The sequence below is a fragment of the Anomalospiza imberbis genome, chromosome Z (assembly GCF_031753505.1).
Source record: "Anomalospiza imberbis isolate Cuckoo-Finch-1a 21T00152 chromosome Z, ASM3175350v1, whole genome shotgun sequence".
Classification (NCBI taxonomy): domain Eukaryota; kingdom Metazoa; phylum Chordata; class Aves; order Passeriformes; family Viduidae; genus Anomalospiza; species Anomalospiza imberbis.
The window spans coordinates 20,489,466-20,541,369 of record NC_089721.1 but is presented as its reverse complement, the minus strand read 5'-3'; the positions used below and the strand labels follow the sequence as shown (position 1 = coordinate 20,541,369).

The window sequence follows — 51,904 nt, the reverse complement described above, 5'->3', positions numbered from 1 at the left end:
ATTTGCAGACGTCATTTTGGCATTACGGCATCATAAGGAATCATCAGTAGCTTTGCTTGAAATGTTTCCCTTTTTTTGTCAAAGACATCCCTTAGGATCTTTATGTTTCATATTTTCTAAATCACAACTCATATTGGTTAAACAGCAGGGCCATGCCTACACCTTCTTTTAGGATTCTGCATCTGCACCACAGAGATACATCATTCTGCTGCATGCTGCAGAATTCCCCACGCCAGCCCTCCTTCCTCTCCGAGGCTCTGTGGCACACTTAAAACTTAGACTTCTCAGTGCCATTCTACTCCTCAGCATCCAGTTCAGCCTCTATGACAGGATGTCCTAAAACTGTTAAAATTAAAAACACCTGCCAGTTTGGACTCAGGCTGTCACACTCCATGGCTAACCACACTTCAACAATTCAGCATGAGTTGAGCATGACTATTTGTGGGCAGTAGGAGGGCTTCACCTTGACAGCACCCTTGGCCAAAGAGACATAAAATAGGGGCAACAGAAGCAACAGCCTAAGCAGGCGTTTCTCTTCCCATTAGCAGCAAAATCTCAGATAATCAAACTGTACAGAGAAAGACTAATGACATAAGAGGGGAAATTGAACCTTTTTTATGTAATAATAATAGACTGGAAAATAATAATTTGTTTAAATCTAGCAAAACACAGGCTGATAATCACTACGGGAGATGAAAGAAAATATTTTAGAGTAAAGAAGGAACTCTCAACAGGTATTGCTAAATTCGGGAGCAGTTTCTTGTATAAGATACGATGTTAAAAAAAAATCTACCCTTAAGATGAAACAAGTTCAGTTCACAAAGAAATTGTGAGAAGAATGGTAGAAGAGAAGAAATTCAGGCAACCATGACATTCCTAGTATTTCTTTCCTAGCAGCAAACCTCAGCTGAAGGCTAAGAGTGAATGGGAACATTCACACTGTATTACAAATAAGCTAGGAAATCTACAGGCTGACAGAGTTTATGGACAGACAGGCCATATTTAAAAGAAGCCATAATCACAGTTGTGCAAGAAATCCATAGGCAGGCAAATAAAAATTAGAAGATGCAAATATGTTTAGCTCAGCTGTTATGCAGGCAAACTATAAATCAAAATTTCTCAGCTGTTAAAAGTATACCTTAACTACTAGGATAGTTGCATGTTTTGCATAGGAGCACTCTTTGGAGGCTCTTGCTGTAATGTGATGCGTCAGATTAATAGTTACAAAGCTTAAATGAGATGTGGCTCACTAGATATAAATCCTCATTCAAGAGATTTTTGTATATCAATTGTTATTGTTATAAAGTAAGAATAATCTTAGTGGGAGGTTCAAAACAGGCCATGCCAGTATGTCCTAATTAACAGTGGTTAGTCTCATGAGCAAGGCCCTCCTACAGTCAAACTAAATTTAAGGCATCCCCCTTCCTGGGCAATCTTTGGAATCACTGAACTCTGGAAGATACAGGGGTGAATGAGAATCACTACACTATTATTTCAGTTTGACAAATCTAGCTCCTCCCTGGCTTTCTATTCTACACATGAACAGCAAAAAGCTATTTGTGAATTATTTTAAGATGACTGAAACAATTTTTGATAGATAATTGAATGGTGCCTCGAAAAATTTTCCCCACGTTATCTATTGTGTAATAATAGCTAAAGGAAAAATAAAATGGCCAAGAGTTGTAAAGCCATAAGTGGGCATACATGCAGACTCTCAGAACTCAGTCAGCCATAATTACTACCTTTAAATCACTTTGTTCTAAGCCAGGAAATATGCTTGAAAACATTTAAATTAAGAAAAGTTAATGATTTGGCAGACCAGTTATGCTGGATAAAATTCTGAGACAAAAATTGTAATGAGAAAATCTGAAACTAGCAGTGCAAATACATTCATTGTTACTAGGGTGGAAATAGTAGGATAAAATACCTTGAACACTGAACACTACCCTTAAAAAATTCACCTTTTACCTTGTGCTAGATGAGCTTCTTCATACTGCTTTCCTGGACTTTCTTCAAACATGCTTTCTACAATAGTTGTATTTCATTGGCAAGCATTTCTTTATCCAGGAGTAATCCCCAGGAGAAAATCAAAAAGAAAGGTAGCTAAGATATTTATATCTCCTTGCCTCAGAGATTAAAACACAGGCATTAAAGAAAAAAAAAAAAAAAAGAGGCCAAACAAAAACACATAAAAACAAATAATCCAGCCTTCCTGTAGATTTAAAAATATAACGATTGCTTCCAAAACTGTGTATAGGAAGAGTACGGACAAGCTTTGGTCAAATTCTCTTTGGTTCCACATCACATATCCCAGTATAACTCCCTGTAGCAGTTGCAAGCCTGCTAGGTAAACCAAACAGGATAGTAGGGAAGAAGGCTTATATTCTTTGTCATCCACTTGTGCATTTAAAGTACTTATAATCATTTAATAAAGACTTAAATGTGATGGAGAAAGTTAAGGATGATCCTTGTTTCTCCTCTTGGCTGCACAGGAAGAGACAATGTATATCAATTGAAACAGATTCTTACACTGTATTTTCAGAGCAGTCAGAGACCACTAAAACTTATGAATAAGATGTGCTTCAAGGTGATCTAGCAGAAGTAAAGGTCTTCTTTGCAAGTCAAATCCCAATACCTAAGACTGGTTCTGCACACAGCTCACCCACTGTGTAAGTGACCTCTGTTTTCAAACCACTAGCCTGAGCTACCACAGTGATAATTTTGTCCCATTATCCCACAAACAAGCCTGTAGCACTAACTGTGATGCTGTAGCAAAGAGAAGTTACCAGTTTCATCTGATCATACCACCTTGACTCTCATAAATATTCTAGCTGATGCACTAGGCAAAACCCTGTACCACATCACTGTCAATGATGTGGTACTAGTGAGACCCCAGACATAGTCTAATATAAGCAGAATTTAGTCTACATTTATCTTAATTATTTTTTTGTTTCTTCTATGGAATCTTCACCCCAATATATAAATTTCTGTGATTTTTTTTTTTTTTTTTTTGCATTCTGTGTTATGTATCTAGTCTATTCAGGCATGTTTATGCTTCATCTGTAATTGGAAGTTTTTAAATCTCCAGGGCAGGTCTCTTATTGGCACTTTTTTATGGCCCCTGCCTAGCGGATGTGTTAGGGTAAAAAAATATGATTTTCATTAAGATAATATAGAATTGTTTGAAAGGTAAGCTGTTCATAATGTAACTTGAACTCAGAAAGGATGAAAGTGTTCATGGTGGAGACTCTCCCTGACACAACAAATTTCCCCTTGGGGCTATAGCTGAGGGCTGAGTGGGAATTTTTATTTCCACAAAGACCATATGAGATTTGCTCAGTGAATTCAGATATTTATGTATTTCTCCAGAAAACAAAGCCAATCTGTAAAAATCTGTCAGATATTTACAGACCTGGAGGTCTGCTTATTGGAAGCAGTTATATGAGAAATAACTTGTAAAAATTGTATGACTCTACTTTAGATCCATAAAGGGAAGATACATGATCCCAGAATGTACTACTAAGCAGCAAAAACTGAATTTGAAATTGCTACATTATTGAATTTGCTACAAAATGCCTGGAAGAGATCACCTCTGGTCAATTGGAGATGTTTATCAAAGAAACAGCAAGCTACCAAAACCACATGCTGATTCAGCCAGGAGACAATGAAGACCTCACCAGTTTGTACTTCAGACAAGGTAAGACTTCAAGTAGAAATGCAATATGCCTCTCCTGATGTGGTATCTCTGCAGTCTGCATTCTGCTTCAGCTGCCCACCAGGACCTGAATGCACTGTGACAAGGTTGCTGGTTACACATAGCACAAACTGTCTTGGGACATGCTTAAAACTCCCAACAAACAAGGTTTCAGACCCTTTCTGGTTCATTAGCATTCATGGGCACATAGCTGACCTGCAAAAAATGCACTCAGAAGTTCATGGCTTGACCAGTCCTCCCATGATGTGCTGCAGGAGCTGTAGCTCCACAGGAGCAGAGCAGGACGAAGGGGCCAGTGGCATTTTCCTGGCTGAGCCTGCCTGTCTTCAGAGATTGTTTTCCCTTTGAAGAACGAGAGTTAACAGGTCATCTTGGAGAAGGGAACAGAGAAGGATGTGAGGTTTATATTAATTTACATTATCTAATCAAGTCTAAATAGAAAGATTCATTGATTTCAAGTCTACATTCTGGAGACACCAGGAGCCTGCTGTGTCTTCTACTGCAGAACTTATATAAGGAAATGACAGGGGAAAGTGCTCATGGAGGACCTCATAGAGAATGATGCATAAACCTAAGTCTGCAAAAATATCTAGGTCAAAGTGATGTAAAGCTGGAAGTATCCTACAGTCATTCTACACTTTAAAATATATCACAGAAGATGGCACAATTTATCCTCATCTGGATTAACAGGAAAACTTTAGACATTTACAATTCTAACAGAAGTTCATAGTGGTGAAAAATCTGAAATATTAAACATTTGAAAAAGTGATTCTATGCAAACTTTACCTCAAATATAATTTATCTTGTGCTATACATTAAACATAGAGTAACTTGATAGCTAAGCCATAGTAAAAAACTTGGCCTCAGTTGTCGCTATTGGACAAGAAATGAGTACACAGAAGCTTGGTAAGTTCAAAAGAGAAAAAAGAGAATGTTTTATTCGAACATCTGGTATTTATAGAATTCCAGAGATGACCGTGGATTGGAGGATGGAATTACCACCTCTCCAACCACACTGGTCAAACCAACAGTCTATCAATTCTCTCCTCCCACACAGAAGAATGTAAAACAATCATTATTTTCATGAACAGTGTGTGAGAACTCCAGTAGAAATATGTAAACATTATCAGAAGGCTATAGAAGCTTTATGAGAATTTTAAAACTTTCAAAAGTACTATAAAGGAAAACTTAACACTTTTAAAAATCAGGGCAACACTCAGTCAAATGTGAAATTCCAGATTTCAAGATTATATCTCTTCTGCTATTTGGACTAGCAATGTATTTCTATGCTTGTTAGAATTAACTTTTTTTCTTCAAATGACAGTGGCATATATACTGAGACCTACACCTCCAGCAAAGATGATATGGACTTGCTTAATTTAGTTTATTTCTCTCCAGTATGCTCTGTCCTAATTCTGTTCACACTAAATCCAGTCCTGCTCTTGCACTAAGTTACTTACATGGTTTTCATTTAGGATAGGTTGTTTTGAATGTGATTATGCTGAGCACATCAAACCAATACGTATAGCTGTCAAAGTTTTCTCCATCTCTTGGCTTCTACACTATTCTGAGTCTCTGGATCTTCAAGCCCACGGTCAAAATCTGTCACATATGACTTGCATTTTTACTTTATCAGTTTCTCCTTATGATCATCAATTGACGCTATCCTCTTGGCTATTCCTTGTTGAAAGTATTGCCAAGGCAAATTTTAGTAAATTTTCCTTTGCCAAGGCAAAGGATCTCTCAGATAACAGGGACTGTGATCCTGCAGGGATACATTGTATCTGCTACCCTTCAGCATTTTGGAGCTTACTCCCAAGGCCAATGAATTAGTGGCTAGGAGACCCCCTGTAGCACTCAGAATTCCTTGATCACTTGCCTTTCAAGACTGTGCCCTTCATAAAATCTGATAAGACATGGTTGTTGCATTAGTCAACCACTCCTACTGCAGACCATGCTGAGAAGCATGCCTCTCTCTTTAGGAAAGTGATTAATTTTAAACAGACATTTTTTTTCTATTCAACACTCAACCTGAAATTTACCATGGTTGCCAAGATAAGTTAATAATTTGCCTATCTCCAGGTAAGTCTGGATCCAGTCTCTGATAGCAGCTGTCTAAGCCCAGAAGGGAAATTTTCCAGAGTAGCAAAATTTTCTGAAAATTTCCCTTTACTGCTGTAAGAGTAACAGCTGTTATGTGTCTTCTGGCTTCTGTGTTCAGAATGTTCTCTGAATTAATGATGTGGAGCAAACATCTGATTTACAGCTATGGTGATTTTTGTCCGTATTAAGGCTCCGGTGTAGATACCAGCAATGTAGATACAGCATCTTTGAGGTAGGGAAATTACACTGAAAGATAAAAGAAGTCAGAAAGTGAAGACAAATTAAAGTCTTCTGCTGCTATTATTTCTACAGTATACAAGAATTCATATTAGACTCAGTCAATCACCTTGACTTCCTTTTTACTGATATGAATATCTCTAGTTTGCAGTGACAGTTAGGGTTTTCAAAGAAGTTAGAAGTACCTATAAAAGGAGTTAGAAGTACCTATAAGCTTAATTCAGGTTGCACTGCTGATACTGCAGACACCGTCAAGAATCTCACTGTGAGTGCTTACAAAAACCAGGGTGGATAGTTCCTGTTTTCCAGAAGGATTTTTAGGATCTTGTAAGTGTAATTAATAACACAGACCTCAAGTGTCCTTCCCATTGCCATTGATAAACTTATTACTTTTGTTCAGCCAGTAGCAGAATAGGTGTTAGAATGAATAGGAAGTTTGAAAAGGAAGTGTGAAAATAGACTGAGAACAGTGTAATGTTGATGGTAATCATTATGCTTCTTTACAGAGAAGATGAAGAACTCTCTGCTGGCAGCTATCTTTTTACTTGTCAGAGGTGAGTTTTCATATACAGCTTACTGCCACTTACGAACATTAAAAATCCTTAATGTTACTCAAGGATGAGGCTGTATGAAGAAAATTATGACCGAATTAAATTCTGTGAGTAGGAGAAGCAACCACCAGCAATATTTTTCCTATTTCTTTAGCGGTTGTCTTGACCAACAATTCCTGGTTTTTTTCCCTTTTTTTTTTTTTTTTTTTTTGATTTTTTCTTTTTTCTACTTTTCCCCTTCCTCTTTGTGCTCCCCAGATTCCTGCCGCTGCACAGACTGGAACTCTCCGTTCTGCCGGCAGCTGCCAGGTGGGTGGAACGTTCGGGTCCCAGCGCGGTGCCCGGGCTCCGGCGGGCGATGAGCGCTGCTGCTGCCGGCTTCAGCCGGCGCTCGGAAGCATCGCCCCTGAAAGCACGCCCGCCTTTCCCAAAAGGAAAACCCGGCCAGAGCAGCACGGGCAGGTGTGTCTGCGTGACAGCAGGGCGCCCGGGCTAACCCGCACGCTGTGAGTGAAAGCCCAGCCAGCCCGTCACAAATAGCTGCCGTTCCAAAAGACCACGGATCCTCTAATGTTTATTTGTGATAAATATCTCTGCTTTCCATTTAACTGGGAAACTGCTGATGATGGCGAGAAGGAACAGTACAACACATTTGATAGAGAGTATTACAGAGCAGTGGGTGGTCATCTGATGTACTTTGTGCTGGATTTATTGTGGGCAGGAACATCCTACTTGCAGACAGCAAGTAGACACAGCAGAGATGACAGGTTCTTGAGTACACAGGGCGAGACATCTGCAGGAGGACTGCATTATTCTGAAATTAGCCATATATCATTTTCTAGTCCTTGCAATTAACTTGCCAAACTAAGCTCCACTAAATCGTTAGTGAGAAAGCCAGATGCTCAGGAATAAAAAAAGAAAGTTCTAGAGTGAAAAAAATTAAAGGTAGGTGGTTTGGGGTTTGTTTGTTGGTTTGAGTTTTTTTTTAAGTGGAGAAACTGAACTATGTTTTCTTTAGAGCAAAAATTTTTTTTCTTTCTTTACATAGCTCTTAGAGCACAGTCGTGATACAGCTCTAGTACTATGCTAGGTCCAGGAAGAATTAGTAATATGCATATTAAGGTGGAGCAGTAAAGTAGAACAAAGAAAGCATTAGAATAAAAAATAATGTGCATGTGCATACTATCCACAAACAGGACAAGTGAAAACAAAAGTGTCCAAGATTCATGATATTGATCTGGACAAAGTAATGTAGAATTTCAATATATTGGGAGTGGGAGGATGCATTGGGGTGTTAGGTGAGCTAGTACACTATTTCCACACACAAAATCTACTATTTTTTTCTTTGTCTGCTTTAATACCATAATCTTGTAGAGAAAGACCAGGGGGATTTTGCAAAACTTAGAGCATGAGGAACAATACGACCTGTAAGCAGAGACAGGTCTGGAACATGGTAGACACCATGTGGGTCTGAGTTAATAGAACTCTTATTTCAAATAGTGTCAGGAGCAGTATATTACCAATATATTGACATGAAATATAACGGCAGTTCCAAAAAGATTTTGTTTTCAGGTGTTTCTTCAAAACAACAATAAAGAAACACTAAGTAAGTGTAAAGTTTATTTCAAAGTAAAACAGGAGAAGAATGTGAGAGCTGTTACTGTTTTCCCTGCTGTTGACAGACACCATGTTCATGGGTGAGGAGGCCAAGATGTGGTTTGGTGGCCAGACTAGAAAAGCAAATACTTCTGTAATATTTCACAATGCTATGGAAATAAGGAAGACCTTATTAATTATTAATAATATTAAAATTATTAATAATCTCCACCTTCCAGAAAGGAAACTGTACACACCTGAATTGGTGCAGTATAGTTTATTAGAAAAGCATTATTCATTTAGTATGAGAAAAGAAGTGTCGTAAGGTGAGGGTATTAAAGTCAGTACTATACTCATTTGACACAATTCTTTTTCCAAAACACCTTTTAAATTCAATATGCATTTTCCATCTCAATGATTAAAAGAATGCCAAGGATACTTTATAACTCAGGCTGTAAGAAGAAATGAAGAAAAGAGAACTGATCTTTTAACTCAAAACCTAGGTTATGAGATACCATAACTATGCTACAACAATAGCTCCAGACATACTCATATTTACTTATCACATAGCAAAACATTTCCTATTCAGGATTGATAGGCCTATTGGCAACTTGTTAGACATAACCAGTATGAAGGATGTGTGACTCTACTCATCAGGAAAAATTTACCTTAAGCATCCCATTCCTGTTGAGATCCTTGTCTACTTTCCTGAACAACAACAACAAAAAATCTGAGTCCTTCTCAAAGGACTTTGAGATACCATGACTGATTCTTCTGAACTAATAGTTCAGACAGTAAGACATAAAGCAAAAGAAGAAGAACAGTCATATTTTGTCATTAGCATTTTTGTTAAGAGATTTTTGAAATACTGACATAATCACTAAAGATAAAAACCAAGTTTCTTTAATAATGTCATCAGTGCTTACTTTCACATCAACTGAAAAAGGGTATGTTCAGTTCCAAAAAATTCCCATATTTCTCTTTAAAAATTAATAACAGGTAATTTTATACATAAACTTATACTCCTCCTGTTTTATAATGCATTCTTTATGAAGCTGGCAGTTTAAAAGTAATATTGTTTTTATCCAGCAATAGTGTGTAGTTCTGAACTTCAGATAGAGATTGAAGGTTTTGAAGCAATTCTGGGGTCTAGTCAACCAGTTCTAGCCTGATTTGTATTTGATTTCATTACTCATAACTGACTCAACCTTTGAGTCAGTTAATGGTTGCCTGTGATAGGTCTTTTCCAGTGCCCATGTTTTCATCTTTCAGACTGGGACAATGAATTGGTGTGTTACAAAGAATTAAGTGAGGATCTAACCTGTACCTGGCTGCCAGTACCTAGTGCTGCAAATACAGTTAATTATACTGTATACTTAAAATGGTAAGTCTGAAAAGTTATTTCAGAAAACAAAAAGCTCTTATTGCTGTTAGATGTGGTTCTCATCTGCCGGAGTTTTGTTCCAGTGTATTTCATCATTTTATAGGTTATTACACAAGGCTAGTCAATACCTTTCATCACTTCTCACTAATACCTATTGATTTGTAAGAGCTTGATAAGACAGTGGTCGGTTGATTTTGGCTAGACATCACAAAAGCCGTTCTAGTCCTCCCCTCGTCAGCCCAAGAGGGCAGAGAAAATATGACAAAGGATCATGGGTCGAGATAAGAACAGGAAGAGGTCTCTCAGCAGTTACTGTCATGGGCAAAACAGATGTGACCTGGGAAAATTAATTTGATTTATTAACATTCAAATCATAGTAGAGTAATGAGAAATATAGTTGAAACTTGAAACACCTCCCCTTCTCTGCCCCCGCCCCCATGGTTTTCTTCTTACTGGGCTTAACTGAATTCTCTGCCTCCTCCACCCCAGCATTGTGGGGGGATGGGAAATGGGATTGTGGTCAGTCCATCACATGTTGTGCCTGTCACTTCTTTTCTCCTCTGATTCTTCCTCTGGTCCAGTGTGAGAATCCTCCTACAGGAGACATGAACTCCCACAGTCCATCATTAACTCCTCCAACATGACTGCTTCCCATGGGGCTGCATTTCTTCATTAACTGCTCCAGTGTAGGTCCCTTCCATAGGGTGCCAGCTCTTCAAGAGCAGCCTGCTCCAAAGCAGGTCCCTCATGTGTTCAAAAGCCCTGCAAACCTGCTGCAGTGTGAGCTGCTCTCTGCTGCTCCCACATGTTCTTATTCCTCTCTGCCAGCAGCTGATGTGCAGTAGTTTTTTCCCCCTTTTAAATGCCTTATCCCAGAGGCACTACCATCATGGGCTCAGCCTTGGCCAGCAGCGGGTCTGTCCTGAAGCCCAGCTAGAACTGGCTTTGTTGTACATGAGAAAGCTTATTGCAGCTTCTCAGAAGCCACCTCTGTAGCAATTTGCTCCCTTGCTCCCAAAACCTTGCCGTGCAAACCCAATACAAAGTCATTATCCATCTTACCATGCCTCCAACACACTGTTTAAAGCATTATTGCCAAAGATCAGCTTACTCAATTACCTTTATTTGCAGCTATTGACTTTTATTGACTATTCAACACAAATGTATTTAAGGTAAAAAAAAAAAATTAAACCAAAACAATCAAACATAAACAGACACTAATCTTTTGTTTTATGTATTATGTATTTTGCTATAGCATGTACCCAAGGAGATGTCAGATGTAGCATACTTTCTGATAATTCTGAATTATCAAGTAGTGGTTTAACAGATGGAATGAACTTGTAGGGTTAATATTGTACTGATTACCTAAAATACAGTATCTTCAGTTGCAGCTGCATTACAAAATTGAATTTCCTCATTTTATATCTAGATATTTGAACTCTCCCATGAGATTAGGGGCATGTTCAGAAATAGAAATGTAAGATCAGAAGACATGATCTTCGCTGTGAGACCGTATCATAGGGTTTGTGGAGTACAACACTGTATACCATAGGTAAATTCTGATATTCATTGCTAATTTTTTGGCCACATAACCACCCCTTGTCATTAAAAATGAGCTGTGGTTAGAAATATCTCCTAAAGCTAAGAAAATGTCACCACACTCGGAAATTCCCCTGGGTGATCTTCTTCATGTTGCACAGGAGCAAAGCAACAGCCTCAAGGCTAAGATTACTCCCCCCATTACCTTCAATATTTTTTCACTGGAGGTAGCAGCAGGCACCAGTTTGCAATAAGCACCAAATTCCACTGCATTTGCTGTCTTAACTCTTGGAACGTCAAGGAACACCAATTTTTTGGAAGGGCAGAAACATCTATGAAACAGCTCTGTTTCTGAAGAGATGTTATCAGTTGAAATATTTTTAAGCTACTTGCTCTTAAAGTCATAAGCCAAAACCAGACTGTGCTGTTCCCTGGCTTCAGGGTTGATGTCATGAACAGACAAGGCAGACAAAAGAATGAAAGAGGATGTCAGTGGGGGAAGAGGGAGACAGTTCCCTGGCAGAGATGTTGATGTTTCCAAGTCAGTCAGGACTCTAACCTCAGTCTCCTAAGCTTCCACCTGGTGGTCTTGAAAACAAGCTTACTATTTCCTCCTCTACTGGGTTAAAAGAAAAGAAAAAAACCTACATGTGAAAGGCTTTTACCTTGCCTAGAAGAGGTAGGGCTTTTACCTTGCCCCTTCCTGCATGTAACATCAGTTTAATATTGTAGTAGTTCCTTGTCCTTGCTCCTTGCGATTAAGTTGTCAGGAAGAAAAAGATTAAAGATAAACACTCCCACAGATAAGTTCCAACCAAGAATTCAAAATTATGCTTTGAAATTTTAATGGCTGATTCATATCTAGCCTGTAGCAGAAGACAGGAAAACCTTCAAGCAGTTTTTCTTAGGTATTAAATATTGAATCATGATGTGTGTAATTCAATACTTGAAATGCATAGGTAGGCAATTAGTATGCTAGCCCCTCTCTTTAAAAGCACTGAACTTGCACAGTCTCAACCTTGGAAAATTCTGTCCTGTGTGTGGCAGAGACTAAATGAGAGAGACAAGAAAAAAAAATAGGCAGCAAAGTTGGATGTAAGGTATTAAAACTCTCAGATTTCCTGTGCTGTATGTATTAGGTATACCAGGAGAAATCTACAGGGCTGAGGACTCAGGTGACATTTAAATATCTCCATCAAACTCTGACGATTTGCAGGAACAAAAGTCAGAAGAAAGGCATATAACCCATAAGAAGCTTCATAACTTTATGGTAATTTAGATGCACATAACTGGAAAATTTTGCTGTTCAAAAGGAATTTGCCCCTGTTATAAGAGGTGAGGCTTTATGAAGTAATTTCTAACCTAATTTTCTACCTATTTTTCTAATTTCAAAATGCTCTATATCTATATCAAAATGCTCTATATCTATATCTATAATGTACTCCACTGTGAGTACAAAAGAAGGTCATACAGATCTTGTTGTATCATGCTATGCCTTAAAAGTTTAAGGAATTCAACAGTTCTCCACCACCACACAAGACGAGGATTTGCATATTTAAATTTGCTAAGGTTGCTGAGGTGCTGGAATTAATCTTGCTATTTCAAGCTGCTCAAGGTGAACCTTCAAGATTTCCAGATGTGGAATTATGTGTAGAAGTATCTGGAAAGCTATCAATTGCTATAATTTTGCTTTCTTGGGCAGGGGAGGAAAGAATAGCTATACTCCAATAAAATGTTTTTCATTCTGTTTCCTTTTCTCTGAAGGAACCAAATACGTAAACCTTTTCAGCGAAACACATCGTCACCTTCCATCACAATAGAACGAAAGAATCTCTACATTGATAGATTTGCAACCATTTGGATATCAGTGAATTATGCCCACCACACCTGTGCAAAAGGAAAGAACATCTCAGTTTTACCAAGCAAAGCAGGTACAGTGTCTTCACAAGTTGTGTTAAAGCAGTACCCAGCCAAAGCTGTATTCTGTAAAGAATATTTCCAAAATTTCAGCTCCCAAAACACTCCTGTTATTTTAACTGATTCAGAGAGCTAAGATGCAGTCTGACTTCTTTGAATGAAGTAAATAACAGAAGCCTATAACGTTTTATGGGAGGAGGGTTTTACTTTAAATATTTTGCTGGAATGTTTAATATTCATATCCAGAAAAATATATAGTAATATTTGTGCACCAGCTTTCAATGCTCTCCTTGATGGTTTTCCAAATTTCTTTGTATTGGTTTACAAAGAGCAGATTGACCCAGCACTGTGTACCTTGGGAATCCTTGATATAGGGCATTAAAATTGTAACTGATGTTAAGATCTTCTCAAAACTTCACCTGCTCAGACTACTCAGGTCCAAGAAAAACCAATGCTTCTCACTGCTGGGAGTTACTACCAGTACAACCTAAATTATCAATAGTATAAACTTTACTGAAGACTTTTGACCAAATTATGTTTATTGGAGAGGAAGATGAAAGTATATTTGCCCTTACTGAAATTTAAAGATATTCTGGATATTTTTTATACAATTCATGATTACAGGTACTCTTGACATTTTGATTTTGCCTTTTAGCCTCACTCAGAATAGTAACTGCTTAGAAAAAGAATGTTCCTGAAATCAGTAGAAGCATTCACAAAAGAAAGGCAAGAGGAACAACTGTAGCACCTTAACTTAGGGGATGCCCCCCAGGGTCCTCACAAACAACTGTATTTTGTTGATGTCATAAAGATTTAGTAATTATTCATTTCCATGGTGTTTTGAAGTCTCACAGCATTCAGTATTGTGTGCCAAGTCTTTGAATTTTTATAGGCCACATTCAATAGATGCAATTACCAAAACTTTCCTGCTTGTCTTGCATTTTTAATGACTGTATCTCCCCCATTTTAGGAAAGTGCTTGTCACCATCTAACATAAATGCTTATCAGATCACAAACCAATTGATAATAAAATGGGACCTGCCCACAGCTCATACACCATATGAGCTGAGATACAGAGAGGCACTCACAGAATCTGCTCCATGGACACTGGTAAGTACTTCCAGATGACAATCTCATGCAAATATAAGGTGCCTCAATATCTGTTCAGCTGCACTTGCTGTTATGCAGCACAAGGATTGCAAGGCAGCATAGCAAGGAGTCACTTTGTAGGCAGATCCCACTAAGGCACCTTTGTTTGGTTCTAAAAAATCATGAAATGCTTGGGAAAGAAGGAATAGTAGCTTTAAACAAAGTAAAATAGAAAAGTATGTTATCTGGTTCATTAACCTACCAGTGAGACATTACAACTACCAATGATGCAAAAGCTGAATATCAGAAATGCCCTGTAAAAGATCCAAATTTACAATATTTACAGTATTGCTATTTTAGCTGGTATCATTACATTTTCAAACAGATTAGAGATCAGGTTGTTTTGTTTTTTGAGGTAATAATTCATACTTTACACACTTCTGGTTTGCGTGAGTATTCCAGATTTTCTTCTTTGAAAAGAAGAGAAATAATTTTCCCGTAATACAGTCACAGAATCATAGAATGGTTTGGGTTAGAAGGTCCCAACCAGCCTAGTTTCAACCAGCCCTGCCACGTACAGGGCCACACTACAGTAGACCAGGGTGCCCTATCCAAATCGGCCTTAACACTTCCAGAGATGGAACATGCACAGCTTCCCTGTTCCAGTGCCTCACCACCCTCACAGAGAAGAACTTCTTCCTCATACCTAATCTAAACCTACTCTCAGTGTACAGCCATTGCCCCTTGTCTTGTCACTACATGCTCTTGGCAATACTCTTGCCCCATCTTTCCTGTAAGTTCTCTTGAGGTACTGGAAGACAACAATAACACCTCCCCAAAGCCTTCTCTTTTCCAGACTGAACAATCCCAGATCTCTCAGCCTTTCTTCACAGGAGAGGTACTCCATCCCATTGATTTAGTGGCCCTCCTTTGGATTCATTCTAATAGGTCCATGTCCTGCCTGTGCTGGGGACCCTGTCCCTGAAAACTGGGAAACAAACTCTCCATCATATGTATTATGATGGAGACTAGGAAGCCTACATTATTTCATTAGCAGTGCTGAATGCATGGATAATTCTCTTCAAAGCATACATGCCCAGTAACTTCAGAGGCCAGGTTATATTCCTGAATATTGTATTTTCATGTTTCCTGAAAACCTGCATATATGCTGATTATTTCCACTTGTTTGGATATGGTTCCAGATCTTCTGAAGAATCTTTTCTCCTTGGGAGTATCTCAAATATGTTATCAGGTCATAATGTACTTCACTTACGATTCTTTGCTCTGACACACAATCCTTGTTGTCAAAACTGAGATATTAGTTAGTAGGTATCAAATCACAGATAGAAGTAAACAAGAAAGCATTAACTGGAACAAGTTTATTAGTCACAGATGTAGGGAATTAGGACAAGGCCACGTTATTCTCTGGTATTTGTACTAAGCACCGTATGTACAAAATTAAGTACTAACAACGAATATGGGGGTCATACTCTATTGTGCTAAATTTAAAAGAATTTCCAGCACCTTCCTTCACTGCTGCATAGATGTTTTCTTATAGGACTGTTCAGTAACAACCCCAGAGCTGATGCAGCACTGCAGGTGGGGTCTCAGCAGAGCAGAGCAGAGGGGCAGAATCCCCTCCCTGGCCCTGCTGCCCACACTGCTCTGGATGCAGCCCAGGACACGTGTGGCTCTCAGGGCTGTGAGTGCCCATGGCTGGGTCAGGTCCAGCCTCTCAGCCACCAGCACACCCAAGTCCTTCTGGGCAGGGCTGCTGTGATCTGCCCATCCCCAGCCTGTGCTGGAACCAGGGTTGCTCTGACAACCAGGTTCAGCAGCAGCTGGTCTTGTTAAACCCCATGAGGTTCCCATGGTCCACCTCTGGAGCCAGTACAGGTCTCTCTAGGTGGCATCCCATCCTGCAGGAGTGCAAACAGCACTGCTCAGCCTGAGATTGTTAGCGTTCAGGAACACACATAATCACGGGACATGATGATATGCAGGTGCTTTTATTGAAGAGCTCTGGGAATCAGGGGTATAGACCCAAATCTGACTCCAACATGGCTTTTGAGCTGAACGTATTTTATAGTCTATCGTTATATAACTTACATATTAATTATTAAACTTATATTGTTCTATTGTATACATTGACTTTATCTGCAAATTCACAAAGGGTGCACTTGACCCCTCTAAGTCATTACTGAAGATATTAAATATCATTGGTAACACCTACTATGGATCCCTGATGGACACATCTTGCCACTGATGTCCACTGGGATTCTGAACCACTGTCCACTACCCTCTGGATGCGACCATCCAACCACTTCCCAATCCACATCACAGTTTACCCATCATATCCATCACTATCCAATTTGGAGAGAAGGATGTTATGAGATACAAGATCAGTTCCAGTTGCATTTTAGGACATGCAATATTCCACAGCAATAGGGCAGTACAAAATTAAAAGGAATATACAGGAGATCGAAAATGAGTCATAATTTCAATAATGTCTGCATGTAGTAACAATGGCTGCTTATCCTGCCCCTTCCCATCCAGCATATCAAGCAAAGGCTTCTCCAGCAGGCAAGCACATATGCATGTTTTTTATCACTAAGTCCCTGAAAATGTCTGGTTTTCAAGCTCTGTTACTTTTATATTTGTTAATCAGGTTTTAAATATGCATTTATCAAGGAAAAGAAGAAAACTGTTTAAATAGCAACAGTCCCCACTTTTTGGAAAATTCTGCTTACTCAGGAGCCTCTTTGCTTCCTTTTTACTACAAAAATCTCCCTTGTTCTTCCTTTTGTCTCAGAAGACTGTTCCCATTTCTTTTGTAGATGACTGCTGGTTTATTTAGCCTCTTCAGAAGAGTTACTTTGAGAGGCCCATGTAAGAAATCTTTCATCTCTGTACAAAGAACATTCAGGTCTTGGAAAAGTCCCCTTGTTCACTTGCACACAAGTCCTAGACCATCCTACGGCAGCCAGTTACCCATGCATAGCCCACCCAGTAGTGCAAATAGATAGACAACCACATGCAGACAGTCTGGCACGTGACATGTGGAAGAATACAGGGCTAAGAGCAGTACAAATGCATGCCCTGCAGGTTTTAGAGTCAGGGGAGATGGAAGATTCACATGAGTACTGTGAGGGACTAGTAGAGACATCCACTGGGTGACGCAAATGAGTGAAGAATACAGGTTATGAATATTCATTATCTCCCAGGTCCCAGCTGATGCCATGAATTTAGGCTGTAATCTCTTCTTAATAATATAAACATAGGATAAGCTTGCATATGAGTGAGTATGGCCATACATGTACAGAGGATGTATAAAGCTAGTGTTAATCAAAAATAGGATAAATGTATGTGTAATGCAATTTCATATTTGGGTTTTAAATCCATTCCACTTCCCTCTTGTTTGGAGTCTTTCTGTAATATTGTGGGTAGTGGGATTTTTTTGCGACCAAGCAAAAAATTATATGAAGTTGTCATGGACAGAGTAATACCCTTCACTCATAAGAAAGAAGTTATGTTTATTGATATAAAACAGAAATCTAGCAAAGTTTGAAGGCAAATGTAGCAGGGGTTTAACAGGAGTAGATGGCAAGGAGCTCATGATTACTTCACAGAGAATAGAGTCAGACAGAACTGTGAGGGAGACTTTTTAATTGGGTCATGATAGTTAAAAAAGGCTCCCCTTGCATTCTAAAATGCTTCTCAGAGCCCCTGCAAGTCTAGTTGCTTCTGGATCCAGACTTAGTCCCACACCTGGTCAACAGTTGTCTAAATGATTATATGTGCACAATTAATCTTTTGTATCACTTAACTGAGATTTAAAATTTTCAGTGTATTAATTTCTAATTCACTTATCAAGTATCTGATGAGATGAATACTCTCTTATCCTTGAGTAATAACCTTCAGAAGTTAAGGGTCCTTACTCAAGAGATCCCGTTGTACAGCCCACTGCTGTGCAGGAGAGCTCAAGAGGCTGTGGGCTATCCACTATTTAAAGGGTAAGATGAGACACTTAAAGATACATGCAAGCTCTGTTCAAATATCAGTTGCTTCCACAGCTGACTTGAGTTGAATCTTAACCAACACTATGAGTAGGTGGATGAACTGTTAAAATCAGCCCTTGTCTTTCATGCTGTTATCTGTCTGCCTTGAATTGACTTTGAGCCAGATGCTGGTCCAGACACATCTAATATGACTGCTCATAGTGGTTATCACTTAATCAGGATTACAGGAAATAAAGGTCAGGATGGAGGGGAAGTGGAGGAGAAGGAGGTGAGCACACTCCCACAGAAGTTAATTAATTAACTTATCAAAAAATAAAGTACTGCAGAAATTCAAAGAGAAGAGCTGCTCACCTTAGAGTGGGGCTTTGTTGTTTTTGTGGGGTTTTAGGGAAGAGTTTAAGTGACAACAACAGTTTCCTAATGTATTTTCTCTGTATTCTTCGGCTCAGGGTTTTCCTTAGACACGGGTGGTGTCTTTGTTTCAATAAAAACTCCATTCCCTTTACAGTTACTGGAGCTCCAGTGCCATCATCAGCTGCAGATGCAAATCTCTTCTGCAGTGCCAAGGCATATAGGCAGCCACACATTCAATCCAGTCATGCTGTTTAAGACAACAGCCATGTAGATCTATTCAGACATAATGACACTTTTAAAAATAAGGACTTTTTAAATGATTTTCCCTTGACATCTTGTTCTTGAGAATGCTAACAAGGCTTGGAGTTAAGTAAATTTTTATTTTTCAGTATATGTAATGTCTAATTGATTTTAAAAGTAATATTTAGATCAGGTTACTTACTGTCCTGAGTGACCAGAACAAGTTCATGAAAAAGAGGGTGTTGCCTTGAAAGAATGAAAATACCTTGATTAAAATGTGCAATAATTCCTATTTGATGACAGGAACCTCTACTTTCAGCTGAGTCAGAAGACTGGTCTTAGGCTGAGAAAACAGTATAAGATAATGTTTTATTGCTGTTACATAAATGATTTTTTTTAGGTGGCTGTAAGAAGCGACGTTGTCAATGTCACCATTTCAAATTTAAATGCTATGTCTTCATACATTGTTCAGCTCAGATGCATAACCAAGGATGGTCTCAACTGTGTTTGCATTTGGAGCAAAGAGATTCTGGTCCCTCACAGTAAGTGAAATGTAGTTTCATCCTACTGGTAATAAGTAAGATTGTAAAGGCTTTTCCAAATTCTGTGTCATATGGAATAGGATTTTCAGATAATCTTGAAAATATGAACATCAGAATTATTCATTTGAGTGCATGTCTCCATCTTTTTCCATGTTTACCAGAACTCATGAACAAGCCAAGAATATCATATAATGTAACTACACAAGTCTCTCCAGGAAGAAGAAATGTTCTTCTGAAGTGGGAAGTAAGGTTCACTTTGAGTCTGGGTACCTTCTGTTATGTATTCTATTTATTTCTTGCATTTCAGGGAAAAACAGACTTTCTTATTGTATTGAGTCTACACTTGATATACGAAAGACACTGGATATTGTATATTTGCTGCAGAATTCATTGCATCTGTATGCTGATGATTTAGGTGCTAGAAAATAACAGTGAAAAATTATATCAATTTATAATCTTGAAAAATTACTAAAACTTCCCTTATTTTCCAGGGAAAAACATGTTTTTATTTTAAGAGCTTCCAGCTTCATCTGAAATTCCTCACAAGATATGTGTCTCTGCCTTTTAAATTAGTAAATGTCTTCTTGTCTATGTTATTTTAAAAGTGTCCAATTATTTCATTAAGATAACCTACCCTCACAGCTTCACGGTATCTACATGCTATTAATTTTGTGCCAGAAATAACAGACAATCTTGATATCAGAAATAATCCTTGAAGAATTCACAGGCCTTCATGTATTAAGTTTCTGTCTACATTGCAGTAATTGCCATTTCTGGGCACTCATTTTCCAATCTCTTATTAACATTAGTACAGTAAAATAATGAGTGAACCACCACCAGGAATTTCTACCAATGGATATTTAACACATTCCAAATTTGTAGCATAATTGCTAGCATTTGTCTTTAAAGATACTATATACCTAATCAAGCCCTAGATGATGAGGATATCCAGAGGCATAAATTTCAATTAAACATCTCTCATTAACTGTCAAGTTCCTAAAAATGAGGGAAATGTTCCACTGAAATGTAGAGAATGCTACAGCTGCTTCACTGTTGTTTCTTCTAATTGCATACACATAACTAAGGTCTCCGTTAAGGAAAATTTGTAATGGTATACTTAAATCCTCTCAATTTAAGCATGCTCTTAATTTTAAGGAAATATTTTTCTTTATTGATTCCTAATGACCTAATTAAAGTAGTATGATTTTATCCCCATCATTAGAGGTTACATTTTGTTTATAAAATTAAATTCTTCTTGATTTTCAGCATGGAAAATAACAGCATTTATAGAATAATAATGTTTTTCCTCTTGGTAGGTAGCACAAAGTGAGAATGTCCTTGGATATTTTGTTAATGTGGAAAGAATACCCAACAGTTGCAGCCACCCACCAAATCCTATCTCTCTCAAAGACAGAAAAATTATTGTTAATCTCTCCATGGCTGACTATAGAGTTAATATTTCTGCCTATAATGAAGCAGGAGAATCTCCACAAGCTATCTACATTGTCCCAGAATTCTCTGTAACAGGTATTTACCTTATAATCTATTCACCATAATGATGGGGAAGTTTCATGACCAAACTCTAAGGCTACTTTTTCATGGACTTTGGGATAGGTCAAAGCATTCTCTTGAATATATATTAAGCTAATATTTTTACATACTAGGAGTCAGAATTGTTTCTTAAGAAGATACTTCAGCAGAAGTTAACAGACTAGCAATTTAATATTCGTGTTAGCACTCACTCCTTTCTTTGTCAACTAGATCCAACTGTGTTGGATCTACTTAGGAAAGTGGTGGATTTTACAAAGGAAAATAGTTTATGGACTGTCCTCAATATCAAGTAGGTGCTAGTGGTTTAAAAAAAGTTCACAGAACTATGTGCAAGTCTAAGTTCTTGAGCTAAATAACTATTAAGAGACTTCTTACTGTCCTTTATTTCAGTATTACTCTAACTGGCACATAGGAAAAGGAATAGATAGGATATACATGTCCCATTAGGATGTACATGCCACATTCTAATGAAGATGTAAGCTTTTCAAAGACCTAAATAGACAGTCTTTTCAGTTAAGATTAAAAATTATTGTATAATGTCTTCCTTACAACATAAGCTAGTTTCATGTGTTACAGTCTTGAGGTGTATTTTTTGCAATATAAGAAGAACCTCTCTTACAAAGTAAGATTTTCTAAATTCAGCTATAGCATTCACAATAAAGATATGTGCAAGTACTCTTGTTGATCTTCTGACAGCTGCAAATGATTGCTTATCCAGAATTTTCTAACACTCCCTTCATGCTGTTCTCCTTTTCCTTGCAAAGAAGTAGCAACTGATTTTGCCCTTACAATTCAGTCCCTTAGCTTTCTTCTGATAAAATATATCTACCAGTTCAAGCCACCTTTTGACTGAGTTGTCTACTGAACCTCTGAACCTCATGGCTCTTTCCAGATGCCTGTTTCTGTTTGATTGTACTTCAGTGCAGCTTCTCTGTATCTATAATGAATTACTGAGAGGATACTTGCATTAAGTGCATTCTTAAGATAAATTCCTTATTTGCATACACAACTTTTTGTCAGCTAGTACAGTAATTTTCTTTACAGAATGACAGAATCAACTATTTTGGATGATCTCTAAAATCATTGAGTCAAACTTATGGCCTAACACTACCCTGTCAACTCGACTATGGCACTAAAGTGACACATCCACTCTCTACTTAAACATCTCCAAGGACAGTAATTCCACCACCACCCTGCACGGCCCATTTAAATCCTCAAACTCTCTTTCTATGAAGAAATTCCTTCTAATGTCGAGCCTAAACCTCCCCTGGCACAGCTTAACACTATGTCTCTTGTCCTATGGCTCATTGCCTAGGAGAAGAGACTGACCCCCGCCTGGCTACGTCCTCCTTTCAGGTAATTGTAGAGAGTGATAAGATCTCTCCTCAGCCTCCTTTTCTCCAGGCTAAACAACCTCAGACAGCCCCAGGTCCCTCGGACAACTGCAACTCCCTCAGAATTAATTTGCCTTTCTTGTATTTGTTTCCCGACAGGAGATAAAATGGAGAACTTTATGTCTCTCACAAGGTCCACTTCTTACCTCAAAATAGCAGGTTGCCCTTTTCCTTCCTTAGTGTCAGTCAGAAGGCCTTTCCTAGTTTGATAGCCTATCTTCTAAAATGTCAAAATTTTAAAGATCCTTTCAGAAAATTCAAAATATATGAAATATGAAATCATCTAGGTATGATCTATCATTAGCCCTTTCTGCTCCACCCCTGCTCAGGCAAGCACTATCTCAGAGCTTCTCTATGTATAGCAACTACTAGTGGCTCACAGGAGGTTATTTAGCAGCACCTGACATCTTTTTCCTGAGGCTTGGAACAGCCACTTAATTTCAAACAATCAGAAATCTGGAAAAGTCTTGAACAGCAATCCACACTGTAATCCCCAGACACCTCTGCAAAGTTGTAAATGCCAAGTTTCTTCTATTGAAATACTATTGTAAACCTTATTATAAGTCAAGTCACTTGCTATGATAACTGCTTAATGAATAATCTTTTAAAAACAGAGCAAAAGGGAGAAAGAGAGAACAACAGGGGAGAAAACTGCTTTCCTGTTTGTTGACCTTTAATTGTGTATTTGTTCACAGACTTGCCTGGTCAAATCCATGTCAAAAGCCAGGGAACAAATGCAGTTGTCACATGGACTCCAGAATACAATCCAAAATGTTTTGTGGTTGACTGGGGCACCAGTAAAGAGAATATGAACATGAAAATAATAACCATGGCTACCGGAAATTTCACATTAGGTAACAGCAACCACCACATCTCCTAGAGAAGCACCCTTTCATTTCTTGGTTATTTTTGGTTGGGTGGAGTAGGATTTTTGTTTTGTTTTTAAGGGCAAATTGAAGCTCCATCCAGATAAGTACAGCTCTTAATATTTGTCCATTACTGAGTCATCATCTAATGCTTAGCAACATTAAGGCAGATAAAAATAAGAGTTTTCATTAGGGTTTTTCTGGATACTGTTGGGCAAGAAATACAGCTAACTACTCCTACAATGTCTCTCCTTGCCCACATTCCAGGAATTCCTATACATTACTGGCTTTAAAAAACCTTTCATCTTGTCCCTAGGTAAGCTTATCTTTCAATATAAATTACTCTGTTAAAGACTTCCTAAGATTAATTTCTATTTTTACACCAATGTCTATACTTGTCAAAGCCTAAGTTCTCAGCTCCAGTATTCTGATTACCATGCTAGACATGATGGGTTTCAATCAGGGATTTCTTTATGGAACAGACATTGAAAATTTTTATTAAAATCATAACTTATTAAGAGTTATTAAAAGATAACTCTTGCAAAGGCCATTCAGCACTGGTTTTTATGTATAATAGAGAACATTTAGCTTCAGAATTCTATAAAGTCTTCTAGAGAGTGCACTGTTTACCTTCATCCTTCTGCAACATCTGTAGTGCCACATTACATCTAGGTTTTTTGCTTGGGTTTATATATTCTAGCTGAGTGGGAAATACCTACCCCTCAAATGTGATAACTACAGCCATTTTAGTTCCTAATTTCTCCATCAGCAGCTAAAGCCTCCCATAGGGAGACTATAAATACACCTGTCATCTTCTAAAAGAAAACCCATGTTTTGTCCCGTTCTGGCTTTGAAATAGTTTACATAAAGCATCTAGAGACACTGAAGAAGGATGTACATATTTTGTACTCAGTGGAAAGCACTATACGCTTTTGCTATGCTATGAGTCTCAGAAAGCAAGAACTTGACAGAAAATCTATGAAGCTGTTGCCTTTCCTCTTCTTTGTAATTTATAACTTTTCAGTAGATCTTGACATACGTTTATTTGTTTTCCAGACAATTTTCAGCCATATAAGTTGTACAAAATAATGGTACATGCATCTGATGTGTGTCAGTGTGAAAGTTTCATAAGACACGAAAAGACTTTTGGAGTGACCCACTTTTACTCCGTTGAAGGAGGTATTCCTCCCCTTTGTATGACCCAACCCTCTATATTTCTTCTTGTTTCCTGTTTGTAGCAATAAAAGGAAGACTACCCAAAATTTCTTTTCCAGGTGACTGAACAGCTTTCACCAGTTAGCATTGCCTTTATTCTTAGCAGTTATGTCCTGGCAGTGAACAACCTGAATGCTGTTCCTTACTGACATGTCCACATAAATATTTTTATTATGTGTGACATTACCCAAAATAACAGAAAGATGGTCTCTGACCCATGAGGCTCAAACTTAAATTAAATCAGACTTTCCAATTCCCAATTTCATCGTGCCTCATGTTGCAAGTTGAAATGAGTATGGCTGTTGCTATTGGAGTAAAATATTCATAATGAGATAGTCACAATTTCTACCTACTTTGGTATTGTTTAAGGTGAGGAGTTTTTACTCTATGGGACTTTGCCTTTCTCTTTTTACATTGCATTTATAGCATCTAGAAGTTGACAAGAACTCTCTTGGAAACAAATGTCCATTGCACAGGTATTGATGCAGAACTCAAATATCTGGTTTTTTCAAGTTCCTAGGACCGGTCCCACTAATGTGACAATTCTGAATATCACAAAGCATTCTGCAATTGTGAAGTGGACTGAAATAGCTGCAGAAGACTGTTTGGGCTTTCTCCAGGGATACAGGATCAGTTATACAGATTCATCAAGGAAAAAGTCTCGAGGTAAGTCACTGCTGTCAGAACAAAGCAGCAACTCAGGGTCATGAAAGAAATGCTTCATTCAGACCATTAAGTCTACTGAGTTACTTATGATTTCTGTACAAATTGAGTGCTCTACTCTCAAAGGTCAGCTCCTGGTTAGATTTTTAATGCTCTAGATGCTCCCATGAACACTTAGAATTTTCTAGTTTTTATCTCAAATTAAACATTGCTATTTCTTTAAAAATTACATTTCTACAGCAGAATTCTCTAGGAAAACTTAAAGGAAGACACACATTTCCACCATGACGATTTCAGTCACAACTCTTTTATGTTTCATTGCACCTCATCCAAGCTTGAATCTGAGCATTTCTATAAGATGTAAGACATTCTATATTTCATTTTTCAACTCAATTAGCAGTTTTTATTTCTTACCTGTTTCCAAAGACACCATTATAAATTTAATTTTGGAAACATTTTATTAAATTGGTAGTTTGTATGTCTAAGTTTGGATAACATTAAAGGTCTTTTCCAACCTTAACAAACTACAAATTATGAAACTTCTACACATAAAAATAAATTAATAGCTGTGAATTCAAACCACTTGAGTTTTCAATTTTAAAAATCCCTGTATTCTTTTGATATAAATTTTCTTTCTGGTCTAGGGTGGAATTCTCTTTGCTATAATTAGTAATACATTAACTTTGTACACACTGGCTTTCAAATATAATTGAAGACATTCTAGGGAAGACAAATATCAAGTAAGAGCTGACAAAGGGAGATAGTAAGAATTCTATAATCCACGTCTTTAGAGAATCATAAAAAGTCTTCTGGAGATTCTATTCCACTTTAAATACCTATCTGAAATCATAAGAGGAGGCAGAATGGGAACATCCAGGACATATTTTTTCTTTCCCTCTGCCTTAACCAGTCAATACAGCAGTGACAATACCCAGTCAATACCCAATTGACATTTTTTTCCAGGCAGGAAGTATAATTTTACTGGAGAATTTGAGGGAAGGAAGTCCATAGAGCATCACATCCCCTTCTGTGAAGATCTTAAATTCACAATGACAAACTTGAGGAGTAATTTCTGCCCCAAAGGCATCCTTACAACATGGCAGTTTGTACATTAGTCTGGCCAAGGGAAAAGTCGCTGAACCATCAGAAAAGACAGGCTGAGCTGAAAGCTCCACAAAGCAGGTAAAGCAGAAAGCACAGCCCTATTTCTGTACTGAATCATGAGTAATAGCACTGGCATAAATCAAGGTAAACAACTACTGACAACTGAAGTGAGAGTAAAGTGTATGATAAGGGCTAGTCCTAATGTTAACTCTTACAGTCAACATAAGAACAACTGTTCAGCATGCTAGATGAATTTTCCTCTCATGAAGTATAAACAGCCTTCTGCATTCATCACCTGTGATGGTTTGACCCTGGCTGGATACCAAAGTCATTGGATGCCAGAGCCACTCTATCCAGAGCCACTCTATGTAACAAAACATTCATGAGTTGAGATAAGGACTAGAAGAGATCACACATTACCACATGGGCAAAACAGACTTCACTTGGGGAAATTAGTGGAATTTATTGCTGATGAAATTCAGAGTAGGATAATGACAAGTAAAACAAACCTTTAAAACACCTTTCTCCACCACTCCGTCCTTCCCAGGCTCTAGCTCTTCCCTACAATCAGCACAGAGAGACACAGTTTGGGAGTTACAGGCAGTTCATCACAGATTGTTTCTGGCATTGCTCAGGGAGAAGAGTCCTTCTCCTGCTCCAGCGTGGGTTGCCTCCCATGGGGAGAGTTCTCCATGAACTTCTCCAGCATGAGTCCATGCCACAGGCTACAGTTCTTCACTAACTGCTCCAGCATCCACAATGTTTACTTCCTACAGGATGAAGTCCTTCAGGTACAGCCTGCTCCAGCACAGATTTCCCACAAGGTCAAAAGTCCTACCAGGAAACCTGCTCCACTGTGGGCTCCTCTCTCCATGGATCTGGAGGTCCCTGCCAGGACCCTGCTCCAGCACAGGCCTCCCACGAGTTCACAGCCTTGTCTCAGGCATCCGCCTGCTCTGTCCTGGGTCTCCTCCAGGGGCTGCAGGTGGATCTCTGCATCCCCTGGGACCTCCATGGGCTGCAGGGGCACAGCTGCCTCACCATGGTCACACCACGGGCTGCAGGGGAACCTCAGCCCTGGTGCCTGGAGCACCTTCTCTCTCTCCTTCACCAACCTGGGTGTCTGCAAGGCTGTTCCTCTCACATATTGTCACCCTGCTCTTCTCTGGCTGCAATTACATTTGCAGAGTAACTTCTTTTTCCTTCTTAAATCTGTTGTCACAGAGCCACTTCGAATTGGCTCAGCATTGGCCAGCAGCACATCCATCCTGGGGCCAGCGGGATTGGCTCTGTTGGACATGGGAAGCTTCTGGCAGCTTCTCACAGAAGCCACCCCTGAAGCACCCCTGCTACCAAAACTTGGCCATACAAACCCAATACAGCCTTGGTGTGTTAAAAGTTCATGCTTTTAACCTCTGGATTTAAAATGTACATAAATATTTTTGAGAAATCTTGTACCTACCCAAAGAATATCTGCACAGTCTGGTTTCCTCCAGATGAGGATGAGGGAACTGAAATTTTGCTGTTTGCCCAGTCAGCTACGCTGATACATGCTCAGCTATGAGAGTTCATCTAATCATCTCCTAAAACCTCTTGTGTTTCAGCTGTTACTCTCAACGCTTCTGTCACAAGTTACCATCTTACTGGACTGAAGGAAAAGACCACCTATCGTGTGCAGATTTCAGGATTCACTAATGCTGGAGAAGGACCTCTGACTCTTTCACAACCTTTCAGCACTCCAAAATATGGTACTGTGGAACCTCTATGCATCTGCATTACCCAGCAAGAATCTTTGCTTTATGTTCTCTCAATGTTCACTCACTATTTTCATTATTCAATCCTCAGTTACTGAGAGCAGATACAAAAAACTGTTCCTCTGCAAGAGGTAAACTTTGTGTCACAGAACAAAGTATTTCATTATATACTGTATATTACCTGTATTTCATTACCTAGCATACAGGGAACTTAGCCAGGGTTCTTCATCTCTGAAACCTTTTCTGACCTTTTTGTGCTAGCTATGTGCACGTATCTTTATTTATTGGCAATTACTGTCTAGATTTCAGCAGATTAAATTTTTGCCTGTGACTAGTAATGCTCAATCATCTGCTTTTGGCAAAATCTTGAGTAATCATGTAAAGTTGGCTTCCTGAGCCAATAACTGCAAAAATAAAAGATTAAGTACCTTTCAATTGCTCCTAGGGTGGGTGAACACTAATCAAAGTATCCTTTGCTTTCTGATAATTTAAGAACATTTTAAGTAACAGGTCCTTTAGGTCAGTGGGAAAAGTTTGCTTTTCTCAGAAGAGCCTGGATAGGTTAAGACCAATATAATTGCATTTAAAAAGTCAAAAAAACTTAAAATCATATAAGGTTGGCTAAACTTAGTCTTTCAAACATTTTAACACCTCATCAGTTAAACTAAAACTAACACTGCAACAGACTTTTTTTCGTTTGACCACAGCTTCCCTTAATGATGATTTCTAAATAGAAAAATTAAAGAACATGCTAAGATGGTATCAGTAACCTGTGATACTCAGAAACAGAAGTATGCAAATGGTTTCTCCCCACAGCAGCTTTTTTGTATTAAGTGAAGGAGGTATAAAACTTTACAACTGAATAGTAAAAAAATGTACAGCAGAGATAAAAAAAAAGAAATTTAAAATATTCCTTGAAATCAATAGGATTTGCACCCCTCCTCCCCCCACTGAAAACTTTCTCCTGTCAACAGAAAATATTAAAATCTCTCCCTGGAGCTTTTCTTCAGGACTCTATTTCGCTCATCCTACAAAATATATATTTGGAAAGTATTCTATTTTTCAGTAAAGTAAGAAAAATACAGAGTGAATAACACAACATTTTAAAAAATCTAGTAATTACACTGAATTTAAACATTACATTTACTATTTTTGCTATTCCCAAACATTTCATAGGTTATTTAATCCATTAGAAGTATTTCAGGTTTCTTTGCTATAAAAACAAATTTCAGCAACAAGGCAATTTGCAGCTTTCCAAATTAGTTTTGAACTTTAGGTAGCTGTTTGGTAAAAAAAAAAAAAAAAAGAAAAAAAAAGAAAAAAAAAAAGAGACATTATTGTTGGGGCTTGGGTAGGAAAAGAAAAAGTAATATCAGTAACATAATCATGAACTGACCACACTCTACAGGGACTATTTTTAAACTTTTGGTGTCACCATCTATATTGAAGACCTCTACACTGACTCACTCTTAACATCACAGTCAGTTTTGGTTCCTGTGTTAGCCTGAGCATTTTATCAACTTTCATTAACCTCTCAAACACTTTCTTCTCTTTAGGTAGGTGGGATCTTAATAGAAAACATCTCAAGCAAGTATTAAGAGGCAGTAAGAGACATAGGTTTGCTTCAAGGATTGACAAATGACTGATTACAGATAAAGTGGTCTTAATGATCTTAAAAGTAAAAGCATGGACACCATCTAAATACACAAGCTATGTTATTGCTATCAGGACCAGGCATGACCTCCTAAAACAACTCTAAAACAAAATAAAACCCAACCAAATAAAAAACCCACAAACAAACAAACAAAATCCCCAGAAAACAAAAACCAAAACCAACCAACCAAAAAATAAAACCCCAAATACTACTAGTAAATCCTGAAATAGATTAAAAGCCACTTCCACTCAAATAGTTTCTTATTTAGTCAGACATGCATGAGGGTCCTGACCTGTTAAAGAAGCTAGAGCTCACATAACAGCATGAGGTGAAAAAAACACTTGACAGGTTGGAGAAATGGACAGAGAAGAACCATCTGAAATTCAGCAAGGGCAAGTGCAGGGTCCTGAACCTGGGGAGGAACAACCCCAGGCACCAGCACAGCCTGGGGCTGAGCTGCTGGGAGGCAGCCCTGTGGAGAAGGACCTGGGGGTCCTGGTGGCCAACAAGCTGTCCATGGGCCAGCAGCGTGTCCTGGTGGCCAAGAAGGCCAGTGCTGTCCTGGGGGGCATTAGGAAGAGCATTGCCAGCAGGTGGAGGGAGGTGATCCTGCCCCTCTACTCAGCCCTGGTAAGGCCTCACTGGGGGTGCTGTATCCAGTTCTGGGCTCCTAAGGACAACAGAGACATGGAACTGCTGGGGTGGGTCCAGTGGAGGGTTGCAAATGTGTTTAGGGAACTGGAGCACCTTACTTATGAGGAAAGGCTGAGAGAGCTGGGCCTTTTTATCATGGAGAAGAGGCAACAGAGAGGGGATCTTATCAATGTATACAAATACCCTAAGGGCAAGCGTCAGGAAAATAGGGCCAGACTCTTTTCTGTGGTGCCCAATGACACAAGAATGAGCCTAAACCGAAACACAGGAATTTCCACCTGAACATGAAGAACTTCCTTACCGTGGTGGTGATAAAGTACAGGAATAGATTGCCCAGAGAGGCTGGGGAGTCTTCTTCCCTAGAGATACTCAAAACCTGCATGGATGCCATCCTGTCTCACCCGCTTTAGGTGAACCTTCTTTAGCAGGGGATTAGAACAGATGATCTTCAGAGATGTCTTCTAATCCCAACCATTCTGTGATTCTATGATACCTAGATATCTTAAAAATACAAACCTGAAAAGCTCACACTCCTCAGAGAATACCAGCTTTAGTTTAAACTAGATTTTACGTAAATTCCAGAACACATGTAAAGTTGGCTTTGACTTCTGTTTGAAATATTTCTCTCATGATGTTAATAAGGTCTTTCTGTACTTAACACCATAAATCTGATTCAAGCTTTCTGTTTCCCATCAGATAAAGGAAAACTTGAAGGTTTTGTGATTGGTCTTTGTTTCAGCATGATACTCATTCTGGTTTTTGCACCTCTCACTTGTTCTCTGGTGATTAAAAGGTAAGAAAAGATATAGGAACTCACCCCTGGTTGGGGTGAGCCGGAAAGGTGGAAAAGTCTCTCCTCCAACCTGTGTCTCCAAAGAAAGACTCAGTAGTCTTCAGTCGTCCGGTCTCAAGGTAGTTTATTGTGTGTTATCTAAAAGATTGCTCCCTGAGCTGCTGCAGTCCGTTCAGCAGCCAGGCAAGGGCACACTCCGACGCCCAGGGGGCTGGTGCCCTCTTTTATATCATACATTACGTATTAGATGTTTACAGTTTTTCCCCAATGCCCATCACCTATACTGAACAGTGACTTTCTACTCTAAACCAATCTGTGAATGCCAACATCACCAAGAACATGGAGGTTAGGAAGAAGAAGGAAAAAGGACAGGGCACACCCACGTCCCTCCATCTTAGAACTTCTGACCCCCGTGGATAAAACTCAGACCCCTCTGTACAAGGCCTAAAACCCCCCTGTACAGCACTCAAAAACTCTTCCTCTCACTTTGTGACTACTTCTACTACAATATCTAAACTTTTGTCATTTCTTGTTCTTCCTGCAAGGTTGGTAAATTGTTCCATGGATCAGGTTCAAAACCACAGGGGTCTGTGGCTGCATTCCAGGGTCTCAAATGCTTCTGACCTGGGCCCGGAACATCCAGGAGTGTCCAAGGGACATTCTGGGTTCTGACAAACAGAATATTGACTGGAGTTTTTAGCAGCACTCTTGTTTTGCTTAGCTCTGAGTTTCACAACAGTGGGCCTTTTTTGTCATTAAAGGCAACACAACTCAAAAAACACACAACACAAAAGCCACCACAGTAATCTCACAGTGAGAGCAATTACAAGCCACTATAAACTGATTAAAATGGTAAAATAAGTTGGTAAAAAGCTATACACTTTAGCTTTTGATTCCTTTATCTGACAACCTCGTGTCACAAACACGCTTAGTAGGAGCCAGGACCATTTCTCACATTGGGACATATGCTATAGATATATAGATAAAGCATGCATTTGATTATTTTTCTCTAAGATATTTCTTGCAAACACATTTGGATATTAAATTTATAAAGTATGCATATAAGCACATAATGACAAGAAGCAATATTTGAATGAGTAGGAACAAGACAGAATAACAAGGGTGCCTATAAGATCTGGCAGTGGTCCTCTTATTTGATGAAAAATTATTTTCTGCAATAATATTCATCCCCATGTAACAATCTGAAAGTACAGTATCAGGGGCATACACTATGACTAAAAGGTTTGCATAGTAATGGGTTCTAATAATAATTTTCTGACAAACCAAATTGCATACAACCACTCATTTTACTATTAGGTGTCCTAGAACACTACCTTCCCTTTTTCTCCTCTTCACAAAGCACCAGCTTCAGAAGCTGAAAGCACAGCTGCTAAAGGACAGATGGCACAACCTGTGGCTTGAGAGCCACACAGCATGACGTAGCCTGCTTTAGCTTTAAACTCTTGTCCTTGCCTCTGGGAAAGAGACTCTGCACTTTCAGATTGTATTTTAAGTTGCACTGTGTCTGATACAACAGTTTTGACAGGAACTTCTGAGACCTATCTAGTTTTGACCTAGAGCAAACTTGGTTGTGTCCAACATAAGGCCACACTTCATTGTCTGGGCCCAATAGGAAAGAGGAAAGGGGGAAATAAAAAAAAACAAACCACAAAACAACAAGGCAGCACACAGGAGCCCAGTGTAGCACTACAAAATAGTGCTTAAATTCGTATATTTGTAGTAATATTGAACACTTTGAACTGATATAAAGGGTCCCAGTGATGCCCTCATCTCAATTGCCTTCTTGATTTCTAAGGAAGGAGTCACCAGCCAGCCAAACACCTACCTTCACAGGATCAGCAGGAGATTCAGCCACAGTCTTAACTCCAACCACAGCCTAAGCAGAGGCAAAATACCCTAAAGCTAATGAAGTCTAGCTTTAATTTCAAAACTGAAAAATACTGAAGCCAACACTAAGGCAAAGTGATGGACTACTTAAACTCTCAGCCTCTCTTACAGCTTTGTTGAGGTTTTTTTTATGGAGGTGAGATACTGTATGTAATAGCTCCCAGAATGAGCCAAACTCAAAACAATCAGGAAAGATCAGGAGTTGTGTTTCCTTAGAGCTTCTTCCAAACTACCAGTGCCATTGCACAGGGGCTGAATGCAACTGTATCTTGCTCTTTGTTTTCAGGGGAAAGGAAACTTTTAAATCAAAGCCCAGGAGTAAATACTTAGATAAACATCCTTTGTCCTATATATCCCAAAGCCCTCAAGGAAGATGGAGGTTTTGTGGAAACGATAACAAATTAGATGTGCAGAAATGTTAGATATATAGGCTAAGTGTACAGAAAGAGAAAACATTGCCAGCACTTTCACAGCTCCTTTATCATTAAACAAGGACGATAATCATCATTAACTCAGTATTTCAGTGTAGACTACCAAGTTTGGTCTTCAGCTTTTAATTAGCATTATGCTTAAATGTCTCCGTAGAACACCTTTTTTTAATGGTTACAAAAATGTTAATATGTTGTGTATGAAGAGTAATTAATTTAAATGCATAGGAAATGTCAGTCATCTAACCTGATGTTAAATGTAAAATACTTCTTTACAGGCTGAAAATATCATATTGGCGCAGTGTACCCACCCCAAGAAACAGCACTGCACTCCAAGATATGGTAAGTACTCTTCCGACAGCATGAAAAAATACACAGGGGAGATCTTTGATTAATCTATAATGCTAGTTATCTGTCCTTTCACACTTGACTCTAGAAAATGTCTAATATCAACTGCTTGGAAGCCAGAGTAATATTCAAAATATAGGATGGGGGATAGTTTCTATTTAGGCATAGGCTGTATACACTTTTAAATTTAATAAAGGTCTCGGACTTTTTTGAGTGCATTGTAAATAATTTTTAAAGACATGATCCTTAAAAGAACAAATCAAAGCTGAATGGAGGTAGATGGAGTCTAAAGAGAGAAATTCAGTTTTTATATCCAGTCAGTTTTCACCAACTCAAACTGATTATTAAGTACAAGTTATTCAAAATACGAAGTAGTGAATTGTGGCCTAATTCCAGAGAAGTATTATGACAGAGGCCATATAACACAGTGTTTTCTGAAGTCTGCTCGTCAGTCCCTGTTTGCCTCTAAAGCAATCCAGGGGCTCTGATTGGCAGCTGGGAGCTGTCTGAGGAGCACCTGTCAGTCAACAGGCCACAAGGGTCAGCAGCATGCTCACATTTTGCCCACAGCTTTCCCATATGTTTTGGTAAGTATACCTGAATGTCAGCACTAAATAAGCAGAAAAATCACCCGTTAGGAAAAAACACAGCTATTACAATCAGCTGCTGGAGACCACATTATCTACTTTTGCCTATTAGTGGACTTTTTGTTTCTTCACCTTCTTGCCTTCCCCCTTTTAACAAGATTTCTACTGCAGTTTTGGTAACATCTAATACTAAAAGTCCTCCTTTTAGAACACCTAAGTTTATCTCTTAAGTCTCAGATCACCTATGGTTGTGTTTTTGTAGCAAGAATTTGTACTGCTTTCCTTTATAAATCTCTTTTTCTGGAAGACTTGAACTTAATTTGGCACTTGACAATCTAGTTGTTTCTCTCATGCAATTTAACAAGCAGACTTCTATCTCATCAAATTTCATGCATTGGCTGGTAGGTATCTACTGTCCAGAACTGGGATACAGAGTGAGGTAATGAGAAACAATATTTCAGAAGACCCTGATAGTCTGCTAATAATCAGAACTTTTGCTGAACATCAGCATTGCTTCCTGCAACAGAGCAAGTATGAATTTTCATATTTCAGATCAGGACTTCCTCACTTGTTTTCTTCCTTTTTTCCACCTAAATGTAGATAAAGAAGTGATGAGTTCAAAGCTAGTCATCAGGTAGCCATTTTGCAATGAAGAATTGGAAGTGAAATATGGTAAGACTGCATGCTACAGAAAGGACAAATAGGTTTTATGATCCACAGTGCCATTTTGACATAAAATGCTTAAAAGTAAAATATATTAATTTAAAATGCCATTAACTTTTCCTGCAGAGGTAAAGCAACTATCACAGAAATTGAAGTCTGTATTAACTATGTCTGGTAGAGAATATTGTAATGTTGATAACACGTCAAACACAGAAATACCAGATACGGGATAATGGTTTGTGAGAAAGCAAAAAAAGCACTATGTCAGGAGACAGTACAATAATCAGCTTACCAGACATATTGTCTAGAAGTAATTTGGTATTCTGAACAATTAATGAACTGTGGAGAAAGGTATTCCCTAAATAGGTATGGCAAAACAGGAACAGGGAGCAAATCTTGCTATATTCTGTACATTCATTTGGTTTCTAGTTGTTCCAAGACTGAACCACATCAGTTTAGTTGAGCAACTTAGCAACTCAACAAAAATACAAAAATAATCCAGAAAAGGCAGCAAGACAACTTGTTATCCAGACAGGGTATTACTTAACAAAATAAAAGTCAATCATACAACCCATGGTACAGAGCAGCAGGAGGAACTAAAGACACTCTCATTACAGAGACCAGGTAAATTAACTATGGGGAACTAAAATGTCAGTCAGTCACCCAAACCAGTCTCCTATATGTTATTCACATATAGCCAAGATTCTTCGAAGATGCTTCTTCTTCTTCACCTATTGCCTCTTTCAGACAGAATCCTAGCATTGCTATGCTGTTTAGAAAAGACCTCCATGATCATCAATTCTAACCATTAACCAGTACTACTCTGTTCACCACTAATCTGTGTCTCCAGGTGACACAAGTAGACATTTCCAAACACTTTCACGGATGGTAAATCCACCACATCCCTGGACAGCCTGACCACCCTTTTAGAGAAGAAATTCTTCCCAATATCCAATCTAAACCTTTCCTGATGCAACTTGAGGCCATTTCCTCTCATCCTGTCACTTGTTACCTAGTTAAAGAGACCAACTCCCACCTGGCTACATCCTCTTTTCAGGCAGGTGTAGGAAGCAATAATGTCCCCCCTGAGCCTCCCTTCCTCCAGGCTAAACACGCCCAGCTCCCTCAGCTGCTCCTCACAGGACTTGTGCTCCTGACCCTTCCACAGCTCTGTTGCCCTTCTCTGGACACGTTTGAGTATCTCAACATCCTTTCTAAACTGAGGGGCCTAGAACTGAACACAGGATTTGAGGTGTGGCCTCACCCATGCCAAGTACAGGGGGACAATCCCTGCCCTGCTCCTGCTGGCCACACCATTGCTGATCCAGGCCAGGATGCCATTGGCCTTCTTGGCCACCTGGGCACACCCTGGCTCATGTTCAGCCGCTGTCACCAGCACCCCCAGGTCCTTTCCAGCCACTCTGCCCCAGCCTGTGGAGCTGCCTGGGGTTGTTGTGACCCAAGGGCAGGACCCAGCACTGGGCCTTGTTGAACCTCACACCATTGGCCTCAGCCCATGATCCAGCCTGCCCAGACCCCTCTGCAGAGCCTTCCTGCCCTCCAGCAGATCAGCATTCCCACCCAGCTTGGTGTCACCTGCACACTGCCTGAGGGTGCACTCCATGAGATCATTGGTGAAGATACTAAACAGGACTGGCCCCAGTACTGAGCCCTGGGGAACAGCACTGGTGACCGAACACCAGCTGGATGTAACTCCGCTCACCACCACTCTCTGGGCCTGGCCAACCAGGCAGTTTTTTACCCAGTGAACAGTGTAACTGCCCAAGCCAGGAGCAGCCCATTTATCCAGGAGAATACTGTGGGAAATGGTATCACAGGCTTTCCTAAAGCCCAGGTAGACATAAAACCTATTTCAGATTTGGTAGCTTTGGAATTTGGGCTGCTCTTCCTAAAAAAATATGATAATGAACATACATATCATACAGATCTTTATTCAAAATAAGGCAGAAGTTAACCATGCAGTGATGTCGACTTATCCCATTACAAGAGAAAAAGAGAGATATTTTATTTGGTATTGCTGCGACTTCAAAGAACAACATACTCTCATTTCTTGGTCAGATCACAACTTGTAAGAAGAAACAAAATAAAAAACAAAGCGCACTTATTTATTGCAAAAAAGCCCAGTTTAAACAAGTTTAGAGCAAGTGGGGGCAGGGAGGCAGAGGGGGAAAGAAAGAAAAAATCTAATAGCTATACCAGCCTGCCCATAATTTAAAAAACATTATGGCAAACACAGAACAATCTAGGAGGAAAATAACAAAGCTTGGTGTTACCAACTGTTCTCCATTTAACCATCCAGAATTTGCAAAAAACTTGTTATCCTAGGTATACTGAGATCGCAAAATTTATGGCATGAAGTTTACTAACAAACTGTTCATAGCAGCTGACAGCTTAATCTTATCTGGCTTCTGTTCAAGTCACTGCCTTTTTATAGTAATATATTTGCTAAATTCTTTGAAAGCTGTGTTCTCAGAACAGCACATCATGAGGCTTACATTTTATCATCACTACTTTTGGTTCCAAGTAAACATAAAAGCAAGAAAAACTAATTAAATACTATGGGACTGGAGAAGATGATCCTTTAAATTAGGTAATTTCAGTCATATTTCTAAAACCAAAGATGAGCTAAAATGGATTAATTAACATATTATTCTTTTTTCTTGCTTTGTCTCACAGACTAATTGGAAACCTGTTTCAAGGTCACTGCTTCAGTCCCTGTCAGACAATGATACCACCAGCCTTTTTGTCATAGAGCATGAGTCAAAGGTTCCTCTGACGCTAGACCTCTCCACAGAGGTTGGAGAAGACAAGCATAACACCTGTCAGTCAGAAAAACCTAGCAATAACATAGACATGAGCCCGAGGCATAAAGAAATCCCTGCAGAAGCAGTTACAAGTGAAGAAGACACCATTGCCATGGAAGTACCACTCTTGAGTGACTATGCCAGTATGGAGTTTAGTCAGAAAGCCCTGATGAGTTTGGCAGTGAGCACACCTGAAAGAACTGCTCATCTTCATCTGAAGATGGAACTAAGCAGTAAGCCAGCACAAACTGTGCAGAAGGTTTTGTTTCCTTCCCAGGACTACCTCAAACAAAGCCAGGTGGTACTTCTGCCATCTGGACCAAATTTCATGGGACAAGACAATTAAACCTGAAGCATCTTAATTATTTTCCTTACCATAAAATGAAGTTCCAAATCTTGTTCTTCAGTGGAGCCACTAGGACCTTATGGGACAGTGAGCTTGTGACAATAGTTATCTCCACTATAGTAAGTTTCCTTGGCGAAATAGATTGACTGTATTATTAGATTAGCTATTTCACCACAGTCATCCAGTGGAAAGTCCCACCATCTTCACACAGGCAAAACTTTTAGGGACTCATATGAAAAAATCTTTCAGTAAAGTACCTCTTGCTTGGTATTTTTTTCCAGGGCATTCAGGAGCCATTCAAGGCTTCCATTCTAAGCACAATGTCATTGTAGATATCAGAAAACTTCTCTACTCACTATGACCAGCTTCAGATCTGATTTTCAGATCTAGTAAGTTCTTCACCAAAAAAGCTTCCAGCAAAAGTATCTACCACTTCAAAGAAGATCTCCAGGTGGTCAAAGCTGGTTGCATAAATTAGTGAAAATCTTTCAAATTAGGAATCAAAAGTTTGCTTACTGATCTATGTAAAACACCATAGCGCTTTACATTCTAGAACTTTACAACTTTAGTTGTTGTAGATAAATAGTGCTGTGTAAGTGAAGATGATAAGTTTCATTGACAGTACTGGAGATGTTACTTGTATTAAATAAAGGCTATTTCCTCCTACAATTACCTACACATTCAGAAAAACCCATCCATAATTTGTGAGGAGGTGTAGTTGCACATATGTTTTCACACTGCAATGACAATAACTGTTAAACATACTTCAGGAGCTGAAGAGATATTTCAAGTACCCATACCTCCAAAGATTACATGGAAGAGGAGCCACTGGAATACAGGGGATAAAAGGGTCTTCCTCAATATGCTTTCTGTGCAACTCCATAATGTATCTCCACAATGCAAGGAGTCCATTTTCAGGCTTACAAGAGTTTCTCAGTCATGAACTCTCCAAGTGTTAATGGTCTGTACTTATTGTAGAAGACCCAGTTTATTGTTGTTGTCTCAAGTTTAAGGAGCATTTTGTTAAAATCACTTTGTGGAGAAAGAAATTGATCAACTGTAAGCACCAGAGAATCCATAGATGGATATTTTTAAAAATTTTCTCATTAAAAGTGAAGGATAATTGGCATTCACACAAATATTTCCACTCATACTAGGCAGTATGAATTATAGAATAGCCATGCTTGCAAAAACTCAGAGAAATTCCTCATCTCCACTTCACCGATTTAGTGAGAATCCACAAGAAAACTTAGTTTATTCATTTTCCTTATTTATATTCACTCTCTCTTTAACTACATCTCTCAATATCTGTTAAGACTACAAGGAACTAACCTGTATTTCACTGTGGATAATGCACAGTATTTTTTCTTAGTACTTAAAATTCATTGTTCTCCCACAAACAATGTGCACTCATAGCTGTTAAATTGAAATTAAAACAAGGGGTAAGAGAAGCAGTCCCTAGAGATCACACAACTTTGGAGAGTCTTTTAAATATCTTTCTTTTTTTTGAACTTTAATATGGTGATTTTGCCTGATTTGAATTTAAGAGAATGCAAATGATCCTGCTATTAGTGGAGTTATTTTTACTTGTAATGTCAAGTAGTGGTATTGAAATGCTGTTACAGACAATGAAGTCCTGATATATAATCTTTATCAAGTAGTCATAATTTGTACCTCTCCAGAATATAAGAATTATCCATGCTCGTTACTTACAGTATTTCTTTCATTTCTGGTCAGAGAACCTTATTTTCCTGGTGCATACCTTCAATAGCTTTACTCATCCCTGTAAATACCAAATTCTTATTTTCTTACTCTGCATCTAACAAGCCAATACATATTTTTCTGTTATAGATAAAATATGTATAAAGTAAGTAGAACCAAACCAAAGGCTTGCAAGCAGTTTCAGTATATGAAACAGTCTTGATACATGAAACTCAACAGCTTGGGCTTTTAACCTGGTGATTATCAACTCCACTCTACTAGCCATTGTCTGACATCTTGCTACAGAAAATTCATATAGCAGAACAGGAGAGTTGTACTAGAAGCAACCATGGATAATAAATAGGAGGTATAGATGTATTCTATTTTCAGTTATTAAGTTCACAATATACGTAATTCTTAATTGATCTCATTAAAGCAATATCTGCACAATGGCCATAAACAGTACATTTGGGAGAATAAGAGAGACATGAAAAATCCTGGTGTGGAGATTAGAAATAAATTCAAAACTCATCCCATCATGTTGTATGCTTTGAGAGCAAGGAAAGAACCTTTTATGTGGAGAGAAATAATAGAGTATGTTTGCTAAATAGTTTCATGCGGCCAAAAAGGACATTTAGTTGGAATAATGCACTTACTGTGGGACACAGGATTAGGAGACATACCATGTTCCTGTCATCAGGTTAGGAAAAAATCTATGTCTGTGGTAGGTTTTTTCTGTTGGCTCTCCTGTGGTGATTTTTAGTTCAGTTAGAAGAGTCCTACAACAATCATCTAGCTGTACTCCCTGACGTCTTCAGGCATTTAGAAAATTGTGTGCATATACTGGTGTATAGTTACTGCAGAAGCCATCTTACACAAATAAACATATAAGATAGTTTATTCCATGTGCTATGGTACTGCTCAAGTGGTTAGTGTAGTGTTCTTAGCATCAGTATTCTTACCTTCAGTATATATTATGTTGAGTAAAATTGCAGATATGAAGGCTCAGGACTGCGGTGTTGGTTTTTCTCTGCCCTGGTCCTGGGCAGCTGGGGGTGCCCAGCTAGGCACGCTGCTTTTCGGTGAGACCGCAGCTGCCACGTGGTGCAGAGCTCTAGGGCTGAGCCTCCGCGTGGGTTGGCCGCTTTCGTAGCGACACACTGAGACGAGACAAAGGGAGAGAGAAGGCACACTCTGCCCTGTGGTGCTGAGAACTGTTTATTTCCCGTGTGGCTGCCATGGTGGTCGCAGCAGCGTTCCCAGGTGCGTGCGTGGGCAAAATGGCAACTTGGACAAAGGGAGCATGGGGTTAAATAGGGGGCAGGCAGACAGGGGTGGAAGCCCCCCTTGCCCAGTGCAGACAGACGACAGGGGAGTGATGTGGACCATGGCAACCTATGGGAACATAACAGGTGGGTACAGTGTTCCGGGACAAATGGGAATGCAGAGGTGGGGTGACTGACACGGAATTTTCAGGAATGAACAGGGGGTGGCTATCAGATTGACATGCAAGAGCTCCTATGGAAGACAGCTTGGAGCAAACCATTGTGAGGGGGGAAATAGGGGTACATAGAACCGACTAACTAACATTTGTTAAAATCCCTAACTGAACCAACCCGGCATGCAGCACTGGACCACAAAAGACAAGGTCTTTTTTAATTAAATTTTTGCTGTTTTTTTCACTGTCAGCACAGCTCTGGATGATCACTGTCAGCATTAGTGAGAATTTAGACATGATGAAAGCTTAGACAACTGTAGACCTGGAAGCACATCATCATCGTGATTTATAGCATGGGATATTATACTGCAAGGTTGCAGTACTTTAGCATACTATATTTACAGAGAAAGAAAAGTAATACTCAGTCTCTAATACAGCACAAAGCTAGATTAGTACACATGCATTTTTCTGGTATCCAGAGTAGATGTTTTTTCTTGCATGGACATGAGGACTTTTTATTATTTTTTATTTTTTATAATATTTTTTATTTAGTGCTTAAAGTCAGACTACAGTGCAGTAGTTACCTCTGAAAATTAATACTGTGTCAGAGACAAAACAAACAAATACTCACCCTGGAACAGGAGATTGCAGCAACCACAATATTGTAGAGGTTTATTCTGTATTAGTTAACAAGTGAATAATAATATCTACCAAATATCTACAAATCCCCCCAGAATCTAAGCCTTTAAGTTTAGACCCTTAACCCTTAGAGCCGCTTTTAGGGCACAATAGTATCTGCACTTGAGCAGAGCTGTCTGGAAAGCAGAGAACACAGGGGCACCCTGTAAACTCAAGTCAACTACAGCTGTTGCTACAAAAATTGTCAAATAATGAAGCACTTCATGAAAGACCTCTGGTTACAGAAGATACTCTTGACTCAGTGTCACAGGCTCTTGGCTTGCCTGTTTCTCTCTCTCATTGGCACTGTGTGTCTGCTGCCTGAATGAGGTTAAATGTGTTCTGATACAATGTTGATGGAATTTGTATGAACCTGGGTAATAAAACTTATGACAGCTTACACCACTCACTTCTGAGCACTGTTTGTAGAAGACTGCTAAGAGAAATCACTCCATGCCGGTGGTGTTGGGATGGGAATAATATTATCCTCATACCTATTTCAATTCTACAGAAGAAGCACCAGCTTGATAATAAAATTGAAAACAACCTGCTGTGCTAGAAATGATCATTCCCTTTACCCATCCTCAGAGACGCCTCCAGTGCTTCACAGAATCATGTGATCACTGAGGTTGGACAAGACCTTTAGGATTGAGTCCAACCACAAACCTAATACTGCCAAGCCCACCACTAAACCACATCCTTAAGTGCCTCCTGGGATGGTGACTTAACCAGTTCCCTGGGTAGTGTGTTCCAAGGCTTGACCACTCTTCCTGTGAAGAAATGTTTCCAGATATTCAATCTAAACCTCCCCTGGTGCAACTTGGGGCCATATCCTCTCATGCTGTCACTTGTTACCTGTGAGAGCCTCCTTCTCTCCAGGCTAAACATCCCCAGCTCCCTCAGCCAACATTTTTTTGTAAGACCTATGCTCTAACTTCCTTCCACAAAGCTATACCCAAGCAAACGGGGCTTATTACTTTACCAGAATGAACCCACGAAGGAAGTAATCTGGATTTGTTGAAGTGGTAGACACAGGAAGGACAAAGAAAAGTCCTGAAAAATGATGGGCAAAGCTACAGCCAGCGCTGACAGGAAAACAAACTAAATGGGTTCAAGGCCTTACGTAATGGAGACACTGGAGCCTAGGTAGGCTGGAGAGTAGTAAACATGCTATTTTACCTGAAAAATGATAGGCTGCAGCCAGTTTTTCATAGATTCATAGTTTTTCATAGATTGCTAGCATAGAAGTGGATAACAGAACAATAAACAACAAAAAACAAAAACAAAAACAACCCCCCCCAAAAAAAAACAACCAAAAAAAACCCAAAACCAAAACCAAAACCAAAACCAAACCAAACCAAAACAAAACAAAACAGAACAATATGTATTCTCTGACCTTTCCCAATCAGTAATTTGGGTACAGACCCAGAGAGTGGTGGTGAATGGTGCTGCATCCAGCTGGGGATCAGTCACCAGCAGTGCCCACCACAGATCTGTGTTGGGCCCAGTCCTGTTTAGTATCTTTTCTGATTATCTGGACGAGGGGATTGAGTCTGCCACAGTAAATTAGCAGATGACAACAAGCTGGGTGTGAGTGTTGATCTGCTGGAGGGTAGGAGGGCTCTGCAGAGAGACCTGGACAGGCTGGATAGATGGGCTGAGTCCAACCATCTGAGGTTTAACAAGACCAAGTGCCAGGTCCTGCACTTTGGCCCCAGCAATCCCCTGCAGTGCTGCAGGCTGGGAACAGAGTGGCTGGACAGTGGCCAGGCAGAAAGGGACCTGGGGATGCTGACTGACAGCAGCTGAACGTGAGCCAGGGTGTGCCCAGGGGGCCAAGAAGGCCAATGGCATCCTGGCCTGGATCAGTAATAGTGTGGCCAGCAGGAGCAGGGCAGGGATTGTCCCCCTGTACTGGGCACTGGTGAGGCCACACCTCAAATCCTGTGTTCAGTTCTAGGCCCCTCAGTTTAGAGAGGATGTCCAGAGAAGGGCAACAGAGCTGTGGAAGGGTCAGGAGCACAAGTCCTGTGAGGAGCAGCTGAGGGAGGCCTGGAAAACAGGAGGCTCAAGGGAGACCTCATTGCTCCCAACAACTGCCTTAAATGAGGGCGCAGTCAGGTGGGGGCTAGTGTGTTTTTCCAGACAACCATTGACAGGACACAGCCTCAAGCTGGGCCAGAGGAGTTAAACTAGACACTGGAAAAAACTCTTCAGAGAGTGATTGGGCCATGGAATAGGCTGCTGAGGGAGATGGTAGAGTCACTGTCCCTCAAAGTGTTTAAAAAAAGGCTAGATGTAGCACTCAGTGCCATGGCTTATTTCATAAGGTGGTGTTAGGTCATAGGTTGGACTTGATCTCCAAGGTCTTTTTCTACTTGATTCAGTAATTCTGTAATTGCTACCGTTAAACATTGCTGGTAGTGGTTCAAGCCAAAGTACTCATTGGCTTTCTTCCGAATTCTAATTAACTACCCATTCTGGCATTCATTTCACATGTGTGCCTACTGGGTACCATCAGAATTAGGATCCATAGGATGCAATAATGCTCTTTTGGCATTACAGCTGTGGTTGCATATTTAGTATCTGGTGGTTTAGTGGGTTACAGAGTCTTGAAATGAACTCGGCCACTGTGACTTCTGTGTATTATTTTCAAGTGCTACCTACTGACTTTTGGAAAGGAAGCTACATGTGTTTCTGCAACATTTAATATCATATCTGTGTCAAAGAAGCTGTAATTGCCAATGCCCACACAACATACACAGATGTGCTATTTATCTAGGCTAAGACTGCATTGTAGCTTTTCAACACAACAAGGGTGAGAACTTCATTTAAAAAAAATAGCATTTAGTCACATTGAAGTTCTAACTAGTTATGCTGTGTCATATGAATGTTCTTCCAATGCTGTAAAACATTTATTAAAAAGTTAAGATAAAATTTACATTGAATGCACTGGCTCAATGAAAATCACATTACTCTTAAGGATCCCACTATGAAAAAGAATACAAATATTTTCACTAAAAGCTAAGAGATTTTGAGAATGTTGAGAAAATCTCTAGCTCCAAAACCAGTTAAAATAATCCAGTAGTATGTGATTCTATTCTGTTTCAATGTTCATTCAACCTTCAACAGAAGACCCTCTGGATTTCACAAAAATAAGAAAAGCAAAGGTGTGGTAGCATACTTGAATTTACCATATCTAGGCTGTATCTCCATTGGAACACTTGAGGAGTCTGCAGTTCCAAAAACTGTTGTGTGTGTACTCATAATCCATTATACAATTGCTTTGAAGCCATTTGCTCTAACAATGTTTTTTACTCTAACATTTTTTAAGCATCAGGGTTTCTCCTCTTTGTTTCCATATTTGTCTATTTGCAGCTGCAGGGTTGAAGTGAACTTTTTTAAGTCTTCAATTCACCAAATATTTTACTGACAAATAATCAGTGTGTTTTGTTTGTAATGGTGTATGTGACTAATTTTCTGCTCTCCAGACCTGATTAAAAGGTATGCTGATCCTAGGACACAGAGAAATAACACTGGACATCCAGTCACAAGCATAAAAGAATATATTTTTTCAACTTCTAAGGACAGTTATGCCTTGGGATTTTTTGTTGTTTGTTTTTTGGGGTGGGTTGTTTAGTTTGATATTTTTTTAATAATATTGGTTGGTTATTTGAAAGCTTCAAGGAGCAAAAAAGCATGGATGCAGAGAACAAGTGATGAAAGACATACTGGTTATATTTCTCTTTATGCCCCTCCACTTGCATTGTCTGTCCTTCCAGCAGCCCAATAAGTCTAGGAAAGGCGATTGCCTTGCTGATTAGCTGTACTGCCCAGGTGGCCCAGTTCTGCACACTGGCATCATGATACTCTGCGTAATGCCATCTTACAGAATCCAGCCTTACAGCTCCCATTCCTTTTCTTTGCTGGCAAAACTCTCATTGCAGTCATAAACTGCACTGCAGCAAGGACTACAGAGTTTTGATTTACTTAATTTTCTCCTTACTTAGATTAAATAAAAGCACCTTCCTGCTGTTAGGCATTCTAATTTACTTTCCCCCCTCCAAAAGAAATAGTTCAAACAATACATTTAATCAATTAATTAAGTATTAAAGGCAAACCTCCAACATGCATCAGCCTTAGTCTTCACGTGTTGGTTCAAGGCACCAGGTAATGAACTGAGCATAAAATCAATGTCAAAATAAACCTATTTCAGATATGACTAAAAAGGCCCAGCCACCTGTACATGGAGTATCTTCTATTAATATGTAAGTAGATACATCACCTTCCAGTGCATTTTGGCAGATTACTACTGCATTAGAGTACAAAGTTAGCAGCGGCAGAGTACTAAAAATAGTAGTGCTTTGCAGTAGGCTTGCTGTAACAAAGTGTGTAGCACACTCAGTGTCTAAATACGCAGTATTTCACACACTACCTGAAGTCTTACTGGGATGGCTCAGGAGGCGGTGCTCCAGCACTGTGTTTTACACTGCAGTGCCTAACTTCCAGAAGATGCTCTTCCTACATCAGCTGTCACACTTGTACTTTCTGAAATTCCAGGACTGATTCTGGCTTAAATATTTTTGTTTCTACACTGTAATCCCCTCAACAATCCTTCAGGGGCTTGAAGCTTTCTTGGAGGTTTCTCTCTTGGGTCACAGAACTAGCATGTGTTCTCAGCAATAAGGATAACGCTTTCAAAACAATGTATTGCTACAGCAAACCCAAGACTGTGATCTGGAAATTTCTGGTAAATGATCACAGAATCATGTTTAAAAAGGAGGATTTCTGGCTTGATTCAAAGTATTGTGCTGGAAAGGGTGTCTTTTTAACAGCAGCACAGTGATCCAAAAGCAAAAACACCACAAGCTTTCTGAAAAGCTTGTGTTAAAGGTTATAAATTCAGAGTAGTAAAGCTAAGTTTCTGTACAAGCACTAAATTAGAATCCTGCCTATGCACTCATTTAACAGCAGGGCATCATTGCAAATTACTTTCATTCCTCTAACATTGCAACCACTATAGTCATTAATTCTTCATGATTTACGTATCTGGTCTTCCAGTCTGTCTCTGTAATACTTCCCTTCATGGTTCATGGTATACAAGTTCACACCTTCATAATACAAAAGGGAATGTGGAGACTGAAATGTAAGGAGTACTCACTCTGTCCCCAAACCCAAAACTCCTTCTCCACCCAAACACTGTCACAGCTTCCAAGTAGCTAAGCAGCAAGCAGCAGTAAGTTTACATGCTATAAATAATCATCATATCCAGAGATGATCACTAATGTTAGGCATTTTATATCTCAAAGGTCTGCCTACAAGTCAGAAGATGAATCAACAGTGGATCTAGCAGGCTTGGACAGTTACTCCTCACCTCTTTATAACAGGAGACAGATCAGGAATGAGGCTTGATTGATTTTATGTAGCTCTTGAAAACTATGATCTGGAAGGCTGACACAGCTTCTAAAATAGTAATTCTTGCCTTTATGGTCTTCATGGATGTCTAGTTGTCTCTTTTGATTACTCTCTCCATTTGCAGTTATAAGCTGCTGTTGGAATAGTTACAGATCTGACAGAAGAAAGGTATTTTAAAAAGTAGTAGGATTTATATGTTTTATTATCACCTACTGAATTACAAATGGTTCTTACAACTATAATTTCCCAAGGTAAAAATTATCAAAAGGAATCTGATTTACTAGAATGAATTAGCTTATGCAATACCTGGCTACCATTTTTCATCTAGCCATAAAAGCACTACAAATGCACATTTCTAACACACTCCGTGCAATGCAATGACCCACTTTCTTCATCAAAAGATTCTGAAGTACACTTCCAATTAGTTAATTCAGTATTGACACACTTTGACTGAACAGAGTACTCCAAGTTCTGATATAAAATTAGTAGAGTGAAGAACAGAGTATTACAGTGACTTTCTGTGCGTCCCACACTATCTGAGAAATGGCCCTATAAAGCAGCCTCCAGCTTCCCCAGTCTCAAACCGTAATATATAGCTGTCATCTATCCATCCTCCTTGGAACCAAACATAGCAACACAAATGTATCACAATTTTGAGGATCTTAGTGAATTAAATTATTTCCTCACTGATACAAATGAAATTTGGATAATAAATTAAAACATTTGCATTTACAATTACCATGAGTAACTGTCACAATCTTATGTAGAGGCTGGCCCTGCTCCTCTGTAATGTATGATTTTGAACCATTGCAAAGTTATCTGAATGTGTTTCTCAGATCTGTTTTTCCCTGCTTTCACAGAGAGAAAGAGTATGGTGAAATGCACTCAAGACCACAGATGTGGTGACTAAATCACCAGTGGTGACTAAATCAGTGGGAGCTAAGCCAGCCACAAGTCTCATTACAGACATGACCGACCTCAAAAATCACTACATCAGATCATTAGTGATCACTAACAGGCAAGTTAGGCAGCTGAGCAGCACATCTCAAACTTTTGCTCCCTAATCATTGCTATTTAGAGTCTTACAGATTATACAAAGCAGTTGAGAAGCTTAGGCATTGAGAAGTACATTTTAGTATGAAATCATCCATGGCAATAAATTCATAGGTAGGTAGTGTCGGAAGCTCTGCTTGAACTCCTGATTTGACATAGTCTTTCACACAGTCTTCGACATAGTCTTCTATACAGTCCCATTTACTAATTTACTGTTTGCAAGTGAGACATCCTCTCTGGTGAAACTTCAGTAGTTTCTTGTTCAAAGAAAATCCCCTCCTCAGAGATGGGATTCAGAAGGCTCTTCTGTAACTAAACAGTGATGATATATTGATGATATATATGATACTTAACCCCTTATCACCTTTCCTGTAACACTCTTGTCAGTATCAGTACAACAAACTTAGTTTTAAAGTACTTGACTCTGGAGCAGATAAAGCCTATTAGAGAAAAGAAAAAAGAAAAAAAATAGAGAAAAATTGTACAGTGACGAGTTGTATCTCATCTAAATTTAGTGGAAGTGAATTTATGACATAATTAGAACTTTGGGACACTGTTTATTTATGAAAAGCACAACAATGTACTAGCTTTTCACATTTCTTTATGTGTACCATTTTCATAGTTGCTTCATTTATGCAAAAATAGACTCTACCAACATAGCACAATTTTGGTTACCTGTTAATTAAATTTAGAATACCTACATTATTAACAGAAATATCAAACTTTGAGAAGGAAAATAGTATTTTTTGCTGCTGTGGTGCTTAGGTTCCTCACCTGAATCCAGACTGTGATGGGTGTGATATGTGTGTAACTAATCAGACACAGGTATCAGTCGGGAAAATACCAGAAAGGACCCACTGACAGGCTACATAAACTGTGCATGTTAAATTCCTCTCTTGATCTTTCTGGGCCAAATCAGTCATTATTTTGATTGTTATGTAAATGATGGCTTTTCAAAGTAGCAATTTCTAAATGGCCCATGATTTACTCATCAGTGCAGCAGCAGTTCTAAATCTTTGCAATAAGGAAAGAACAGAGCAACGATTTCTAAGAAAGGCAGTTAACTGGCAGCCTCATTAAGGCTATCAAGAACTGCATGAAAGGGAGATGAAATTATTCTTTTACCATTGCTGACAAGCCTTTCAGGCCAAAAAAGACACACATAGCCTTTTCAATGGAAAAAGAATTATTCCATTAGCAACTATGATAGAATACACTTCGTACACCAAAAATTTCTGATATCACATAAAATTTGGCACTAGATTAACATAAAAAATGTAACAAGTTAAAAAAAAAGTGTAAGCTAAAACTTTCCAGAACAGTACAAACAGTACAGTTAGACAGATACTGTCTAACTGTAGTATTTATTTAAACAATACAGAATTGAAGTGTTAACTGCCACATCTCCTCAAACCCGAGGTAAAGTAATCTGCCTCCACATATTGAGCAGTTTATTAAGCTGTATTACATTCAAGACAATATAAAAGAAACCCTTGTGCTAACGTGCTCACATCTTACAATAGGACTTACCTACATATGAGGTAGTCTTGAATTATAAAGTGTGGTTCTCTTACATTAAAAAAATCCTTTTGTACAGTACTTTTAGTTTTCAGTATGATTTTAATTACACTTTTCAACATATAAAAATGAAGCTGAACTACAAGCTGAAAACTTCTGTATATGTATTAGCAAACAAAATTAATTTTCAGGCTCTCTTTAGGCTCTAGCACTAAATGATATCTACATATATTCAGTTCTTCACACTCCAGTCTCTGGTGAGAAACCTACATCTCTGAACTGTCTACTGATTGACATGATTTTAGCCATCTACAGATTTCAGCATTTATGCCACTAAGGCAAATTTTCAGGTTCAAGATTATGATAACATCAAAGGTGATATTTTGATTGCTATAAAATGGAAAATACCAAGCAATATATGTCCCAGATAATGATTCAGAATTCACATATTTAAAACTGTTTTACCACTAAAATGCTATTATCACACTAACATTTACAAAAATCCAAGATTATTCTGTGTTGATTTTTTTCTCTAACAATACATGAGCTCTGATCTTCTTTCACTACAAAAGTGATGCAGAGATGTTTCAGACCTAGTAGACAATACACATAGCATTATGGCATTACTGTTTGCAAGGGTCATACTCATCAATGAAAAATAACTAAATAAGGATTGACAATACACATACAATAATTTATAAGATACATAACAGGATTTACTTATTATCTCTGCCTTACAACAATTTAAAAAAAAAAAGTCACTTCCCTAAACTAGTAACTATTAAAACATAGCAGTACAAGCAAAGGGCAAAAGAGAGAAGCTACTATGTAACAGATCTGAGGAGTTTCAACATAATTTCAGGTATTGCATTAAATGTAACTGGGCCAGTAAACCTTTAATTCTGGCAGCATTAATGGCACTGAAGCATCCACAGCTCATTTCAGAACCCAAGATGTGCAAAGGTTGTTGTCAGCCCACTAACATAAGGCTAGTTCAGATGTATCTATCAATCTGAAACTGCCATAAAAAAAATTAGCAGATGATTACCTAATAGTCAAAATCCACATCTCACCCATTTCCTAAGTATTCTTCAAATATTTCTAGTTGCTAACCAAGTGCTCCCTAATCCCCAATTTCAACATATGAAAACTAAGAATTCTTTACATACCATACTACTATTGGCATTTGCGAACAAAATTCCACACCTCACACCTGTGTAAATCCATTGACTTTGATGAAATCATCTAAGCCAGAGCCACTTCTATTTTGAGCTTGACATCCTCTTTGATCCACCAAATTATCTTCTGCTACCTTATTTTTTCAGAATGAAATCCAGAACCCTCTTGGGAAAAAGCTATGGGCACTAATGGATACTTGTGCTTATGTGCTTTATGTGATCTTAGCAAAATGGCAATGTGTAATTACTCTTCTCAGAAATTTACATTTCAAGTAAGGGCTGATTCAGATGAAACTACATGTAAAACAATACAGCTACCATGAACCACACTTCTCAAAACCTCTACCCGAGTTAATCCCATTTACAAAGTGCAAGATGATCTGACACAGCATCTCAGCACACAAGCTTGTTAATGATGAAGGTCAATGGACTTCCCATGGAAGATGGACACTTTCAGTGGATGATGCACTCAGTCCTGTAGGAGCAGGCTGGAACTTCATTACTGGGCTATGTTACCAGTTTTTAAGTGAGCTACCCTCTGCAGAGATAAGCATTTTCTAGACTAATAGTTCTCCAGGGGTGGCATTTTAGGAACACTTGTTAAGATGGACAGATCATAACTACCTTACAGATCTGCACAGTATTTACAAAACAAAACCAGAAAATACAGTATTTGCAAGAAAATATGACTTGAGGAGGGGAAGAAATTTGTGTTTGGTGGCAGGTTGCTTTGGTTGTTTTTTTTTTTTTTTTCTTAACAAAAAACCAACCAACAAAAGCAACTGAACAAAAACGTAAGGGAACATAATTAATATACAATATAACAATGTGCTACATATAGCCTCACACAGGTGATAAGCAAGCCAGTAAGTTAAGGCTGCCAT

General features: G+C 38.9%; 1 protein-coding gene across 1 annotated transcript; it reads left to right on the top strand.

The window, feature by feature from the left end:
* The first annotated feature begins 6,525 nt into the window (after positions 1–6,525).
* LOC137464461 (interleukin-6 receptor subunit beta-like) lies at positions 6,526–40,564 on the top strand. Its single transcript, XM_068175836.1, has 15 exons — positions 6,526–6,609; positions 6,865–6,915; positions 9,475–9,586; positions 12,890–13,056; positions 14,013–14,152; positions 19,145–19,286; positions 19,448–19,530; positions 20,603–20,813; positions 22,927–23,085; positions 24,154–24,276; positions 24,826–24,978; positions 27,684–27,827; positions 30,838–30,934; positions 33,549–33,612; positions 37,566–40,564. Exons 1-15 carry the CDS (start codon positions 6,567–6,569, stop codon positions 38,037–38,039), a joined length of 2,163 nt encoding a protein of 720 aa, XP_068031937.1. The 5' UTR covers positions 6,526–6,566; the 3' UTR covers positions 38,040–40,564.
* Positions 40,565–51,904: the final 11,340 nt, after the last annotated feature.

What these genes read in the sequence shown, in the direction of transcription:
- LOC137464461 (XM_068175836.1), top strand. Translation starts at nt 6,567, where the DNA reads ATGAAGAACTCTCTGCTGGCAGCTATCTTTTTACTTGTCAGAG. An exon ending in ATGTTCTTCTGAAGTGGGAA is followed by an intron (nt 19,531 to 20,602) that starts GTAAGGTTCACT and finishes TCCTCTTGGTAG; the next exon opens with GTAGCACAAAGTGAGAATGT. An exon ending in GCACTGCACTCCAAGATATG is followed by an intron (nt 33,613 to 37,565) that starts GTAAGTACTCTT and finishes TTTGTCTCACAG; the next exon opens with ACTAATTGGAAACCTGTTTC.